This window comes from Oncorhynchus mykiss, chromosome 13, assembly GCF_057628025.1.
Source record: "Oncorhynchus mykiss isolate SJ-2025 chromosome 13, ASM5762802v1, whole genome shotgun sequence".
NCBI classification, from domain to species: Eukaryota; Metazoa; Chordata; class Actinopteri; order Salmoniformes; family Salmonidae; genus Oncorhynchus; species Oncorhynchus mykiss.
The window spans coordinates 11,474,236-11,542,500 of NC_143034.1; the positions used below are offsets into that span (position 1 = coordinate 11,474,236).

At 43.6% G+C, this 68,265-nt stretch overlaps 2 protein-coding genes and 2 long non-coding RNA genes across 10 annotated transcripts; 1 reads left to right on the forward strand and 3 right to left on the reverse strand.

Moving 5' to 3' along the window:
* Positions 1 to 12,321: 12,321 nt before the first annotated feature.
* LOC118940260 (uncharacterized) lies at positions 12,322 to 41,185 on the forward strand. 7 transcript variants are annotated; one of them, XM_090195132.1, is made up of 11 exons: positions 12,322 to 12,988; positions 14,881 to 14,963; positions 18,574 to 18,730; positions 18,818 to 18,979; positions 19,117 to 19,242; positions 19,499 to 19,642; positions 22,044 to 22,194; positions 38,168 to 39,697; positions 39,803 to 39,850; positions 39,995 to 40,228; positions 40,517 to 41,185. In XM_090195132.1, the coding sequence occupies exons 1-11, from the start codon at positions 12,506 to 12,508 to the stop codon at positions 40,555 to 40,557; spliced, it is 3,159 nt and encodes a 1,052-aa protein (XP_090051258.1). In that variant the 5' UTR covers positions 12,322 to 12,505; the 3' UTR covers positions 40,558 to 41,185. The 7 variants fall into 7 exon arrangements, with proteins under 7 accessions (XP_090051258.1, XP_090051256.1, XP_090051257.1 ...); XM_090195134.1 differs by having other exon boundaries at positions 12,323 to 12,988; positions 38,168 to 39,181; XM_090195130.1 differs by having other exon boundaries at positions 38,168 to 39,850.
* Positions 40,617 to 41,527, reverse strand: LOC149978697 (uncharacterized). The gene is made up of 2 exons (XR_016485623.1): positions 41,005 to 41,527; positions 40,617 to 40,821 (listed from the first exon to the last, which is right to left on the reverse strand). It is a non-coding gene; the product is annotated as an uncharacterized LOC149978697 (long non-coding RNA).
* A 121-nt stretch (positions 41,528 to 41,648) lies between these two features.
* LOC149978698 (uncharacterized) lies at positions 41,649 to 42,364 on the reverse strand. The gene is made up of 2 exons (XR_016485624.1): positions 42,180 to 42,364; positions 41,649 to 41,763 (listed from the first exon to the last, which is right to left on the reverse strand). It is a non-coding gene; the product is annotated as an uncharacterized LOC149978698 (long non-coding RNA).
* A 156-nt stretch (positions 42,365 to 42,520) lies between these two features.
* Positions 42,521 to 53,590, reverse strand: LOC110485399 (heme-binding protein 1). The gene is made up of 7 exons (XM_090195135.1): positions 53,232 to 53,590; positions 52,060 to 52,128; positions 51,855 to 51,936; positions 50,868 to 50,988; positions 46,866 to 47,005; positions 44,637 to 44,800; positions 42,521 to 44,242 (listed from the first exon to the last, which is right to left on the reverse strand). Coding segments are annotated over exons 1-7 (1,047 nt in total). The 5' UTR covers positions 53,234 to 53,590; the 3' UTR covers positions 42,521 to 43,773.
* Positions 53,591 to 68,265: the final 14,675 nt, after the last annotated feature.

Here is a 68,265-nt window from a genome sequence, read left to right on the forward strand (position 1 = left end):
ACCTGGCAAGCCAAAATAACCATGTATATACTGTATATACATACACACCTGTGGCACAGCAAGAGGCCTGGCAAGCCAAAATAACCATGTATATACTGTATATACATACACACCTGTGGCACAGCAAGAGGCCTGGCAAGCCAAAATAAACATGTATATACTGTATATACATACATACAGGAATGGATACACACACACACACACACACAAACAACTGAATTACTGTTTGTCCTGCATGGGACACACTACCCCTCTCGCCCTTCTCATCGGACCTACTGACTGTTGACGAGGTGCTTTCTCTCCCCTGTATGTGCATGGAAATGGAACAGTCCAACTATCCACCCTTATGGAGAAGGCTCTAAGACTCGTCCACACGCGGGGGATACTGAAGACCAGTTGTTGTTGTTGTAAAAATGACCTTTTCAATCTTAAATGGTTACACTACACAGAAACAAACTCTACACAAAAAAAGTGTATCTTTCTCTTTTTTTAGTTAAAACGTTCTCCTGGAAATGTCTGAGGTACAAAATGATTGTTTCTCTGCTACCCATAAACCCTTTGGCCTTATGTTCTGTTCACTACTAGCTGGAGGCATGCTAGCCATTGTGTAGGTTGACTAAAGTTTTCTGTTTTATAACACGATCCTTCTAATGCCTTCTGCCCAACGACTGGCAGGCACAGGACTTTTATTATCCTGCAAACCACTTCTGCCCAACGACTGGCAGGCACGGGACTTTTATTATCCTGCAAACCACTTCTGCCCAACGACTGGCAGGCACGGGACTTTTATTATCCTGCAAACCACTTCTGCCCAACGACTGGCAGGCACGGGACTTTTATTATCCTGCAAACCACTTCTGCCCAACGACTGGCAGGCACGGGACTTTTATTATCCTGCAAACCACTTCTGCCCAACGACTGGCAGGCACGGGACTTTTATTATCCTGCAAACCACTTCTGCCCAACGACTGCCAGGCACGGGACTTTTATTATCCTGCAAACCACTTCTGCCCAACGACTGGCAGGCACGGGACTTTTATTATCCTGCAAACCACTTCTGCCCAACGACTGGCAGGCACGGGACTTTTATTATCCTGCAAACCACTTCTGCCCAACGACTGGCAGGCACGGGACTTTTATTATCCTGCAAACCACTTCTGCCCAACGACTGGCAGGCACGGGACTTTTATTATCCTGCAAACCACTTCTGCCCAACGACTGGCAGGCACGGGACTTTTATTATCCTGCAAACCACTTCTGCCCAACGACTGGCAGGCACGGGACTTTTATTATCCTGCAAACCACTTCTGCCCAACGACTGGCAGGCACGGGACTTTTATTATCCTGCAAACCACTTCTGCCCAACGACTGGCAGGCACAGGACTTTTATTATCCTGCAAACCACTTCTGCCCAACGACTGGCAGGCACGGGACTTTTATTATCCTGCCAACCACTTCTGCCCAACGACTGGCAGGCACGGGACTTTTATTATCCTGCCAACCACTTCTGCCCAACGACTGGCAGGCACGGGACTTTTATTATCCTGCCAACCACTTCTGCCCAACGACTGGCAGGCACAGGACTTTTATTATCCTGCAAACCACTTCTGCCCAACGACTGGCAGGCACGGGACTTTTATTATCCTGCAAACCACTTCTGCCCAACGACTGGCAGGCACGGGACTTTTATTATCCTGCCAACGCCTGGGTCAAAACAAGGAATGGCAGACGTGTTGTTTAATGTGAATAGGAGAAAAGAACAGGAGATGTGTGTTCAGCAAATAGCACAAAGTCAAAGATTGTACATAGCTGTGACGGACGGGCCATCATTAAGGCCTAGATTCAATCCGATTCCGCACTATAGCTCGACTGAAATTTAAAAGCACCTGTTCCCGCATTCGCCAAGACTGCATTCTCGACAAACGCTGAATACGTTGGCCAAATCGGAAATTACCTTGAAATTTAAATCACGCTATAAGGCAGATGTTCTGCGCTATGGATTGAATCCCTAATCTGCCATAACTGATTTGTACAAAGACGCTGCAGCATGGACATGTGGTCTCACAGTGCTTGACTTGGACAGGACCTCACCGGGACTGAGTACCGAACGGCACCTCTAATGTTCTACTGCTTGACTTGGACAGGAGCTCACCGGGACTGAGTACCGAACGGCACCTCAAATGTTCTACTGCTTGACTTGGACAGGAGCTCACCGGGACTGAGTACCGAACGGCACCTCAAATGTTCTACTGCTTGACTTGGACAGGAGCTCACCGGGACTGAGTACCGAACGGCACCTCAAATGTTCTACTGCTTGACTTGGACAGGAGCTCACCGGGACTGAGTACCGAACGGCACCTCAAATGTTCTACTGCTTGACTTGGACAGGAGCTCACCGGGACTGAGTACCGAACGGCACCTCAAATGTTCTACTGCTTGACTTGGACAGGAGCTCACCGGGACTGAGTACCGAACGGCACCTCAAATGTTCTACTGCTTGACTTGGACAGGAGCTCACCGGGACTGAGTACCGAACGGCACCTCAAATGTTCTACTGCTTGACTTCCTGCACCTCTTACAGAATATTATCTCTAAACCTTTGCAAAGTTCCTGCACCTAAATATAAACAGTACCGGTACTCAAAATGAGTACTGGCACCTATTTTAGTCCAAGTCAAGCACTGGTTCTTATGGGTTGTCAGCCAATAGAAATGTAAAACCCTGACAGTTAAAGGTCAGGGGTCAGGGGTTATGACCCACCCACGGTACAGTCGGGTTAATAAAGTAGATGTGTTTTAAAACCTGACTCTGTCTATCTGAACTAAACAGTTGTCTGAACCTCTCTCTCTCTCTCCCTCTCTATATCTCTCTCTCTTTCCTCCCCCACTCCCTCCCTCCCATCGTCCCTGTCTTATTTCATCAACATTGTTTTTCTCTCTCTTATTTTAGGGTTATATCATTATGATAATCACAACCCAACTGTATAAAGTTGAATTATACTATATATAATGTCACTGTAAATGCCCTGCTGTCACGGCAGATTTCCTCCTCTTCGTCTGAGGAGGAGGAGGAGTAAGGATCGGACCAAGATGCGGCGAGGTAATTCGTCATTTTAATGGGAAAAACTGGACACAACAAAACAACAAAGTGACAACCGTGAAGCTAATGAATGATCGTGCTGAACACAAACACTACACATAGACAATCACCCACAACCCACAATGACAAAACAGGCTACCTAAATATGGTTCCCAATCAGAGACAACGACTAACACCGGCCTCTGATTGAGAACCGTATCAGGCCCAAACACAGAAACAGACAAACTAGACATCCAACATAGAATGCCCACTCAGATCACACCCTGACCAAACAAAACATAGAAACATACAAAGCAAACTATGGTCAGGGTGTGACACCTGCGGCAGCTAACTCACTGAGATGACCTCAAGTAGTATTTAGTAACCTAGAAAATAAATGCAGAGAGAACTACTGTATAGAATAAATAAATATACCTAATTATGTGTACATTCTACTAGAGTATGTATAGTGATAGTTATAGGATATGTACATTTCACTAGGGTATAGTGGTAGTTATATATACATTCTACTAGGGTATAGTGGTAGTTATATATACATTCTACTAGGGTATAGTGGTAGTTATATATACATTCTACTAGGGTATACTGGTAGTTATATATACATTCTACTAGGGTATAGTGGTAGTTATATATACATTCTACTAGGGTATACTGGTAGTTATATATACATTCTACTAGGGTATAGTGGTAGTTATATATACATTCTACTAGGGTATAGTGGTAGTTATATATACATTCTACTAGGGTATAGTGGTAGTTATATATACATTCTACTAGGGTATAGTGGTAGTTATATATACATTCTACTAGGGTATAGTGGTAGTTATAATATATGTACATTATACTAGGGTATAGTGGTAGTTATAATATATATACATTTCACTAGGGTATAGTGGTAGTTATAATATATGTACATTCTACTAGGGTATAGTGGTAGTTATATATACATTCTACTAGGGTATAGTGGTAGTTATATATACATTCTACTAGGGTATAGTGGTAGTTATATATACATTATACTAGGGTATAGTGGTAGTTATATATACATTCTACTAGGGTATAGTGGTAGTTATATATACATTCTACTAGGGTATAGTGGTAGTTATAATATATGTACATTCTACTAGGGTATAGTGGTAGTTATATATACATTCTACTAGGGTATAGTGGTAGTTATATATACATTCTACTAGGGTATACTGGTAGTTATATATACATTCTACTAGGGTATAGTGGTAGTTATATATACATTCTACTAGGGTATAGTGGTAGTTATATATACATTCTACTAGGGTATAGTGGTAGTTATATATACATTCTACTAGGGTATAGTGGTAGTTATATATACATTCTACTAGGGTATAGTGGTAGTTATATATACATTATACTAGGGTATAGTGGTAGTTATATATACATTCTACTAGGGTATAGTGGTAGTTATATATACATTATACTAGGGTATAGTGGTAGTTATATATACATTCTACTAGGGTATAGTGGTAGTTATATATACATTCTACTAGGGTATAGTGGTAGTTATATATACATTCTACTAGGGTATAGTGGTAGTTATATATACATTCTACTAGGGTATACTGGTAGTTATATATACATTCTACTAGGGTATAGTGGTAGTTATATATACATTCTACTAGGGTATAGTGGTAGTTATATATACATTCTACTAGGGTATACTGGTAGTTATATATACATTCTACTAGGGTATAGTGGTAGTTATATATACATTCTACTAGGGTATAGTGGTAGTTATATATACATTCTACTAGGGTATAGTGGTAGTTATATATACATTCTACTAGGGTATAGTGGTAGTTATATATACATTCTACTAGGGTATAGTGGTAGTTATATATACATTCTACTAGGGTATAGTGGTAGTTATATATACATTCTACTAGGGTATACTGGTAGTTATATATACATTCTACTAGGGTATAGTGGTAGTTATATATACATTCTACTAGGGTATAGTGGTAGTTATAATATATGTACATTATACTAGGGTATAGTGGTAGTTATATATACATTCTACTAGGGTATAGTGATAGTTATAGGATATGTACATTTCACTAGAGTATAGTGGTAGTTATATATACATTCTACTAGGGTATAGTGGTAGTTATATATACATTCTACTAGGGTATACTGGTAGTTATATATACATTCTACTAGGGTATAGTGGTAGTTATATATACATTCTACTAGGGTATAGTGGTAGTTATAATATATGTACATTATACTAGGGTATAGTGGTAGTTATATATACATTCTACTAGGGTATAGTGGTAGTTATAATATATGTACATTATACTAGGGTATAGTGGTAGTTATATATACATTCTACTAGGGTATAGTGATAGTTATAGGATATGTACATTTCACTAGAGTATAGTGGTAGTTATATATACATTCTACTAGGGTATAGTGGTAGTTATATATACATTCTACTAGGGTATACTGGTAGTTATATATACATTCTACTAGGGTATAGTGGTAGTTATATATACATTCTACTAGGGTATAGTGGTAGTTATATATACATTCTACTAGGGTATAGTGGTAGTTATAATATATGTACATTCTACTAGGGTATAGTGGTAGTTATAATATATGTACATTATACTAGGGTATAGTGGTAGTTATATATACATTCTACTAGGGTATAGTGGTAGTTATAATATATGTACATTATACTAGGGTATAGTGGTAGTTATATATACATTCTACTAGGGTATAGTGATAGTTATAGGATATGTACATTTCACTAGAGTATAGTGGTAGTTATATATACATTCTACTAGGGTATAGTGGTAGTTATATATACATTCTACTAGGGTATACTGGTAGTTATATATACATTCTACTAGGGTATAGTGGTAGTTATATATACATTCTACTAGGGTATAGTGGTAGTTATATATACATTCTACTAGGGTATAGTGGTAGTTATAATATATGTACATTCTACTAGGGTATACTGGTAGTTATATATACATTCTACTAGGGTATAGTGGTAGTTATATATACATTATACTAGGGTATAATGGTAGTTATATATACATTCTACTAGGGTATAGTGGTAGTTATATATACATTCTACTAGGGTATAGTGGTAGTTATGTATACATTCTACTAGGGTATACTGGTAGTTATATATACATTCTACTAGGGTATAGTGGTAGTTATATATACATTCTACTAGGGTATAGTGGTAGTTATATATACATTCTACTAGGGTATAGTGGTAGTTATATATACATTATACTAGGGTATAGTGGTAGTTATATATACATTCTACTAGGGTATAGTGGTAGTTATATATACATTCTACTAGGGTATAGTGGTAGTTATATATACATTCTACTAGGGTATACTGGTAGTTATATATACATTCTACTAGGGTATAGTGGTAGTTATATATACATTCTACTAGGGTATAGTGGTAGTTATATATACATTCTACTAGGGTATAGTGGTAGTTATAATATATGTACATTATACTAGGGTATAGTGGTAGTTATAATATATGTACATTATACTCGGGTCCTCAAACTCAACTCTGGACCTCTTAGCCAGTTCCACTGCATTGTTTCATTGTTCCCCTCTAATCAGGGACGGGTTGAGACCTGGGACACCAGGTGGTTGTAGTTAATATCAGGTAGAACAGAAACCCAGCAGGCTCTGGACGTCGTAGGGTCAGAGTTGAACACCCTGTACTAGGGTATGTATAGTGATAGAGTTATGTCTGTGTTCTGGACCTCGTAGGGTCAGAGTTGAACACCCTGTACTAGGGTATGTATAGTGATAGAGTTATGTCTGTGTTCTGGACCTCGTAGGGTCAGAGTTGAACTCCCTGTACTAGGGTATGTATAGTGATAGAGTTATGTCTGTGTTCTGGACCTCGTAGGGTCAGAGTTGAACACCCTGTACTAGGGTATGTATAGTGATAGAGTTATGTCTGTGTTCTGGACCTCGTAGGGTCAGAGTTGAACTCCCTGTACTAGGGTATGTATAGTGATAGAGTTATGTCTGTGTTCTGGACCTCGTAGGGTCAGAGTTGAACACCCTGTACTAGGGTATATATAGTTATGTCTGTGTTCTGGACCTCGTAGGGTCAGAGTTGAACTCCCTGTACTAGGGTATGTATAGTGATAGAGTTATGTCTGTGTTCTGGACCTCGTAGGGTCAGAGTTGAACACCCTGTACTAGGGTATGTATAATGATAGAGTTATGTCTGTGTTCTGGACCTCGTAGGGTCAGAGTTGAATTCCCTGTACTAGGGTTTATAGAGTTATGTCTGTGTTCTGTAGGTTAAACAGAGAGTGGTATATTTATATAACTGAGATGCAACACACAAACACATACATACGCACACACACACACACACACACACACACGTACACACACGTACACACACGTACGCACACGTACACACACACACACACACACACACACACATACATACACACACACACACACACACGACATGCACTTTTATGCTTTCTGAAAGATGGACACATACATGTGCACAAAGACTTTCTCTTGGGTGTACACAGACACAAACACACACACATAAACACAGACACAAACACACACACACAGGTGTTGTTAGTGATTCCTGCTGTGTAATTGCTTTAGCCATGTGAATGGAGAATAAAGGGTGTGATGAGAGATCTGATGACACCCTGGTTAACACTCATTACTACCCAAGATGCACCACTTCACTGTCTTACAATACATCATCCCTCCCTCCCTCCCTCCCTCCCTCCCTCCCTCCCTCCCTCCCTCCCTCCCTCCTGTCCCCTTTCTCTCTCTGTTTCTCTCCCCCGTCCCCTTTCTCTCTCCGCCTCTACCTGGCTCTCTCTCCCTGTTTCTCTCCCACCCTCCCCCCTCTCTCTGTGTCTGCGTACCTCTAAGGTGCTGAGGCATGGACTCACGTTTATCAGCGTACACAAAGAAGTTCATCAGAATCCCCCCATCTCCTTCCCCCTCACTACACACCAGACATCTGAGAGCATTTTGAAAGTCATGTTGCTACAATCAGAACTAGATATTACCTCAGGGACTAAAGGGGACATAGGAGCTAGAGTAAGGAGACATAGGCTAGGAGCTAGGGGACATAGGAGGTAGGGTAAGTAGGCTAGGAGCTAGGGGACATAGGAGGTAGGGTAAGTAGACAGGCTAGGAGTTAGGGGACATAGGAGCTAGGGTAAGGAGACATAGGCTATGAGCTAGGGGACATAGAAGGCTAGGAGCTAGGGTATGGAGACAGGCTAGGAGCTAGGGGACATAGAAGGCTAGGAGCTAGGGTAAGGAGACACAGGCTAGGAGCTATGGGATATAGAAGGTTAGGAGCTAGGGTAAGGAGACACAGGCTAGGAGCTAGGGGATATAGAAGGTTAGGAGCTAGGGTAAGGAGACACAGGCTAGGAGCTAGGATAAGTAGACACAGGCTAGGAGCTAGGGGACATAGAAGGTTAGGAGCTAGGATAAGGAGACACAGGCTAGGAGCTAGGGGATATAGAAGGTTAGGAGCTAGGATAAGGAGACACAGGCTAGGAGCTAGGGGACATATAAGGTTAGGAGCTAGGATAAGGAGACACAGGCTAGGAGCTAGGGGACATAGAAGGTTAGGAGCTAGGATAAGGAGACACAGGCTAGGCAGACAGATTGTACACTGTGTTCTAATACCACTCCTCCAACAGTCCTCCCATCACAGGGCTGGGCTGGGGAAAACCACACAGGACGAACATAAACATTAGATTAACCATTAGACACCACACAACGTGGGCCGCTGCCAGCCATTGTCTCAGAGGTGAGAAGAGGAATGTCAGATAGGCATTTTTCAACTGAAGTTATTATGAAACTGCATTGCTTGTTGTTATCAAAATGATTCTACGGTTGTAGGCCCTGTGTGTATAACCATATGTGTAAAAGTGATTTGCTTTGGTGTACACACACGTTTAATATCTCCATAGTTACAGAAGATTTATATAGTTTTATATCTCCATAGTTGCATAAGCTTTATATGGTTTTATAACTCCACAGTTACACAAGCTGTAAATACGTTTTATATCTCCATAGTTACATAAGCTTGATATACATTTTTATTCTCCAAATTACTTACTACACACTATCCCACTCAAGGTGTTGTGTCCCCCTCCCCCTCCTTAATCTCCCACACCACCTCCCCCCCTCCCCCTTCTTAATCTCCCCCACCACCTCCCCCTCTCCCCCTCCTTAATCTCCCCCACCACCTCCCCTTCTCCCCCTCCTTAACAATAAGGCCTATAATTGTACCCAGAACTCCCGGGGCGACAGATGAGCAGAACACCTGAGCATCCTAACAGGTTCAATCATGACACCCTGACTGTTGTGCCAAGAGTCAATCTCATTCTTTATCTCGCTGTTTCTCTCTCCATTCTCCCACTATCATTCTCTCTTTATCTCTTTATCTCCTCACTCTCTTCTCTCACACTCTCTCTCTCCTGTTTCTCTCTCCATTCTCCCACTATCATTCTCTCTTTATCTCTTTATCTCCTCACTCTCTTCTCTCACACACTCTCTCTCCCATTCTCTCTCCATTCTCCCACTATCAGTCTCTCTTTATCTCTTTATCTCCTCACTCTCTTCTCTCACACACTCTCTCCCATTCTCTCTCCATTCTCCCACTATCATTCTCTCTTTATCTCTTTATCTCCTCACTCTCTTCTCTCACACTCTCTCTCTCCTGTTTCTCTTTCCATTCTCCCACTATCATTCTCTCTTTATCTCTTTATCTCCTCACTCTCTTCTCTCACACTCTCTCTCTCCCGTTTCTCTTTCCATTCTCCCACTATCAATCTCTCTTTATCTCTTTATCTCCTCACTCTCATCTCTCACACTCTCTCTCTCCCGTTTCTCTCTCCATTCTCCCACTATCATTCTCTCTTTATCTCCTCACTCTCTTCTCTCACACACTCTCTCTCTCCCTTTCTCTCTCCTCCAGTGTCTCCCTCGCCACTCTTCCTCTCTCCAACAATCCGTAAATCAATCTTAAATGTGTATCAAACGTTTAGGCACAGGACTCGCGGTTGGGAGACCCCGAGCTGTGCAGGGCGCACACGAACAACACTTTAAATAAACCTATCTTTGATATCTGCATTTCAACGATTCCTTCCCTTCGAAGCTTCATGCAAATATCGTTATGCTTCATTTGATTACTTACGCTGTGATGAACAACAACAACACCCAACCCCTTTGGTCTTGGTGAAGAAATGCAACCGGGCCACTTTTTTTTGCACACAGCTGCAGGCAGAGTGAATGCGCTGGCTGCAAACCGTGGGATCACGAAAGGAGAGATCTTTCCCCACTGTGGGTGGAATCGAAGAAGGGATTTGTCCCGAAGGGTGTCTCCTCTATTCTGTTATTTTATTATCTGTTACTGTTTATTATTATTATTTATTATTATTATTATTATTCATTTGGAATCAGTCAAAAAGTCTAAAAGAGAAGCCATCATCTGGGGGGGTTTTGATTGGGTTACATAAATTCAAGTGTGACTTGCATTGAATCCCTTTCTGTGCCATGTAGACCTGTCTCAGCCAGGCATCTGTCATTATGTTGGTGTTGAATCAACAATCAATCATGAACTGTCACGATCATCACCTACACAAACTGACACACACCCAATGGTACACACAAACTGGCTGACACACACCCAATGGTACACACAAACTGACTGACACACACACACACACACACGCACACGCACACACACCACAAATTCAGAATTTTTGCTTAATGAGAACCGCACTAATGGACCATTATGTAAAAGTAATAGAAAAACACTTGTGATTATTTCCCGAATGGCACCCTATTCCCTACATAGTGCACTACTTTACCCTAATGGCCCCCTATTCCCTATGTAGTGCACTACTTTACCCTAATGTACATCCCTAATGGCCCCCTATTCCCTACGTAGTGCACTACTTTACCCTAATGTACATCCCTAATGGCCCCCTATTCCCTACATAGTGCACTACTTTACCCTAATGGCCCCCTATTCCCTACGTAGTGTACTACTTTACCCTAATGTACATCCCTAATGGCCCCCTATTCCCTACGTAGTGCACTACTTTACCCTAATGGCACCCTATTCCCTACATAGTGCACTACTTTACCCTAATGTACATCCCTAATGGCCCCCTATTCCCTACATAGTGCACTACTTTACCCTAATGGCCCCCTATTCCCTACGTAGTGCACTACTTTACCCTAATGTACATCCCTAATGGCCCCCTATTCCCTACGTAGTGCACTACTTTACCCTAATGGCACCCTATTCCCTACATAGTGCACTACTTTACCCTAATGTACATCCCTAATGGCCCCTTATTCCCTACATAGTGCACTACTTTACCCTAATGGCCCCCTATTCCCTACGTAGTGCACTACTTTACCCTAATGTACACCCCTAATGGCCCCCTATTCCCTACATAGTGCACTACTTTACCCTAATGTACATCTCTAATGGCCCCCTATTCCCTACATAGTGCACTACTTTACCCTAATGGCACCCTATTCCCTACGTAGTGCACTACTTTACCCTAATGGCCCCCTATTCCCTACATAGTGCACTACTTTACCCTAATGTACATCCCTAATGGCCCCCTATTCCCTACATAGTGCACTACTTTACCCTAATGGCCCCCTATTCCCTACGTAGTGCACTACTTTACCCTAATGTACACCCCTAATGGCCCCCTATTCCCTACATAGTGCACTACTTTACCCTAATGTACATCTCCAATGGCCCCCTATTCCCTACATAGTGCACTACTTTACCCTAATGGCACCCTATTCCCTACATAGTGCACTACTTTACCCTAATGTACATCCCTAATGGCACCCTATTCCCTGCACTACTTTCCAGTGGTGGTTAGAGTACCCAATTGTAAGTAGTGATTTTTTACTTAATGAAGTACTTTACATCACTGCATAGTGCACTTCTTTTACACAGAGTCCTGTGTGCAGTGCCACGCCCTTAGCCACGTGACAGTCACATTAATAAACAGTTCACCTCACCGTACCTTCAGCTCCACCCAAAAGATCAAGGAACATTGGCCTGGGGCTGGGGGGTTCGGCTAACAGTGGCCAATTGCGCTTTACCGGGGCGTGGAGAGCGAGCCAGTGCCGCTCTATATATATATCCATCACTTAATACTCAGGATATTAACACTTGACGCTCGGTGACAGTAGCCGCGGTCACAGGCTCTCTCAGCCGCTTCAGACCCTCGCCACCTCAGCAGCAGCACAAGCAGCAGTAGCGGTAGAGGACAGAAGACTGAAAGATAGGCAGTCTCTTTCTCTCAGCTAGGCCATAGTCATTGTTGTAATCGTGATCGATGAGTCTGTCCGGGAAGCAGCGGTTCTCCGCCAACTCTTTCTCCGGGTTCGGGAGCCGGAAGATGGCATTGTCCTCCGCCGGGGGTTCGTCAATGCGCTCCAGCTTCGGGAGCAGAATGGGCTTTGGAGACGGTGGAGGAGGAGGGTTCAGGATGTCATCCTCCAGCCACATGGCAGGTCTGGGGAGTGGGATGAGCACCGGTGGCAGTGGCAGCGGGATGTTCGGTGGTGGTGGAGGCGGTGGAGGAGGAGGTTTCGGGTACGGTGGAGGTGTTGAGGACACGTCCCTCGGGTTCGCCGGTAACGAGAAGCAGCACATGCACAACCTGAACGACCGCCTGGCAACCTACATGGAGAAGGTTCGCCAGCTGGAGGCCACCAACCACCAGCTGGAGGAGAAGCTGAAGACCTTCACCTTCAACAAGGTGGAGGCGCACGACCTGACCATCTACGACGCAACACTCAAACCACTCATGGAGCAGGTAGGCGTTAAAACTATCTCTCTCCCTGAGCGAGCTTGCCAATTGTAAAAGTTGTGCGTAAAAGCGCACAATAACTATCCCACGGGAGACACACTGGTTCAATCAACGTTGTTCCCACATAATTTCAATTATATTACGTTGAACCAATGTGGGACAGACATTGAATTGACATACAGTATGTGCCCAGTGGGAGCCCACTGCTAAATGTCTTGCGATGTTTTTGTTAAAATAATATCCAGTATTGTAGATTACCTTATCTATATTTGCTATAGTCATATGTCGTTGAGTGCATTATGGGGTATGTCGTTGAGTGCATTATGGGGTATGTCGTTGAGTGCATTATGCGGTATGTCGTTGAGTGCATTATGGGGTATGTCGTTGAGTGCATTATGGGGTATGTCGTTGAGTGCATTATGGGGTATGTCGTGGAAAGCATAATGGGGTATGTCGTTGAGTGCATTATGGGGTATGTTGTTGAGTGCATTATGGGGTATATTATTGAGTGCATTATGGGGTATATTATTGAGCACATTATAGGGTATTATTGAGTGCATTATGGGGTATGTTATTGAGTGCATTATGGGGTATGTTATTGAGTGCATTATGGTTATTGAATACATTATGAGGTACTTTATTGAGTACATTATTGGGTATGTTGTTGAGTGCATTATGAGGTATGTCATTGAATGCATTATGGTTATTGAGTACATTATGGTTATTGAATACATTATGAGGTACTTTATTGAGTGCATTATGGTGTATGTTGTTGAGTGCATTATGGGGTATGTTGTTGAGTGCATTATGGGATATGTTGTTGAGTGCATTATGGGATATGTTGTTGAGTGCATTATGGGGTATGTTGTTGAGTGCATTATGGGATATGTTGTTGAGTGCATTATGGGGTATGTTATTGAGTACATTATGGGATATGTTGCTGAGTACATTATGGGGTAAGTTGTTGAGTGCATTATGGGGTACGTTGTTGAGTGCATTATGGGGTATGTTGTTGAGTGCATTATGGGGTATGTTACTGAGTGAATTATGGGGTATGTTACTGAGTGAATTATGGGGTATGTTGTTGAGTGCATTATGGGGTATGTTGTTGAGTGCATTATGGTTATTGGGTATATTATGAGGTATTTTATTGAGTGCATTATGGGGCATGTTATTGAGTGCATTATGGGGTATATCATTGAGTACGTTATTGAGTGCATTATGGTTATTGAGAACATTATGAGGTACTTTATTGAATACATTATTGGGTATGTTATTGAGCTCATTATTGGGTACGTTGTTGAGTGCATTATGGGGTACGTTGTTGAGTGCATTATGGGGTATGTTATTGAGCTCATTATTGGGTATGTTATTGAGCTCATTATTGGGTACGTTGTTGAGTGCATTATGGGGTACGTTGTTGAGTGCATTATGGGGTATGTTATTGAGCTCATTATTGGGTACGTTGTTGAGTGCATTATGGGGTACGTTGTTGAGCTCATTATGGGGTACGTTGTTGAGTGCATTATGGGGTACGTTGTTGAGTGCGTTATGGGGTATGTTGTTGAGTGCGTTATGGGGTATGTTGTTGAGTGCGTTATGGGGTATGTTGTTGAGTGCGTTATGGGGTATGTTGTTGAGTGCATTATGGGTATGTTATTGAGTAGATCATTTGAATATCTTACTACATGCCCTAAAAAACGTCTTTGGAAATAATTTCTCAAAAAAATTATATGATATTTTTGAAAAGCATCATCATTTGTCAAATGGCTTGTGGGACTGGGACGGACACACACACACACACACACACACACACACACACACACACACACACACACACACACACACACACACACACACACACACACACAGTGTCTGACTCCTGTCTCTGTCTGCAGCTCATGGGTTTCCTGATACAGAACACTCAGATTGCTGTGGAGATCGACAACGCCAAGCTGACTGCTGACGACTTCAGAGTCAAGTAGGATGGATGGATGAGTGATTGGATGGATGGATGAATAGTTTATTGTCCTTGGCAACATTCTGAGTAGATTGTCATGCAAACTTGATTGAATTATTTTCTTCATTAAGGTGTCTCAGTGATACGTAGTGGACATATCCTGAACAGTGAAACAGGTTTTATGTCCTGGAGGAGAATGGTTCTTTATGCACCACTCTCACACAGTTGTTACCTATATAGTTAATCAACAATATATACACTGTCTCAATGAAGTAGATACCAGTTGTTACCTATATAATTAATCAACAATATATACACAGCAATATGTACACTATGTCTCAATGAAGTAGATACCAGTTGTTACCTATATAATTAATCAACAATATATACACAACAATATATACACTGTCTCAATGAAGTAGTTACCAGTTGTTACCTATATAATTAATCAACAATATATACACAGCAATATGTACACTATGTCTCAATGAAGTAGTTACCAGTTGTTACCTATATAATTAATCAACAATATATACACAGCAATATGTACACTATGTCTCATTTAAGTAGATACCAGTTGTTACCTATATAATTAATCAACAATATATACACAGCAATATGTACACTATGTCTCATTTAAGTAGATACCAGTTGTTACCTATATAATTAATCAACAATATATACACAGCAATATGTACACTATGTCTCATTTAAGTAGATACCAGTTGTTACCTATATAATTAATCAACAATATATACACAGCAATATGTACACTATGTCTCAATTAAGTAGATACCAGTTGTTACCTATATAATTAATCAACAATATATACACAGCAATATGTACACTATGTCTCAATGAAGTAGATACCAGTTGTTACCTATATAATTAATCAACAATATATACACAGCAATATGTACACTATGTCTCATTTAAGTAGATACCAGTTGTTACCTATATAATTAATCAACAATATATACACAGCAAGATGTACACTATGTCTCAATGAAGTAGATACCAGTTGTTACCTATATAATTAATCAACAATATATACACAGCAATATGTACACTATGTCTCATTTAAGTAGATACCAGTTGTTACCTATATAATTAATCAACAATATATACACAGCAATATGTACACTATGTCTCAATTAAGTAGATACCAGTTGTTACCTATATAATTAATCAACAATATATACACAGCAATATGTACACTATGTCTCAATGAAGTAGATACCAGTTGTTACCTATATAATTAATCAACAATATATACACAGCAATATGTACACTATGTCTCATTTAAGTAGATACCAGTTGTTACCTATATAATTAATCAACAATATATACACAGCAATATGTACACTATGTCTCAATGAAGTAGATACCAGTTGTTACCTATATAATTAATCAACAATATATACACAGCAATATGTACACTATGTCTCAATGAAGTAGATACCAGTTGTTACCTATATAATTAATCAACAATATATACACAGCAATATGTACACTATGTCTCAATGAAGTAGATACCAGTTGTTACCTATATAATTAATCAACAATATATACACAGCAATATGTACACTATGTCTCAATGAAGTAGTTACCCGTTGTTACCTATATAATTAATCAACAATTTATACACAGCAATATGTACACTATGTCTCATTTAAGTAGATACCAGTTGTTACCTATATAATTAATCAACAATATATACACAGCAATATGTACACTATGTCTCAATGAAGTAGTTACCCGTTGTTACCTATATAATTAATCAACAATTTATACACAGCAATATGTACACTATGTCTCAATGAAGTAGTTACCAGTTGTTACCTATATAATTAATCAACAATATATACACAGCAATATGTACACTATGTCTCATTTAAGTAGATACCAGTTGTTACCTATATAATTAATCAACAATATATACACAGCAATATGTACACTATGTCTCAATGAAGTAGTTACCAGTTGTTACCTATATAATTAATCAACAATATATACACAGCAATATGTACACTATGTCTCAATGAAGTAGATACCAGTTGTTACCTATATAATTAATCAACAATATATACACAGCAATATGTACACTATGTCTCAATGAAGTAGATTACAGTTGTTACCTATATAATTAATCAACAATATATACACAGCAATATGTACACTATGTCTCAATGAAGTAGATACCAGTTGTTACCTATATAATTAATCAACAATATATACACAACAATATGTACACTATGTCTCAATGAAGTAGATACCGGTAAAGAAAATAATTCAATCAGTTGTAGCCTATAGATAGTCCAAACAACACTATTCATTACTTAATCCTCATCTTCTCCTACAGACCAAGTCTATTGGACAATTAGTCGTCAGGAAATGGCAAGGACGTGAGTTAGAAGACACAGCTGTTAGCTTGGTACCAGTCTGTCTGTGCTAACATTCCACTCCGTGTCACATTCCAAACAGGGAGTGGCAAGGAGTGGAACGACAGCACTGACAGACAGGTGCCCAGGCTAACAGCTTTGGTTCGGGAGATGAAATGCTCACCGTTATCATAGGCTTCTTCTATAGGGTCTTTGCTTGTAGTTGTAACCCCACTGATTTTCTTCATTATCTATCACTCTCAGACAAAACATACATTTCTTACAACAAAACCATGGCAGTTATCGAGTTCACCTGACCCGGTGTTGAAACAATAGAACTACAATGATTCTGTTTCTATGGTTGAAATGCTCACTGTGTGTAGCGTGTAGGCTATGAACTAGTCGTATTGGGCCTTATCTTGCAGTTAATCAATCACAGTCCTTTCTTAATAAACAACCTCCTAAGGATCCGCCCCTTTTTTCAATTTTCGCCTAAAATGACATACCCAAATCTAACTGCCGGTAGCTCAGGCCCTGAAGCAAGGATATGCATATTCTTGATAACATTTGAAAGGAAACACTTTGAAGTTTGTGGAAATGTTAAATTAATGTAGGAAAATATAACTCATTAGATCTGGTCAAAGATAATACAAAGAAAAAAACAGGCGTTGTTTGTATTTTTTTTGTAGCATCATCTTTTAAATGCAAGAGAAAGGCCATAATGTATTATTTCAGCCCAGGCGCAATTTAGATTTTGGCCAGTAGATGGCAGCAGTGCGTGCACAATGTTTTAGACTGATCAAATGAACCATTGCATATCTGTTCAAAATGTTGTATCAAGACTGCCCAAATGTGCCTAATTGGTTTATTAACACATTTTCAAGTTCATAACTGTGCACTCTCCTCAAACAATAGCATGGTATTCTTTCACTGCAATAGCTACTGTAAATTGGACAGTGCAGTTAGATTAACAAGAATGTAAGCTTTCTACCCATATCAGATATGTCTATGTCCTGGGATATGTTTTTGTTACTTACAACCTCATGCTAATCACATTAGCCTACGTTAACTCAATCGTCCCTCGGGGGACCCATCGATCCTGTAGAGTTAAAGCCCTTTTTGCATCAGCAGCTGTCACAAAAGGGCTTTACAGATACCCAGCCTAAAACCCCAAAGAGCTAACGGATCTGTCACTCATCTCTCTGGGCCTGTTAATATGGTGTCATCTCTGTTCATTGTATTTCTGCCAGGTGGGAGAATGAGCTGTCTTTGCGCCAGTGTGTGGAGGGGGACATCGGAGGTCTGAGGAACCTGCAGCGGGAGTTTGAGATGAACATCACAGCCACGATGCAGGACCTGCAGGGGTACGAGAACGAACGGGTCTCCATGGCGAAGAGCCATGAAGAGGTGAGGGCACGCCTGTCTCTCGCTCTCTCCCGCTGTGTTTCTCTCGGTCTCTCTCACCCTCTGACCCCTAACCTGTGACCTCTCTAGGAGCTGTTGTCCATGCGTGGGGGGATGACGGGCCAGGTGAACGTGGATGTCCAGGCTACTAAGAGCCAGGACCTGTCTCTGATGCTGGCTGAAGTCAGGTCGGAGTACGAGGCGGCCGTGGAGAAAAACCGCAGACAGGCCGAGGCCTGGTACATGAAACAGGTCTGTTACCACGCCAACGCAGGCACTACCACAGGCCAACATTAAAAGATGTATCAGAGGTGCTGAGTGTGTGTGTGTGTGACATGTCTCTCTCTCTGTGTGTGTGTGTGACTTGTGTCTCTCTCTGTGTGTGTCAGGTGGAGATGAAGCAGGCAGAGTCGGCGGTGGTGATGGAGACGACCACGACGACCACGTCGGAGATGACAGAGTTACGGAACCGCTACCAGACCCTACAGATGGAATACCAGGGACTACGTATGGGGGTGGGTCACACACACACACACACACACACACACACACTAGAGAAACCCTACAGATGGAATACCAAGGACCATGTATGGGGTGGGGTGGGTACCATGCCCACTCACTCACTATACTCCCCAAATGTCCCCATTTCTAATCCCTGTCATGCTAAATGTGTGTGTGTGTGTCTTCTGTGTGTGTGTGTGTGTGTGCGCCTGTGTGTGTTTCCTTCGTGTCTCTCTCTCTGTGTTTGTCCCCCACCCGGCCCTCCTCCAGATGGCGAACCTAGAGGCCAGGCTGTTGGAGGTTCAGTCCCAGTTCCAGCAACGTCTGTCTGGGTATAGTGGCAAGGTGATGGGCCTGGAGGGAGAACTGACCTCCATAAGGGCCAGCACCACTGAGCAGAGCCAGGACTACCAGGTACAGTCACCATACCTCTATACGGAATCACTCACAAACACTGATTAGGGATTCAATCCAAGGTGTGTTACAGAGCAGCGTTATAGAGCAGTGTTACAGAGGAGCGTTAGAGAGGAGCGTTAGAGAGGAGCGTTAGAGAGCAGCGTTACAGAGGAGCGTTACAGAGGAGCGTTAGAGAGGAGCGTTAGAGAGGAGCGTTAGAGAGGAGCGTTAGAGAGGAGCGTTAGAGAGGAGCGTTACAGAGGAGCGTTAGAGAGCAGCGTTACAGAGCAGCGTTGCAGGAGCGTTACAGAGCAGCGTTACAGAGGAGCGTTACAGAGGAGCCTTAGAGAGGAGCGTTAGAGAGGAGCGTTAGAGAGGAGCGTTAGAGAGGAGCGTTAGAGAGCAGCGTTACAGAGCAGCGTTGCAGGAGCGTTACAGAGCAGCGTTACAGAGGAGCGTTACAGAGGAGCCTTAGAGAGGAGCGTTAGAGAGGAGCGTTAGAGAGGAGCGTTAGAGAGGAGCCTTAGAGAGGAGCCTTAGAGAGGAGCGTTAGAGAGGAGCGTTACAGAGGAGCGTTAGAGAGGAGCGTTAGAGAGGAGCCTTAGAGAGGAGCCTTAGAGAGGAGCGTTACAGAGGAGCGTTACAGAGGAGCGTTACAGAGGAGCGTTACAGAGGAGCGTTAGAGAGCAGCGTTACAGAGCAGCGTTGCAGGGGCGTTACAGAGCAGCGTTACAGAGGAGCGTTACAGAGGAGCCTTAGAGAGGAGCGTTAGAGAGGAGCGTTAGAGAGGAGCGTTACAGAGGAGCGTTACAGAGGAGCGTTACAGAGGAGCGTTACAGAGGAGCGTTACAGAGGAGCGTTACAGAGGAGCGTTAGAGAGGAGCGTTACAGAGGAGCGTTACAGAGGAGCGTTAGAGAGGAGCGTTAGAGAGGAGCGTTAGAGAGGAGCCTTAGAGAGGAGCGTTACAGAGGAGCGTTACAGAGGAGCCTTAGAGAGGAGCGTTAGAGAGGAGCGTTAGAGAGGAGCGTTAGAGAGGAGCCTTAGAGAGGAGCCTTAGAGAGGAGCGTTACAGAGGAGCGTTACAGAGGAGCGTTACAGAGGAGCGTTACAGAGGAGCGTTACAGAGGAGCGTTACAGAGGAGCGTTACAGAGGAGCGTTAGAGAGGAGCGTTACAGAGGAGCGTTACAGAGGAGCGTTACAGAGGAGCGTTACAGAGGAGCGTTAGAGAGGAGCCTTAGAGAGGAGCCTTAGAGAGGAGCGTTACAGAGGAGCGTTAGAGAGGAGCGTTAGAGAGGAGCGTTAGAGAGGAGCGTTAGAGAGGAGCGTTAGAGAGGAGCGTTACAGAGGAGCGTTACAGAGGAGCGTTACAGAGGAGCGTTACAGAGGAGCGTTAGAGAGGAGCGTTAGAGAGGAGCCTTAGAGAGGAGCGTTACAGAGGAGCGTTACAGAGGAGCGTTACAGAGGAGCGTTACAGAGGAGCGTTACAGAGGAGCGTTACAGAGGAGCGTTACAGAGGAGCGTTACAGAGGAGCGTTACAGAGGAGCGTTAGAGAGGAGCGTTAGAGAGGAGCCTTAGAGAGGAGCGTTACAGAGGAGCGTTACAGAGGAGCGTTACAGAGGAGCGTTACAGAGGAGCGTTACAGAGGAGCGTTACAGAGGAGCGTTAGAGAGGAGCGTTAGAGAGGAGCCTTAGAGAGGAGCGTTACAGAGGAGCGTTAGAGAGGAGCGTTACAGAGGAGCGTTACAGAGCAGCGTTAGAGAGGAGCGTTACAGAGGAGCGTTACAGAGCAGCGTTACAGAGGAGCGTTACAGAGGAGCGTTACAGAGGAGCGTTACAGAGGAGCGTTACAGAGGAGCGTTACAGAGGAGCGTTACAGAGGAGCGTTACAGAGGAGCGTTAGAGAGGAGCGTTACAGAGGAGCGTTACAGAGGAGCGTTACAGAGCAGCTAACAATACGTAATTTCTCCAGCATGGATATCGCATTCATGGTAAGCGCTGTGAATGCCGGCTCAATCATAAATTACCTCTCCACTTCTCTCCCTCTCTCCCACTCCCCTCTCTCTCTATCACCCTCTCCCTCCCGTCTCTCTATACCACCCTCTCCCTCCTCTCTCTCTACCCCCTCTCTCTTTACCACCCTCTCCCCCCCCCCTCTCTCTACCACCCTCTCCCCCCCTCTCTCTACCACCCTCTCCCCCCTCTCTCTACCACCCTCTCTCCCTCCTCTCTCTCTACCCCCTCTCTCTTTACCACCCTCTCCCCCCCTCTCTCTACCACTCTCTCTCCCTCCTCTCGCTCTACCCCCTCTCTCTTTACCACCCTCTCTACCTACTCTCCCCCTCTGTCTTTCTCTTTCTCTCTCTCTACCTCCCCCTCTCTCGCTCTCTACCTCCCCCTCTCTCGCTCGCTCTCCCAGATCCTTCTGAACATCAAGAGTCGTCTAGAGATGGAGATCCAGCAGTATAAGCATCTGCTGGAGGGAGCCGGCCTGGGAGGGGGCATGGTCCCTGGAGGGGCTGACCTGGGAGGGGGCATGGTGGTCTCTGGAGGGGCCGGGAGGTCGGCAGGTAAAACTTGTTAGTTAGGATATCTCTCAGCCCATGCATGAAAGGCTGATCTTTCAAGAGTCTGTAAAATATACAAATACACAAAGAAAACATTTGAAGTTCAAAGTTATCAAGTATTGAGTCCTACAGTATGAGTCATAAAACCCAGAAATGGTTCCAATCGTTTTTTTCACAATTCATTTTTCCATCTGGGATTTTGGAACTACTTTTATTCAAGGTCTGTGTCTGGTGTAGGCTTACACTGGTGTGATGTGTTGATAACCTGGTCTGTGTCTGGTGTAGGCTTACACTGGTGTGATGTGTTGATAACCTGGTCTGTGTCTGGTGTAGGCTTACACTGGTGTGATGTGTTGATAACCTGGTCTGTGTCTGGTGTAGGCTTACACTGGTGTGATGTGTTGATAACCTGGTCTGTGTCTGGTGTAGGCTTACACTGGTGTGATGTGTTGATAACCTGGTCTGTGTCTGGTGTAGGCTTACACTGGTGTGACGTGTTGATAACCTGGTCTGTGTCTGGTGTAGGCTTACACTGGTGTGACGTGTTGATAACCTGGTCTGTGTCTGGTGTAGGCTTACACTGGTGTGACTTGTTGATAACCTGGTCTGTGTCTGGTGTAGGCTTACACTGGTGTGACATGGTGATAACCTGGTCTGTGTCTGGTGTAGGCTTACACTGGTGTGACTTGTTGATAACCTGGTCTGTGTCTGGTGTAGGCTTACACTGGTGTGACTTGTTGATAACCTGGTCTGTGTCTGGTGTAGGCTTACACTGGTGTGACGTGTTGATAACCTGGTCTGTGTCTGGTGTAGGCTTACACTGGTGTGACGTGTTGATAACCTGGTCTGTGTCTGGTGTAGGCTTACACTGGTGTGACTTGTTGATAACCTGGTCTGTGTCTGGTGTAGGCTTACACTGGTGTGACTTGTTGATAACCTGGTCTGTGTCTGGTGTAGGCTTACACTGGTGTGACATGGTGATAACCTGGTCTGTGTCTGGTGTAGGCTTACACTGGTGTGACTTGTTGATAACCTGGTCTGTGTCTGGTGTAGGCTTACACTGGTGTGACTTGTTGATAACCTGGTCTGTGTCTGGTGTAGGCTTACACTGGTGTGACGAGGTGATAACCTGGTCTGTGTCTGGTGTAGGCTTACACTGGTGTGACTTGTTGATAACCTGGTCTGTGTCTGGTGTAGGCTTACACTGGTGTGACATGGTGATAACCTGGTCTGTGTCTGGTGTAGGCTTACACTGGTGTGACTTGTTGATAACCTGGTCTGTGTCTGGTGTAGGCTTACACTGGTGTGACTTGTTGATAACCTGGTCTGTGTCTGGTGTAGGCTTACACTGGTGTGACATGGTGATAACCTGGTCTGTGTCTGGTGTAGGCTTACACTGGTGTGACTTGTTGATAACCTGGTCTGTGTCTGGTGTAGGCTTACACTGGTGTGACATGGTGATAACCTGGTCTGTGTCTGGTGTAGGCTTACACTGGTGTGACTTGTTGATAACCTGGTCTGTGTCTGGTGTAGGCTTACACTGGTGTGACTTGTTGATAACCTGGTCTGTGTCTGGTGTAGGCTTACACTGGTGTGACATGGTGATAACCTGGTCTGTGTCTGGTGTAGGCTTACACTGGTGTGATGTGTTGATAACCGCGCAAATCTCTCCCGCCGGACAAGGTAACGTTTGTCAACAATTAGCATGTCCATTTTTTTGGAGGAAATTTAGGTGGATATATTGGTAAAACTCACACTGTTCGAGAGAATTACACGGCTGTTAAAACATCACGCCAAGGTACAGTGCATTCAGAAAGTATTCAGACCCCTTGACTTTTTTCCAGATTTTGTTACGTTACAGCCTAATTCTTAAAATTGATTAAATCGTTTTTTCCCTCATCAATATACATACAATAACCCATAATGACATCACAATACCCCATAATGACATCACAATACCCCATAATGACATCACAATACCCCATAATGACATCACAATACCCCATAATGACAATTATTGTAGCAAAAAAATACAAAATATAAAATGGAAACATCACATTTACGTAAATATTCAGACCCTTTACTCAGTACTTTGTTGAAGCACCTTGGGCAGAGATTACAGCCTAGAGTCTTCTTGGATATGATGCTACAAGCTTGGCACACCTGTATTTGGGGAGTTTATTGGCTGTGTGCTAAGGGTCGTTGCTTAGGGTACTGAGCGCTCTGGAGCAGGTTTTCATCAAGGGTCTCTCTGTACTTTGCTCCGTTCATCTTTCCCTCGATCCTGACTAGTCTCCCAGTCCCGGTCGCTGAAAAACATCCCCACAGCATGATGCTGCCACCACCATGCTTCACCGTAGGGATAGTGCCAGGTTTCCTCCAGACGTGACACTTGGCATTCAGGCCAAAGAGTTCAATTTTGGTTTCATCCGACCAGAGAATGTTCTGAGAGTCCTTTAGTTGCCTCTTGGAAAAATCCAAGCGGGCTGTCATGTGACTTTTACTAAGGAGTGGCTTCTGTCTGGCCACTCTATCATAAAGGCCTGATTGGTGTAGTGCTGCAGAGATGGTTGTCCTTCTGGAAGGTTTTCCACAGAGGAACTCTGGAGCTCTGTCAGACTGACAATCAGGTTCTTGGTCACCTCCACCTCCAAGGCCCTTCTCCCCCGATTGCTCAGTTTGGCAGGGCGACCAGCTCTAGGAAGAGTCTTGGTGGTTCCAAACTTCTTCCATTTAAGAATGATGGAGGCCACTGTGTTCTTGGGGACCTTCAATGCTGCTGAAATGTTTTGGTACCCTTCCCCAGATCTGTGCCCCAACACAATCCTGTCTCGGAGCTCTACAGACAATTCCTTTGACCTCATGGCATGGTGTTTGCTCTGACATGCACTGTCGACTGTGGGACCTTATATAGACAGGTGTGTGCCTTTCCCAATCATGTCCAATCAATTGAATTTACCACAGGTGGACTCCAGTCAAGTTGTTGAAACATCTCAAGGATGATCAATGCAAACAGGATGCACCTGAACTCAATTTTGAGTCTCATAGCAAAGGGTCTGAATACTAATGTTAATAAGATATTTCTGTTTTTAAATTTTTAATACATTTGCACAGTTTTTGCTTTGTCATTATGGGGTATTGGGGGTAGATTGAGGAAAAACATTTATTTAATACATTTTAGAACTAGGCTGTAACGTGACAAAGCGTGGCAAAAAGGAAGGGGTCTGAATACTTTCCGAATGCCCAGTAAATGTTTGTGCAATTCACGACGTGAAATATTAATGGCATGAAAAATCATTGGAACCATTTCTGGTGTTTTTATGGGTAATATGACTCTACTGGGGAGGACTATTGTTTTATATGTAGATGTGTTTATGGGTAATATGACTCTACTGGGGTGGACTATTGTTTTATATGTAGATGTTTTTATGGGTAATATGACTCTACTGGGGAGGACTATTGTTTTATATGTAGATGTGTTTATGGGTAATATGACTCTACTGGGGAGGACTATTGTTTTATATGTAGATGTGTTTATGGGTAATATGACTCTACTGGGGAGGACTATTGTTTTATATGTAGATGTGTTTATGGGTAATATGACTCTACTGGGGAGGACTATTGTTTTATATGTAGATGTGTTTATGGGTAATATGACTCTACTGGGGTGGACTATTGTTTTATATGTAGATGTGTTTATGGGTAATATGACTCTACTGGGGTGGACTATTGTTTTATATGTAGATGTGTTTATGGGTAATATGACTCTACTGGGGTGGACTATTGTTTTATATGTAGATGTGTTTATGGGTAATATGACTCTACTGGGGTGGACTATTGTTTTATATGTAGATGTGTTTATGGGTAATATGACTCTACTGGGGAGGACTATTGTTTTATATGTAGATGTGTTTATGGGTAATATGACTCTACTGGGGTGGACTATTGTTTTATATGTAGATGTGTTTATGGGTAATATGACTCTACTGGGGAGGACTATTGTTTTATATGTAGGTGTGTTTATGGGTAATATGACTGATCTACTGGGGAGGACTATTGTTTTATATGTAGGTGTGTTTATGGGTAATATGACTGATCCACTGGGGAGGACTATTGTTTTATATGTAGATGTGTTTATGGGTAATATGACTCTACTGGGGTGGACTATTGTTTTATATGTAGATGTGTTTATGGGTAATATGACTCTACTGGGGAGGACTATTGTTTTATATGTAGATGTGTTTATGGGTAATATGACTCTACTGGGGAGGACTATTGTTTTATATGTAGATGTGTTTATGGGTAATATGACTCTACTGGGGAGGACTATTGTTTTATATGTAGATGTGTTTATGGGTAATATGACTCTACTGGGGAGGACTATTGTTTTATATGTAGATGTGTTTATGGGTAATATGACTCTACTGGGGAGGACTATTGTTTTATATGTAGATGTGTTTATGGGTAATATGACTCTACTGGGGAGGACTATTGTTTTATATGTAGATGTGTTTATGGGTAATATGACTCTACTGGGGAGGACTATTGTTTTATATGTAGATGTGTTTATGGGTAATATGACTCTACTGGGGAGGACTATTGTTTTATATGTAGATGTGTTTATGGGTAATATGACTCTACTGGGGAGGACTATTGTTTTATATGTAGATGTGTTTATGGGTAATATGACTCTACTGGGGAGGACTATTGTTATTTATGTAGATGTGTTTATGGGTAATATGACTCTACTGGGGTGGACTATTGTTTTATATGTAGATGTGTTTATGGGTAATATGACTCTACTGGGGTGGACTATTGTTTTATATGTAGATGTGTTTATGGGTAATATGACTCTACTGGGGAGGACTATTGTTTTATATGTAGATGTGTTTATGGGTAATATGACTCTACTGGGGTGGACTATTGTTTTATATGTAGATGTGTTTATGGGTAATATGACTCTACTGGGGAGGACTATTGTTTTATATGTAGATGTGTTTATGGGTAATATGACTCTACTGGGGAGGACTATTGTTTTATATGTAGATGTGTTTATGGGTAATATGACTCTACTGGGGAGGACTATTGTTTTATATGTAGATGTGTTTATGGGTAATATGACTCTACTGGGGAGGACTATTGTTTTATATGTAGATGTGTTTATGGGTAATATGATTCTACTGGGGAGGACTATTGTTATTTATGTAGATGTGTTTATGGGTAATATGACTCTACTGGGGAGGACTATTGTTTTATATGTAGATGTGTTTATGGGTAATATGACTGATCTACTGGGGTGGACTATTGTTTTATATGTAGATGTGTTTATGGGTAATATGACTCTACTGGGGAGGACTATTGTTTTATATGTAGATGTGTTTATGGGTAATATGACTCTACTGGGGTGGACTATTGTTTTATATGTAGATGTGTTTATGGGTAATATGACTGATCCACTGGGGAGGACTATTGTTTTATATGTAGATGTGTTTATGGGTAATATGACTCTACTGGGGTGGACTATTGTTTTATATGTAGATGTGTTTATGGGTAATATGACTGATCTACTGGGGAGGACTATTGTTTTATATGTAGATGTGTTTATGGGTAATATGACTGATCTACTGGGGAGGACTATTGTTTTATATGTAGATGTGTTTATGGGTAATATGATTCTACTGGGGTGGACTATTGTTTTATATGTAGATGTGTTTATGGGTAATATGACTCTACTGGGGTGGACTATTGTTTTATATGTAGATGTGTTTATGGGTAATATGACTCTACTGGGGAGGACTATTGTTTTATATGTAGATGTGTTTATGGGTAATATGACTCTACTGGGGAGGACTATTGTTTTATATGTAGATGTGTTTATGGGTAATATGACTCTACTGGGGAGGACTATTGTTTTATATGTAGATGTGTTTATGGGTAATATGACTCTACTGGGGTGGACTATTGTTTTATATGTAGATGTGTTTATGGGTAATATGACTCTACTGGGGTGGACTATTGTTTTATATGTAGATGTGTTTATGGGTAATATGACTCTACTGGGGAGGACTATTGTTTTATATGTAGATGTGTTTATGGGTAATATGACTGATCCACTGGGGAGGACTATTGTTTTATATGTAGATGTGTTTATGGGTAATATGACTCTACTGGGGAGGACTATTGTTTTATATGTAGATGTGTTTATGGGTAATATGACTCTACTGGGGAGGACTATTGTTTTATATGTAGATGTGTTTATGGGTAATATGACTCTACTGGGGTGGACTATTGTTTTATATGTAGATGTGTTTATGGGTAATATGACTCTACTGGGGTGGACTATTGTTTTATATGTAGATGTGTTTATGGGTAATATGACTCTACTGGGGAGGACTATTGTTTTATATGTAGATGTGTTTATGGGTAATATGACTCTACTGGGGAGGACTATTGTTTTATATGTAGATGTGTTTATGGGTAATATGACTCTACTGGGGAGGACTATTGTTTTATATGTAGATGTGTTTATGGGTAATATGACTCTACTGGGGAGGACTATTGTTTTATATGTAGATGTGTTTATGGGTAATATGACTCTACTGGGGAGGACTATTGTTTTATATGTAGATGTGTTTATGGGTAATATGACTCTACTGGGGAGGACTATTGTTTTATATGTAGATGTGTTTATGGGTAATATGACTCTACTGGGGAGGACTATTGTTTTATATGTAGATGTGTTTATGGGTAATATGACTGATCCACTGGGGAGGACTATTGTTATATATGTAGATGTGTTTATGGGTAATATGACTGATCCACTGGGGAGGACTATTGTTTTATATGTAGATGTGTTTATGGGTAATATGACTCTACTGGGGAGGACTATTGTTTTATATGTAGGTGTGTTTATGGGTAATATGACTCTACTGGGGAGGACTATTGTTTTATATGTAGGTGTGTTTATGGGTAATATGACTCTACTGGGGAGGACTATTGTTTTATATGTAGATGTGTTTATGGGTAATATGACTCTACTGGGGAGGACTATTGTTTTATATGTAGATGTGTTTATGGGTAATATGACTCTACTGGGGTGGACTATTGTTTTATATGTAGATGTGTTTATGGGTAATATGACTCTACTGGGAGGACTATTGTTTTATATGTAGATGTGTTTATGGGTAATATGACTCTACTGGGGAGGACTATTGTTTTATATGTAGGTGTGTTTATGGGTAATATGACTCTACTGGGGAGGACTATTGTTTTATATGTAGATGTGTTTATGGGTAATATGACTCTACTGGGGAGGACTATTGTTTTATATGTAGGTGTGTTTATGGGTAATATGACTCTACTGGGGAGGACTATTGTTTTATATGTAGATGTGTTTATGGGTAATATGACTCTACTGGGGAGGACTATTGTTTTATATGTAGGTGTGTTTATGGGTAATATGACTCTACTGGGGAGGACTATTGTTTTATATGTAGATGTGTTTATGGGTAATATGACTGATCCACTGGGGAGGACTATTGTTTTATATGTAGGTGTGTTTATGGGTAATATGACTCTACTGGGGAGGACTATTGTTTTATATGTAGATGTGTTTATGGGTAATATGACTCTACTGGGGTGGACTATTGTTTTATATGTAGATGTGTTTATGGGTAATATGACTCTACTGGGGAGGACTATTGTTTTATATGTAGGTGTGTTTATGGGTAATATGACTCTACTGGGGAGGACTATTGTTTTATATGTAGATGTGTTTATGGGTAATATGACTCTACTGGGGAGGACTATTGTTTTATATGTAGGTGTGTTTATGGGTAATATGACTCTACTGGGGAGGACTATTGTTTTATATGTAGATGTGTTTATGGGTAATATGACTCTACTGGGAGGACTATTGTTTTATATGTAGATGTGTTTATGGGTAATATGACTGATCCACTGGGGAGGACTATTGTTTTATATGTAGATGTGTTTATGGGTAATATGACTCTACTGGGGTGGACTATTGTTTTATATGTAGATGTGTTTATGGGTAATATGACTCTACTGGGGAGGACTATTGTTTTATATGTAGATGTGTTTATGGGTAATATGACTCTACTGGGGTGGACTATTGTTTTATATGTAGATGTGTTTATGGGTAATATGACTCTACTGGGGAGGACTATTGTTTTATATGTAGATGTGTTTATGGGTAATATGACTCTACTGGGGAGGACTATTGTTTTATATGTAGATGTGTTTATGGGTAATATGACTCTACTGGGGAGGACTATTGTTTTATATGTAGGTGTGTTTATGGGTAATATGACTCTACTGGGGAGGACTATTGTTTTATATGTAGATGTGTTTATGGGTAATATGACTCTACTGGGGAGGACTATTGTTTTATATGTAGGTGTGTTTATGGGTAATATGACTGATCCACTGGGGAGGACTATTGTTTTATATGTAGATGTGTTTATGGGTAATATGACTCTACTGGGGAGGACTATTGTTTTATATGTAGATGTGTTTATGGGTAATATGACTCTACTGGGGAGGACTATTGTTTTATATGTAGATGTGTTTATGGGTAATATGACTCTACTGGGGTGGACTATTGTTTTATATGTAGATGTGTTTATGGGTAATATGACTCTACTGGGGAGGACTATTGTTTTATATGTAGATGTGTTTATGGGTAATATGACTGATCCACTGGGGAGGACTATTGTTTTATATGTAGGTGTGTTTATGGGTAATATGACTCTACTGGGGAGGACTATTGTTTTATATGTAGATGTGTTTATGGGTAATATGACTGATCCACTGGGGAGGACTATTGTTTTATATGTAGGTGTGTTTATGGGTAATATGACTCTACTGGGGAGGACTATTGTTTTATATGTAGATGTGTTTATGGGTAATATGACTCTACTGGGGAGGACTATTGTTTTATATGTAGATGTGTTAATGGGTAATATGACTCTACTGGGGTGGACTATTGTTTTATATGTAGATGTGTTTATGGGTAATATGACTCTACTGGGGTGGACTATTGTTTTATATGTAGATGTGTTTATGGGTAATATGACTCTACTGGGGTGGACTATTGTTTTATATGTAGATGTGTTTATGGGTAATATGACTCTACTGGGGAGGACTATTGTTTTATATGTAGATGTGTTTATGGGTAATATGACTCTACTGGGGAGGACTATTGTTTTATATGTAGGTGTGTTTATGGGTAATATGACTGATCCACTGGGGAGGACTATTGTTTTATATGTAGATGTGTTTATGGGTAATATGACTCTACTGGGGAGGACTATTGTTTTATATGTAGGTGTGTTTATGGGTAATATGACTCTACTGGGGCAGACTATTGTTTTATATGTAGATGTGTTTATGGGTAATATGACTCTACTGGGGAGGACTATTGTTTTATATGTAGGTGTGTTTATGGGTAATATGACTCTACTGGGGTGGACTATTGTTTTATATGTAGATGTGTTTATGGGTAATATGACTCTACTGGGGAGGACTATTGTTTTATATGTAGATGTGTTTATGGGTAATATGACTCTACTGGGGTGGACTATTGTTTTATATGTAGGTGTGTTTATGGGTAATATGACTGATCCACTGGGGAGGACTATTGTTTTATATGTAGATGTGTTTATGGGTAATATGACTCTACTGGGGAGGACTATTGTTTTATATGTAGATGTGTTTATGGGTAATATGACTCTACTGGGGAGGACTATTGTTTTATATGTAGATGTGTTTATGGGTAATATGACTCTACTGGGGAGGACTATTGTTTTATATGTAGATGTGTTTATGGGTAATATGACTGATCCACTGGGGAGGACTATTGTTTTATATGTAGATGTGTTTATGGGTAATATGACTCTACTGGGGAGGACTATTGTTTTATATGTAGATGTGTTTATGGGTAATATGACTCTACTGGGGAGGACTATTGTTTTATATGTAGATGTGTTTATGGGTAATATGACTCTACTGGGGTGGACTATTGTTTTATATGTAGATGTGCTTATGGGTAATATGACTCTACTGGGGAGGACTATTGTTTTATATGTAGATGTGTTTATGGGTAATATGACTCTACTGGGGAGGACTATTGTTTTATATGTAGATGTGTTTATGGGTAATATGACTCTACTGGGGAGGACTATTGTTTTATATGTAGATGTGTTTATGGGTAATATGACTCTACTGGGGAGGACTATTGTTTTATATGTAGGTGTGTTTATGGGTAATATGACTCTACTGGGGAGGACTATTGTTTTATATGTAGATGTGTTTATGGGTAATATGACTCTACTGGGGAGGACTATTGTTATATATGTAGATGTTTTTATGGGTAATATGACTGATCCACTGGGGAGGACTATTGTTTTATATGTAGATGTGTTTATGGGTAATATGACTCTACTGGGGAGGACTATTGTTATATATGTAGATGTTTTTATGGGTAATATGACTGATCCACTGGGGAGGACTATTGTTTTATATGTAGATGTGTTTATGGGTAATATGACTGATCCACTGGGGAGGACTATTGTTTTATATGTAGATGTGTTTATGGGTAATATGACTCTACTGGGGTGGACTATTGTTTTATATGTAGATGTGTTTATGGGTAATATGACTCTACTGGGGTGGACTATTGTTTTATATGTAGATGTGTTTATGGGTAATATGACTCTACTGGGGAGGACTATTGTTTTATATGTAGATGTGTTTATGGGTAATATGACTCTACTGGGGAGGACTATTGTTTTATATGTAGATGTGTTTATGGGTAATATGACTCTACTGGGGAGGACTATTGTTTTATATGTAGATGTGTTTATGGGTAATATGACTCTACTGGGGAGGACTATTGTTTTATATGTAGGTGTGTTTATGGGTAATATGACTGATCTACTGGGTAGGACTATTGTTTTATATGTAGATGTGTTTATGGGTAATATGACTCTACTGGGGAGGACTATTGTTTTATATGTAGATGTGTTTATGGGTAATATGACTCTACTGGGGAGGACTATTGTTTTATATGTAGGTGTGTTTATGGGTAATATGACTCTACTGGGGAGGACTATTGTTTTATATGTAGATGTGTTTATGGGTAATATGACTCTACTGGGGAGGACTATTGTTTTATATGTAGATGTGTTTATGGGTAATATGACTCTACTGGGGTGGACTATTGTTTTATATGTAGGTGTGTTTATGGGTAATATGACTCTACTGGGGAGGACTATTGTTTTATATGTAGGTGTGTTTATGGGTAATATGACTCTACTGGGGAGGACTATTGTTTTATATGTAGGTGTGTTTATGGGTAATATGACTGATCCACTGGGGAGGACTATTGTTTTATATGTAGATGTGTTTATGGGTAATATGACTCTACTGGGGTGGACTATTGTTTTATATGTAGGTGTGTTTATGGGTAATATGACTCTACTGGGGAGGACTATTGTTTTATATGTAGGTGTGTTTATGGGTAATATGACTCTACTGGGGAGGACTATTGTTTTATATGTAGATGTGTTTATGGGTAATATGACTCTACTGGGGAGGACTATTGTTTTATATGTAGATGTGTTTATGGGTAATATGACTCTACTGGGGAGGACTATTGTTTTATATGTAGATGTGTTTATGGGTAATATGACTCTACTGGGGAGGACTATTGTTTTATATGTAGATGTGTTTATGGGTAATATGACTGATCCACTGGGGAGGACTATTGTTTTATATGTAGATGTGTTTATGGGTAATATGACTCTACTGGGGAGGACTATTGTTTTATATGTAGATGTGTTTATGGGTAATATGACTCTACTGGGGAGGACTATTGTTTTATATGTAGATGTGTTTATGGGTAATATGACTCTACTGGGGAGGACTATTGTTTTATATGTAGATGTGTTTATGGGTAATATGACTCTACTGGGGGGGACTATTGTTTTATATGTAGATGTGTTTATGGGTAATATGACTCTACTGGGGTGGACTATTGTTTTATATGTAGATGTGTTTATGGGTAATATGACTCTACTGGGGAGGACTATTGTTTTATATGTAGATGTGTTTATGGGTAATATGACTCTACTGGGGAGGACTATTGTTTTATATGTAGATGTGTTTATGGGTAATATGACTCTACTGGGGAGGACTATTGTTTTATATGTAGATGTGTTTATGGGTAATATGACTCTACTGGGGAGGACTATTGTTTTATATGTAGATGTGTTTATGGGTAATATGACTGATCTACTGGGGTGGACTATTGTTTTATATGTAGATGTGTTTATGGGTAATATGACTCTACTGGGGAGGACTATTGTTTTATATGTAGATGTGTTTATGGGTAATATGACTCTACTGGGGAGGACTATTGTTTTATATGTAGATGTGTTTATGGGTAATATGACTCTACTGGGGAGGACTATTGTTTTATATGTAGATGTGTTTATGGGTAATATGACTCTACTGGGGAGGACTATTGTTTTATATGTAGATGTGTTTATGGGTAATATGACTCTACTGGGGAGGACTATTGTTTTATATGTAGATGTGTTTATGGGTAATATGACTCTACTGGGGAGGACTATTGTTTTATATGTAGATGTGTTTATGGGTAATATGACTGATCCACTGGGGAGGACTATTGTTTTATATGTAGATGTGTTTATGGGTAATATGACTCTACTGGGGAGGACTATTGTTTTATATGTAGATGTGTTTATGGGTAATATGACTCTACTGGGGTGGACTATTGTTTTATATGTAGATGTGTTTATGGGTAATATGACTCTACTGGGGAGGACTATTGTTTTATATGTAGGTGTGTTTATGGGTAATATGACTGATCCACTGGGGAGGACTATTGTTTTATATGTAGATGTGTTTATGGGTAATATGACTCTACTGGGGAGGACTATTGTTTTATATGTAGATGTGTTTATGGGTAATATGACTCTACTGGGGAGGACTATTGTTTTATATGTAGATGTGTTTATGGGTAATATGACTCTACTGGGGTGGACTATTGTTTTATATGTAGATGTGTTTATGGGTAATATGATTCTACTGGGGAGGACTATTGTTTTATATGTAGATGTGTTTATGGGTAATATGACTCTACTGGGGAGGACTATTGTTTTATATGTAGATGTGTTTATGGGTAATATGACTGATCTACTGGGGAGGACTATTGTTTTATATGTAGATGTGTTTATGGGTAATATGACTCTACTGGGGAGGACTATTGTTTTATATGTAGATGTGTTTATGGGTAATATGACTCTACTGGGGAGGACTATTGTTTTATATGTAGATGTGTTTATGGGTAATATGACTGATCCACTGGGGAGGACTATTGTTTTATATGTAGATGTGTTTATGGGTAATATGACTCTACTGGGGAGGACTATTGTTTTATATGTAGATGTGTTTATGGGTAATATGACTCTACTGGGGAGGACTATTGTTTTATATGTAGGTGTGTTTATGGGTAATATGATTCTACTGGGGAGGACTATTGTTTTATATGTAGATGTGTTTATGGGTAATATGACTGATCCACTGGGGAGGACTATTGTTTTATATGTAGGTGTGTTTATGGGTAATATGACTCTACTGGGGAGGACTATTGTTTTATATGTAGGTGTGTTTATGGGTAATATGACTCTACTGGGGAGGACTATTGTTTTATATGTAGATGTGTTTATGGGTAATATGACTCTACTGGGGAGGACTATTGTTTTATATGTAGGTGTGTTTATGGGTAATATGACTCTACTGGGGAGGACTATTGTTTTATATGTAGATGTGTTTATGGGTAATATGACTCTACTGGGGTGGACTATTGTTTTATATGTAGATGTGTTTATGGGTAATATGACTGATCCACTGGGGAGGACTATTGTTTTATATGTAGATGTGTTTATGGGTAATATGACTCTACTGGGGAGGACTATTGTTTTATATGCAGATGTGTTTATGGGTAATATGACTCTACTGGGGAGGACTATTGTTATATATGTAGATGTGTTTATGGGTAATATGACTCTACTGGGGTGGACTATTGTTTTATATGTAGATGTGTTTATGGGTAATATGACTCTACTGGGGTGGACTATTGTTTTATATGTAGATGTTATTATGGGTAATATGACTGATCCACTGGGGTGGACTATTGTTATACAGTGCCTTGCGAAAGTATTCGGCCCCCTTGAACTTTGCGACCTTTTGCCACATTTCAGGCTTCAAACATAAAGATATAAAACTGTATTGTTTTGTGAAGAATCAGCAACAAGTGGGACACAATCATGAAGTGGAACGACATTTATTGGATATTTCAAACTTTTTTAACAAATCAAAAACTGAAAAATTGGGCGTGCAAAATTATTCAGCCCCTTTACTTTCAGTGCAGCAAACTCTCTCCAGAAGTTCAGTGAGGATCTCTGAATGATCCAATGTTGACCTAAATGACTAATGATGATAAATACAATCCACCTGTGTGTAATCAAGTCTCCGTATAAATGCACCTGCACTGTGGTAGTCTCAGAGGTCCGTTAAAAGCGCAGAGAGCATCATGAAGAACAAGGAACACACCAGGCAGGTCCGAGATACTGTTGTGAAGAAGTTTAAAGCCGGATTTGGATACAAAAAGATTTCCCAAGCTTTAAACATCCCAAGGAGCACTGTGCAAGCGATAATATTGAAATGGAAGGAGTATCAGACCACTGCAAATCTACCAAGACCTGGCCGCCCCTCTAAACTTTCAACTCATACAAGGAGAAGACTGATCAGAGATGCAGCCAAGAGGCCCATGATCACTCTGGATGAACTGCAGAGATCTACAGCTGAGGTGGGAGACTCTGTCCATAGGACAACAATCAGTCGTATATTGCACAAATCTGGCCTTTATGGAAGAGTGGCAAGAAGAAAGCCATTTCTTAAAGATATCCATAAAAAGTGTTGTTTAAAGTTTGCCACAAGCCACCTGGGAGACACACCAAACATGTGGAAGAAGGTGCTCTGGTCAGATGAAACCAAAATTGAACTTTTTGGCAACAATGCAAAACGTTATGTTTGGTGTAAAAGCAACACAGCTGAACACACCATCCCCACTGTCAAACATGGTGGTGGCAGCATCATGGTTTGGGCCTGCTTTTCTTCAGCAGGGACAGGGAAGATGGTTAAAATTGATGGGAAGATTGATGGAGCCAAATACAGGACCATTCTGGAAGAAAACCTGATGAAGTCTGCAAAAGACCTGAGACTGGGACGGAGATTTGTCTTCCAACAAGACAATGATCCAAAACATAAAGCAAAATCTACAATGGAATGGTTCAAAAATAAACATATCCAGGTGTTAGAATAGCCAAGTCAAAGTCCAGACCTGAATCCAATCGAGAATCTGTGGAAAGAACTGAAAACTGCTGTTCACAAATGCTCTCCATCCAACCTCACTGAGCTCGAGCTGTTTTGCAAGGAAGAATGGGAAAAAATGTCAGTCTCTCGATGTGCAAAACTGATAGAGACATACCCCAAGCGATTTACAGCTGTAATCGCAGCAAAAGGTGGCGCTACAAAGTATTAACTTAAGGGGGCTGAATAATTTTGCACGCCCAATTTTTCAGTTTTTGATTTGTTAAAAAAGTTTGAAATATCCAATAAATGTTGTTCCACTTCATGATTGTGTCCCACTTGTTGTTGATTCTTCACAAAAAAATGCAGTTTTATATCTTTATGTTTGAAGCCTGAAATGTGGCAAAAGGTCGCAAAGTTCAAGGGGGCCGAATACTTTCGCAAGGCACTGTATATGTAGGTGTTTTTATGGGTAATATGACTCTACTGGGGTGGACTATTGTTTTATATGTAGATGTTTTAAAGGTCTTATTAACAGGGTTGTCTATGTACTCAGGTAAGGCTGTTGTGACCAGGACCACTGTGTTGGAGGTGAAATCCTCGGGAGGAGGAGTGGGGACGGGAGGAAGCTCAATGTTGATGCATTCCACTAGCTCCACCTCCAGCAGTTCTGGGGGCGGGGCAGCCATGCTGTCATCAGGAGGCGCCGCGATGGTGTCCGGCAGGGGACCAGCCATGCTGTCATCAGGAAGCCCCGCAATGGTGTCTGGCAGCGGATCAGCCACGGCGCCATCAGGAGGAGGCACGGCGCCATCAGTAGGAGGCACGGCGCCATCAGTAGGAGGCACGGCGCCATCAGTAGGCGGCTCGGCGCCATCAGTAGGCGGCTCGGCGCCATCAGTAGGCGGCACGGCCCCATCAGCAGGAGGCACGGCCCCATCAGCAGGAGGCACGGCCCCATCAGCAGGAGGCACGGCCCCATCAGCAGGAGGCACGGCCCCATCAGCAGGAGGCACGGCCCCATCAGCAGGAGGCACGGCCCCATCAGCAGGAGGCACGGCCCCATCAGCAGGAGGCACGGCCCCATCAGGAGGAGGCACGGCGCCATCAGGAGGAGGCACGGCGCCATCAGGAGGAGGCACGGCGCCATCAGGAGGAGGCACGGCGCCATCAGGAGGAGGCACGGCGCCAGCAGCAGGCACGGCGCCATCAGCAGGAGGCACGGCGCCAGCAGCAGGCACGGCGCCATCAGCAGGAGGCACGGCGCCATCGGGAGGCACGGCGCCATCAGCAGGAGGCACGGCCCAATCAGGAGGAGGCACGGCGCCATCAGCAAGCGGCACGGCCCCATCAGCAGGAGGCACGGCGCCATCAGCAAGTGGCACGACCCCATCAGCAGGAGGCACGGCGCCATCAGCAGGAGGCACGGCGCCATCAGCAAGCGGCACGGCCCCATCAGCAGGAGGCACGGCGCTATCAGCAGGAGGCACGGCGCCATCAGCAGGAGGCACGGCGCCATCAGCAGGAGGCACGGCCCCATCAGCAGGAGGCACGGCGCCATCAGCAGGAGGCACGGCGCCATCAGCAGGAGGCACGGCGCCAGCAGCAGGCGGCACGGCGCCATCAGCAGGAGGCACGGCGCCATCAGGAGGCGGCACGGCGCCAGCAGCAGGCGGCACGGCGCCATCAGCAGGAGGCACGACGCCATCAGCAGGAGGCACGGCGCCATCAGCAGGAGGCACGGCGCCATTAGCAGGAGGCACGGCGCCAGCAGCAGGCGGCACGGCGCCATCAGCAGGAGGCACGGCACCATCAGGAGGCGGCACGGCGCCAGCAGCAGGCGGCACGGCGCCATCAGCAGGAGGCACGGCGCCATCAGGAGGCGGCACGGCAGGAGGCACGGCGCCATCAGCAGGAGGCACGGCGCCATCAGCAAGCGGCACGGCCCCATCAGCAGGAGGCACGGCGCCATCAGCAAGCGGCACGGCCCCATCAGCAGGAGGCACGGCCCCATCAGCAGGAGGCACGGCCCCATTAGGAGGAGGCACGGCGCCATCAGCAGGAGGCACGGCGCCATCAGCAGGAGGCACGGCGCCATCAGCAGGCGGCACGGCGCCATCAGCAGGCGGCACGGCGCCAGCAGCAGGCGGCACGGCCCCATCAGCAGGCGGCACGGCGCCATCAGCAGGAGGCACGGCGCCATCAGCAGGTGGGGGACCAGCTCTGATGTCATCAGGAGGCGTTACAATGGTGTCCGGTGGGGGACCAGCTCTGATGTCATCAGGAGGCATTGCAATGGTGTCCGGTGGGGGACCAGCTCTGATGTCATCAGGAGGCGTCGCGATAGTGTCCGGTGGGGGACCAGCTCTGATGTCATCAGGAGGCGTCGCAATGGTGTCCGGTGGGGGACCAGCTCTGATGTCATCAGGAGGCGTCGCGATAGTGTCCGGTGGGGGACCAGCTCTGATGTCATCAGGAGGCGTCGCAATGGTTTCCAGCGGGGGCCCAGCCACGGTGTCATCAGGAGGTGCTGCGATGGTGTCATCGGGCGGGGGCATGACCGTGTCCGGTATCAACTCGTCTTCCACCAGCGTGTTGACCAGCTCCACCATGGAAGGTGAACATAGAGATATAATAACTAGACCAGCTCCACCATGGAAGGTGAACATAGAGATATAATAACTAGACCAGCTCCACCATGGAAGGTGAGGATAGAGATATAATAACTAGACCAGCTCCACCATGGAAGGTAAACATAGAGATATAATAACTAGACCAGCTCCACCATGGAAGGTAAACATAGAGATATAATAACTAGACCAGCTCCACCATGGAAGGTGAGGATAGAGATATTACAACATTGAAAAAAAGATTTTGCTACTCAATGTCTCTCTCTCTCTTCCAGGTAAAGTCTCTACTGGTGATATTACCATAGTTCCCATATAGTGATTCCCTTCTCTGATTCACGTCACAACACTCTCCAGGACCACGGAACCCCCTACCCGCACCACACACACACACACACACACACACACACACACACACACACACACACACACACACACACACACACACACACACACACACACACACACGTGTAGCATCTCTCTACTACTAACACACAGCTCACCTGGCAGAACACACACAGTCCACATTCTGACCTGAACATCATGACGTGTAGCCTCTCTCTACTACTAACACACAGCTCACCTGGCAGAACACACACAGTCCACATTCTGACCTGAACATCATGACGTGTAGCATCTCTCTACTACTAACACACAGCTCACCTGGCAGAACACACACAGTCCACATTCTGACCTGAACATCATGACGTGTAGCCTCTCTCTACTACTAACACACAGCTCACCTGGCAGAACACACACAGTCCACATTCTGACCTGAACATCATGACGTGTAGCCTCTCTCTACTACTAACACACAGCTCACCTGGCAGAACACACACAGTCCACATTCTGACCTGAACATCACAACGTGACGCTTCTCTCTCTTCTGTTTAATTTAAATTACATTTGACGTTTCCATTTATAATAAAAACCTGACCCTACAATGAGATGTTGTTTTTCTGAGTGTTTTACTGAGTGTTTCGTTATTAAAGATGACGCTGCATTGATCGTGTGTTAAATCAAAGCGTTGGGCTAGTAACTGGAAGGTTGCAAGTTCGAATCCCCGAGCTGACAAGGTACAAATCTGTCGTTCTGCCCCTGAACAGGCAGTTAACCCACTGTTCCTAGACCAGTTAACCCACTGTTCCTAGACCAGTTAACCCACTGTTCCTAGACCAGTTAACCCACTGTTCCTAGGCCGTCATTGTAAATAAAAATTTGTTCTTAACTGACTTGCCTAGTTAAATAAAGGTTAAATAAATGTATATTTTTTTAAAGGATTATGATCTATAATATGTTGTCTTTTAGATTAGAATGAATGGGATTCAATGGGCAGGGGAACCTGATCCTAGATCAGCACTCTGACACGCTTCATGAATACCAGGGCCCAGGAGAAGAGATGTAATCTGGGGCCGAGAAACAAGTTTTTGTGGGCGGTTTTCACAGATGAGATGAATCCAGGAGCAGGTTTAATCCTGACTAGGGTTACTTGAGTCTAAATGTGGTTGAATGAACATCAACTGACCTCAGACTGTGGTTGAATGAACATCAACTGACCTCAGACTGTGGTTGAATGAACATCAACTGACCTCAGACTGTGGTTGAATGAACATCAACTGACCTCAGACTGTGGTTGAATGAACATCAACTGACCTCAGACTGTGGTTGAATGAACATCAACTGACCTCAGACTGTGGTTGAATGAACATCAACTGACCTCAGACTGTGGTTGAATGAACATCAACTGACCTCAGACTGTGGTTGAATGAACATCAACTGACCTCAGACTGTGGTTGAATGAACATCAACTGACCTCAGACTGTGGTTGAATGAACATCAACTGACCTCAGACTGTGGTTGAATGAACATCAACTGACCTCAGACTGTGGTTGAATGAACATCAACTGACCTCAGACTGTGGTTGAATGAACATCAACTGACCTCAGACTACATGCTCCCTCCTGATCTTTTATTTTTTATTTAACTAGGCACGTCAGTTAAAGAACTCATTCTTATTCACAATGACGGCCAAACCCCCGGCCAAAACCGAACGACGCTGGGCCAATGGTGCTCCGCCCTACGGGACTCCCAATCACAGCCGGATGTGATGCAGGCTGGATCTGTGACTTTACATTTATAAACTGGTGTCCCAGACACAGATTAAACCCAGTCCTGGAAGAAACACCAATCTCCATTCAAAGGGTGTTGAAGACATATAAATGTATGAACTCTGGTTTAGTGAAGTCCAAATCCACACAGCGATAATTCTATGACTCAGTATGTTTGTTTTAGTGGTTTTATTGCGCCATCCTCAAGACTTGACAGATATGACAACCAGACTAACAGAAACCCTCTCGGGTACATCTACAGATGAAACATCAGTCTATCACTTTTAAATTGTTACATTTCGACTATTTGACTAATGATACAAGTTAAGCATTTTCGCACACACCATAGTGTCATACAGACAACATGGTGAGCAATTATACACTACCGACTGATATCAAGCTGAATGTAAAAGCTGCTCGCAAACGACAGAAAATACATGTATAAATAATGACAAATAAATACACAACGGAGACGACAACGAGTGGAGAACCTTCTAGTCAGTGTGACAGAAATAAAACTGTTTATCTGTAAACAATGAATAATGATAAAGGAGAATAAAGTTACCACACTGCTACAGCGCTGCCATTGGCCAGGGTTAGATCTGCAGCGCTGCCATTGGCCAGGGTTAGATCTACACCGCTGCCATTGGCCAGTGTTAGATCTACAGCGCTGCCATTGGTCAGGGTTAGATCTACAGCGCTGCCATTGGCCAGGGTTAGATCTGCAGCGCTGCCATTGGCCAGGGTTAGATCTACACCGCTGCCATTGGCCAGTGTTAGATCTACAGCGCTGCCATTGGTCAGGGTTAGATCTACAGCGCTGCCATTGGCCAGGGTTAGATCTGCAGCGCTGCCATTGGCCAGGGTTAGATCTACACCGCTGCCATTGGCCAGTGTTAGATCTACAGCGCTGCCATTGGCCAGGGTTAGATCTACAGCGCTGCCATTGGCCAGGGTTAGATCTACAGCGCTGCCATTGGCCAGGGTTAGATCTACAGCGCAGCTATTGGCCAGGGTTAGATCTACAGCGCTGCCATTGGTCAGGGTGGTAACATGGATAACAGATCAGTGTGGTAACATGGATAACAGATCAGTGTGGTAACATGGATAACAGATCAGTGTGGTAACATGGATAACAGATCAGTGTGGTAACATGGATAACAGATCAGTGTGGTAACATGGATAACAGATCAGTGTGGTAACATGGATAACAGATCAGTGTGGTAACATGGATAACAGGTGAGCGGCAGGTGAATAAAGCTAATATGTGTAGTAACCATATGACACCAGTAGGGGGCGGTGGTGTATTACAGTAAATACTGAGGCAAGGGCCCAATTCCAAATGGACATCTAACTGAAGGAGCTCTCTCACCACAGCAGCCCTCCGTACCCCTCTACTGTTCAGGGTCATATATAGTATTCCAGAACTAGGCCAGGTTGAGGTCAGCGGGGTCGGCGACAGCGTTATCAGAGGGGGTGTCCTCCAGGGAGGCCTCCACAGTGTTGTTCCATGGGCCGTCCGTCTGGGGGTCAGAGCTGTTGGCCGAGGGGGTCTCCCCGACCACCGGGCCCTGAGAGGGGGTCACCTCGGGGGCCTGGGAGGGGGTAGGTGGCCGGTTGGCTGGGAGATCTGAGGGGGAGTCAGAGATGGTGCTGGAGGGGATGTGTGTGGCATTGGGTGTGTGTGAGGTGTTGGGTGTGTGTGTGGCGTTGGGTGTGTGTGAGGTGTTGGGTGTGTGTGAGGCGTTGGGTGTGTGTGTGGCATTGGGTGTGGCGTTGGATGTGTGTGTGGGGGTAGGTGTGTGTGGTGGGGTTGGTTCCTGGGGGTCAGAGCAGACAGCCTCTCCCTCAGCTACGTACCACACCTCATTGTGTCTGTTCAGCAGCTTCAGAGGACTGGAGAGAAACACAGGAAATAATCAATAGAGAGAGACAGAGAGAGAGACAGAGAGAGAGACAGAGAGAGAGAGAGACAGAGGGAGAGAGAAAGAGGGAGAGACAGAGAGAGAGGGAGAGAGAGAGAAACAGAGAAACAGAGAAACAGAGAAACAGAGAGACAGAGAGACAGAGAGACAGAGAGACAGACAGAGAGACAGAGAGAGAGAAAGAGAGGGTGTTCATAAAGGAAGTGAGGTAGATAGAGAGAGACAGAAACACAGGACAGAATCAATACTAAGAGAGAGAGAGAGAGGTGTGTAGGTGTATTTATGAGATCATAGTGTGTGTGTGTGTATCTGAGATTAGTTTAGCAAAAACGTGTGTGTGCATATGTGTGTGTGTCCAGGCCTACCTGTCGTAACCCACTCCGTAGTGGTAGGTGTGGTTGTAGTCAGCCTGGACCCTGGCCAGCTCCTTGGTCAGTAGGTGAGCGTGAAGCCTGGAGGTCACTGACAACATCCAGCCTCCGTAGCTACGCACGTACACATCCATAGAGGGCATCTCAGTAAAGTAGAGCTGGAGAGAGAGACATCCCAACAACAATAACACATTATAACATCACTGATAACATCCAGCCTGGATTAGTTCACAGACATATTGACATGACACAATTCCTTAGAATTCAAGTCATTATCCCCTCTGATAGAAATAACTCCAGAACCACAGAGCATTATCCCCACAGATATGTAGATAATCAAGCATTATCCCCACAGATATATAGATCATACAGCATTATCCCCACAGATATATAGATCATACAGCATTATCCCCACAGATATATAGATCCTACAGCATTATCCCCACAGATATATAGATCATACAGCATTATCCCCACAGATATATAGATCATACCGCATTATCCCCACAGATATATAGATCATACAGCATTATCCCCACAGATATATAGATAATAGATGCAGACCGGCCCCAGCTCCATAGCTGTCTACTGTACAGCAGAAGAGAACATCTTGATTCATCATCTGTTGAGAACATCACTGTGTACCTGCGTAGTGTAACGCGAGGAACGCCTAGTTCCTGGGTTCAAATCCCGCAGGGGGTCGCACACACTCACATGCTAGAAATATATATAAATATACACACTCACATGCTAGAAATATATATAAATATACACACTCACATGCTAGAAATATATATATAAATATACACACTCACATGCTAGAAATATATATAAATATACACACTCACATGCTAGAAATATATATAAATATACACACTCACATGCTATAAATATATATAAATATACACACTCACATGCTATAAATATATATAAATACACACACTCACATGCTATAAATATATATAAATACACACACTCACATGCTAGAAATATATATAAATATACACACTCACATGCTAGAAATATATATAAATATCCACACTCACATGCTAGAAATATATATAAATATACACACTCACGTGCTAGAAATATATATAAATACACACACTCACGTGCTAGAAATATATATAAATATACACACTCACGTGCTAGAAATATATATAAATATCCACACTCACGTGCTAGAAATATATATAAATATACACACTCACGTGCTAGAAATATATATAAATATACACACTCACATGCTAGAAATATATATAAATATACACACTCACATGCTAGGAATATATATAAATATACACACTCACATGCTAGGAATATATATAAATATACACACTCACATGCTAGAAATATATATAAATATACACACTCACATGCTAGAAATATATATAAATATACACACTCACATGCTAGAAATATATATAAATATACACACTCACATGCTAGAAATATATATAAATATACACACTCACATGCTAGAAATATATATAAATATACACACTCACATGCTAGAAATATATATAAATATACACACTCACATGCTAGAAATATATATAAATATCCACACTCACATGCTAGAAATATATATAAATATCCACACTCACATGCTAGAAATATACATATAAATATACAAACTCACATGCTAGAAATATATATATAAATATACACACTCACATGCTAGAAATATATATAAATATGCACACTCACATGCTAGAAATATATATAAATATGTACACTCACATGCTAGAAATATATATAAATATACACACTCACATGCTAGAAATATATATAAATATACACACTCACATGCTAGAAATATATGAATATACACACTCACATGCTAGAAATATATATAAATATACACACTCACATGCTAGAAATATATATAAATATCCACACTCACATGCTAGAAATATATATAAATATACACACTCACATGCTAGAAATATATATATAAATATACACACTCACATGCTAGAAATATATATAAATATGCACACTCACATGCTAGAAATATATATAAATATACACACTCACATGCTAGAAATATATATAAATATACACACTCACATGCTAGAAATATATATAAATATACACACTCACTACTACTGTCAGTGGCTTGGGATAAACACCTCTGGTAAAACGGCATACCTCATAATATTAATTGTGATGTGTTCGTTCCACCTGTTTCTGATTGGAGGGTTAGCCGGCCAGACTCACCTTGTCATTGGTAGGTGTGGGAGTCCTCTCCTGATAGGCTGCTGGAAGCAGGAAACTGAGGGTGTAGATGGCTGGTTCCCACATCCTGGTCTCCTCAGGGATCCTCACCAGGACTGGAGCAGTCATCTCCATCTGGAGACCTGGGACACACAGACACGCAGACACACAGACACGCAGAATCGCAGACACACAGACACGCAGAATCGCAGACACACAGACACGCAGAATCGCAGACACACAGACACACAGACACAGCCATACACACAGACACAGAGACACACAGACACACAGACACACAGATCCATGTAGAGGTGTGTAGTATTTAGACACACAGTGCATTTTGTAGAGGTACAATGTCCTCAAATGTGTAAATTCAGACACACAGGATTAACACACTCTCTCTCTCACCTATGTTGTTGTCTCCAGTGATGTACTAGAACAGTCTCTTACCTCTGTTGTTGTCTCCAGTGATATACTGGAACAGTCTCTTACCTCTGTTGTTGTCTCCAGTGATATACTAGAACAGTCTCTTACCTCCAGTGATGTACTAGAACAGTCTCTTACCTCCAGTGATGTACTAGAACAGTCTCTTACCTCCAGTGATGTACTAGAACAGTCTCTTACCTCCAGTGATGTACTAGAACAGTCTCTTACCTCCAGTGATATACTGGAACAGTCTCTTACCTCCGTTGTTGGCCCCAGTGATATACTGGAACAGTCTCTTACCTCTGTTGTTGTCTCCAGTGATATACTAGAACAGTCTCTTACCTCTGTTGTTGTCTCCAGTGATGTACTAGAACAGTCTCTTACCTCTGTTGTTGTCTCCAGTGATGTACTAGAACAGTCTCTTACCTCCAGTGATGTACTAGAACAGTCTCTTACCTCCAGTGATGTACTAGAACAGTCTCTTACCTCCAGTGATGTACTAGAACAGTCTCGTACCTCCAGTGATGTACTAGAACAGTCTCTTACCTCCAGTGATATACTGGAACAGTCTCTTACCTCCGTTGTTGGCCCCAGTGTTATACTGGAACAGTCTCTTACCTCCGTTGTTGTCTCCAGTGATGTACTAGAACAGTCTCTTACCTCTGTTGTTGTCTCCAGTAATGTACTAGAACAGTCTCTCTTACCTCTGTTGTTGTCTCCAGTAATGTCCTAGAACAGTCTCTTACCTCTGTTGTTGTCTCCAGTGATATACTAGAACAGTCTCTTACCTCTGTTGTTCTCCAGTGATGTACTAGAACAGTCTCTTACCTCTGTTGTTGTCTCCAGTGATATACTAGAACAGTCTCTTACCTCTGTTGTTGTCTCCAGTGATGTACTAGAACAGTCTCTTACCTCCAGTGATGTACTACAACAGTATCTTACCTCCAGTGATATACTGGAACAGTCTCTTACCTCCAGTGATGTACTAGAACAGTCTCTTACCTCCAGTGATATACTGGAACAGTCTCTTACCTCCGTTGTTGGCCCCAGTGATATACTGGAACAGTCTCTTACCTCCGTTGTTGTCTCCAGTGATATACTGGAACAGTCTCTTACCTCCGTTGTTGTCTCCAGTGATATACTGGAACAGTCTCTTACCTCCGTTGTTGGCACCAGTGATATACTGGAACAGTCTCTTACCTCCATTGTTGTCTCCAGTGATATACTGGAACAGTCTCTTACCTCCGTTGTTGGCCCCAGTGATATACTGGAACAGTCTCTTACCTCCAGTGATGTACTAGAACAGTCTCTTACCTCCAGTGATATACTGGAACAGTCTCTTACCTCCGTTGTTGGCCCCAGTGATATACTGGAACAGTCTCTTACCTCCAGTGATGTACTAGAACAGTCTCTTACCTCCAGTGATGTCCTAGAACAGTCTCTTACCTCCGTTGTTGTCTCCAGTGATATACTGGAACAGTCTCTTACCTCCAGTGATGTCCTAGAACAGTCTCTTACCTCCAGTGATGTCCTAGAACAGTCTCTTACCTCCAGTGATATACTGGAACAGTCTCTTACCTCCAGTGATGTACTAGAACAGTCTCTTACCTCCAGTGATGTACTAGAACAGTCTCTTACCTCCAGTGATATACTGGAACAGTCTCTTACCTCCAGTGATATACTGGAACAGTCTCTTACCTCCAGTGATGTACTAGAACAGTCTCTTACCTCCAGTGATGTACTAGAACAGTCTCTTACCTCCAGTGATGTACTAGAACAGTCTCTTACCTCCAGTGATGTCCTAGAACAGTATCTTACCTCCAGTGATGTCCTAGAACAGTCTCTTACCTCCAGTGATATACTGGAACAGTCTCTTACCTCCAGTGATATACTGGAACAGTCTCTTACCTCCAGTGATATACTGGAACAGTCTCTTACCTCCAGTGATGTACTAGAACAGTCTCTTACCTCCAGTGATGTACTAGAACAGTCTCTTACCTCCAGTGATATACTGGAACAGTCTCTTACCTCCAGTGATGTACTAGAACAGTCTCTTACCTCCGTTGTTGGCCCCAGTGATATACTGGAACAGTCTCTTACCTCCGTTGTTGTCTCCAGTGATATACTGGAACAGTCTCTTACCTCCGTTGTTGGCCCCAGTGATATACTGGAACAGTCTCTCACCTCCGTTGTTGTCCCCAGTGATATACTGGAACAGTCTCTTACCTATTTTGTTGTCTCCAGTGATGTCCTAGAACAGTCTCTTACCTCTGTTGTTGTCTCCAGTGATATACTAGAACAGTCTCTTACCTCTGTTGTTGTCTCCAGTGATGTACTAGAACAGTCTCTTACCTCTGTTGTTGTCTCCAGTGATATACTAGAACAGTCTCTTACCTCTGTTGTTGTCTCCAGTGATGTACTAGAACAGTCTCTTACCTCCAGTGATGTACTACAACAGTCTCTTACCTCCAGTGATATACTGGAACAGTCTCTTACCTCCAGTGATGTACTAGAACAGTCTCTTACCTCCAGTGATATACTGGAACAGTCTCTTACCTCCGTTGTTGGCCCCAGTGATATACTGGAACAGTCTCTTACCTCCGTTGTTGTCTCCAGTGATATACTGGAACAGTCTCTTACCTCCGTTGTTGTCTCCAGTGATATACTGGAACAGTCTCTTACCTCCGTTGTTGGCCCCAGTGATATACTGGAACAGTCTCTTACCTCCAGTGATGTACTAGAACAGTCTCTTACCTCCAGTGATATACTGGAACAGTCTCTTACCTCCGTTGTTGGCCCCAGTGATATACTGGAACAGTCTCTTACCTCCAGTGATGTACTAGAACAGTCTCTTACCTCCAGTGATGTCCTAGAACAGTCTCTTACCTCCGTTGTTGTCTCCAGTGATATACTGGAACAGTCTCTTACCTCCAGTGATGTACTAGAACAGTCTCTTACCTCCAGTGATATACTGGAACAGTCTCTTACCTCCAGTGATGTACTAGAACAGTCTCTTACCTCCAGTGATGTACTAGAACAGTCTCTTACCTCCAGTGATATACTGGAACAGTCTCTTACCTCCAGTGATATACTGGAACAGTCTCTTACCTCCAGTGATGTACTAGAACAGTCTCTTACCTCCAGTGATGTACTAGAACAGTCTCTTACCTCCAGTGATGTACTAGAACAGTCTCTTACCTCCAGTGATGTACTAGAACAGTCTCTTACCTCCAGTGATGTCCTAGAACAGTCTCTTACCTCCAGTGATGTACTAGAACAGTCTCTTACCTCCGTTGTTGGCCCCAGTGATATACTGGAACAGTCTCTTACCTCCGTTGTTGTCTCCAGTGATATACTGGAACAGTCTCTTACCTCCGTTGTTGGCCCCAGTGATATACTGGAACAGTCTCTCACCTCCGTTGTTGTCCCCAGTGATATACTGGAACAGTCTCTTACCTCCAGTGATGTACTAGAACAGTCTCTTACCTCCAGTGATATACTAGAACAGTCTCTTACCTCCAGTGATATACTGGAACAGTCTCTTACCTCCAGTGATATACTGGAACAGTCTCTTACCTCCGTTGTTGGCCCCAGTGATATACTGGAACAGTCTCCTGAAGGCCATGGCTGCTCCCACCCCCATAAAGTAGGCCTCCGCATCCGTAGACACCCAACGAGTAGGACTGTAGTGACGGACCTGACAAACACACACATATTATTAAAGGAGATCTTTTTAACATATAGGTGCAGGTGTCCATCTCTCTCTCTCTGTGTGTGTGTGTGTGTGTGTGTGTGTGTGTGTGTGTGTGTGTGTGTGTGTAAGGGTGTGTGTGTGTGTGATGTGATGGTGATGGTGTGTGTGTGTGATGGTGTGTGTGTGTGTGCTTGTGATGGTGTGTGCGTGTGATGGTGTTTGTGATGGTGATGGTGTGTAGGTGTGTATGTGTGCGTGTGTGTCTGTGTGTGATGGTGTGTCTGTGTGTGGTGGTGTGTGCGTCTGTGTGTGTCTGTGTGTGTGTGTGTCTGTGTGTGATGGTGTGTGCGTCTGTGTGTGTGTGTGTGTGTGTGTGTGTGTGTGTGTGTGTGTGTGTGTAATGGTGTGTATGTGCGTGTAATGATGTATGTGTGTATGTGCGTGTGATGGTGTGTCTGTGTGTGATGGGGTGTAGGTGTGTATGTGTGTGTATGTGTGCGTATGCGCGCGTGTGTGTGTCCACTCACCTCATATTCGTCTGTTTTGTGATGGTGTGTGCGTGTGATGGTGTTTGTGATGGTGATGGTGTGTAGGTGTGTATGTGTGCGTGTGTGTGTCTGTGTGTGATGGTGTGTCTGTGTGTGGTGGTGTGTGCGTCTGTGTGTGTCTGTGTGTGTGTGTGTCTGTGTGTGATGGTGTGTGCGTCTGTGTGTGTGTGTGTGTGTGTGTGTGTGTGTGTGTAATGGTGTGTATGTGCGTGTAATGATGTATGTGTGTATGTGCGTGTGATGGTGTGTCTGTGTGTGATGGGGTGTAGGTGTGTATGTGTGTGTATGTGTGCGTATGCGCGCGTGTGTGTGTCCACTCACCTCATATTCGTCTGTTTTGCACACCAGCTCATACTCCAGACATTCCTTTGACTCGGTGCAGAAACTGGAGTTGTTGCTGGGGCTAGAGGACAGGAGATAGTAGGTTGTTAGTAGTGTATCATTCTAACACACTACTAACACACTCCATCACACACACACACACACACGGTAAGGGGGTGTCATTGAAAAGGAGAGATTGTCTTACCCGACGCCACCTTCAGCACCAACTGAAACCATTAGAGCCACCAGCATCACCAGCCCTGGGAACAACTCCCTGAGGACACACACAGTTGTTCATATCCACTGTCTATTGGTGTGTGTGTGATGATGTGTGTGTATTGGTGTGTGTGTGATGGTGTACGATGGTGTGTGTGTGATGGTGTGTGTGATGGTATGTGATGGTATGTGATCGCGTGTGATGGTGTGTGTGTGTGTGTGTGATGGTGTGTGTGTGTGTGATGGTGTGTGAAGGTTTGTGTGTGTGTGATGGTGTGTGTGTGTGTGTGATGGTGTGTGTGTGTGTGTGATGGTGTGTGTGTGATGGTTTGTGTGTGAGGGTGTGGGTGTGTGTGATGGTGTGTGTGAGGGTGTGTGATGGTGTTTGTGATGGTGTGTGTGTGTGATGGTGTGTGTGTGTGTGTGTGTGTGATGGTGTTTTCTGCAGAGGTACAATGGGGCACATTATCCTCTGAGAGGGAGAGAGAGCTGGGAGGTGTGTGTGTGTGTGAGAGAGAGAGAAAGAGAGAAATAGAGAGAGAGAGAGATTTTGCTGCAGCGTCATTCTCTCTCTGCACCAGCCACAGCATCAGCAGCAGAACAGGCGATCTGAGGTCACGGTGGAAAAGATAATGATGCCAATGGTCTTAACTAGATCCTTATCAACCACTGACTGACCTACTGCAGGGCAGAAACAATCCCGTTACTCAACTCAGCTAGCAACCGTTATTTAACGGCTGGAAGCGAGCCAACGGTGGCGTTTCAATGCGGTAGACACACGGTGCTTGCCTTTCCTCAGCCAGGACCCGGTTAATATTGATGTAGCGGACCGAAACATGAGAGGAGGTGGCTCAGAAACAGACTCGCTCTCTCGCTCTTTCTATCGCTCTCTCTCCGTGAGATGCGCAAGCAATGCGTCATTTTGCTGCTCAGGTCAATGTCACACCCACTTTACACTTTGTTTCTCATATTTTGTTATACAACTACAAAAATGACTTCAAAAACCATACCCATAGAAGTACTCTCGTCCCACACACGTTGCAGTCAAACAAATAAACCTAACTCAAATTGTCCCATTTGCTTTAATTAAACCAATATGCAGTAATAAATACTAGCCCAACAGTCCGCTGAACAGCAGCAACATGCAGAATGAGAACTCACATTGTGAAGAGGAATGTCCTGTCCGGTGTCCGTTATCCGCCGGTGAAATATGACTAGGCTACTGCGTGCTTTGTGCGCTCTGGAGGATGACGACAGTCACCCGGTTAGATCAGCAGTAGCTTTATAGTGTACTGCAGAGCTCTCGCTGCTTACGAAACCACAGCCAGGTCTGGGCTGGCCCACTAATGGCCGACCGGAGGGGCGCAGGTGTGTCTGTGTGTGATAATAATGGAGTGGCGTGGGGTTACCTCGGGAAGTAGTTTAAGGGATGTTTAAGGGATAGTTAAGGGATGTTTAAGGGATATTTAAGGGATGCAGAATTAATGCAGGTTTTTGGCTGCACTGAAGGCATCAATACTGGTCTGCTGATACTGAACTAGTGAAGGTCCACTGATACTGAATACTGAACTAGTGAAGGCCCATTGATACTGAATACTGAACTAGTGAAGGTCCATTGATACTGAACTAGTGAAGGTCCACTGATACTGAATACTGAACTAGTGAAGGTCCACTGATACTGAATACTGAACTAGTGAAGGTCCATTGATACTGAATACTGAACTAGTGAAGGTCCATTGATACTGAATACTGAACTAGTGAAGGTCCACTGATACTGAATACTGAACTAGTGAAGGTCCATTGATACTGAATACTGAACTAGTGAAGGTCCATTGATACTGAATACTGAACTAGTGAAGGCCCATTGATACTGAATACTGAACTAGTGAAGATCCATTGATACTGAATACTGAACTAGTGAAGGTCCATTGATACTGAACTAGTGAAGGTCCATTGATACTGAATACTGAACTAGTGAAGCTCCACTGATACTGAATACTGAACTAGTGAAGGTCCATTGATACTGAATACTGAACTAGTGAAGGTCCACTGATACTGAATACTGAACTAGTGAAGGTCCATTGATACTGAATACTGAACTAGTGAAGGTCCATTGATACTGAATACTGAACTAGTGAAGGTCCATTGATACTGAATACTGAACTAGTGAAGGTCCATTGATACTGAATACTGAACTAGTGAAGGTCCATTGATACTGAATACTGAACTAGTGAAGCTCCACTGATACTGAATACTGAACTAGTGAAGGTCCATTGATACTGAATACTGAACTAGTGAAGGCCCATTGATACTGAATACTGAACTAGTGAAGGCCCATTGATACTGAATACTGAACTAGTGAAGGTCCATTGATACTGAACTAGTGAAGGTCCATTTATACTGAATACTGAACTAGTGAAGGTCCATTGATACATATATAGATTCCATTAGAATGACATCACAGAGAAAGGGGCAGGGTTTTGTTCTTTATAGATTCCATTAGAATGACATCACAGAGAAAGGGGCAGGGCAACAACTCTTACAATTCCAACTATTGAAACCTGATTCTGTTCCTAATTACAACCTTTTTTCTCAAAGCTAAGATGCTGATTATTTGTTGCTAATGCTACAGATGTCTATATAGCAGCCCACTTATACTAGTAAAGGCCCAGTGCACTACTTTTGTGAAAAAAATACTTTTCCAAAAATAATATATTTTTCTATTAATTAACATTTTTAATTCTGATTTTTCAGGGGGTGCCGCAGCCCCCTCAGCACCGCTACTTCCCGCGGATGTGGGCGTGGCCAGGGGTGCCTAGAGCTGCATAAATATGCTGGTTTCGGCAAGCAGTTACAGTACGCCCAGCCAGACAGCGCCCTGGTTACAGTACGCCCAGCCAGACAGCGCCCTGGTTACAGTACGCCCAGCCAGACAGCTCCCTGGTTACAGTACGCCCAGCCAGACAGCGCCCCGGTTACAGTACACCCAGCCAGACAGCACCCCGGTTACAGTACACCCAGCCAGACAGCGCCCCGGTTACAGTACACCTAGCGCCCCAGTTACAGTACACCCAGCGCCCGGTTACAGTACACCCAGCGCCCCGGTTACAGTACGCCCAGCCAGACAGCGCCCCGGTTACAGTACAACCAGCCAGACAGCGCCCCGGTTACAGTACACCCAGCCAGACAGCTCCCTGGTTACAGTACACCCAGCGCCCCGGTTACAGTACGCCCAGCCAGACAGCGCCCCGGTTACAGTACACCCAGCCAGACAGCTCCCCGGTTACAGTACGCCCAACCAGACAGCTCCCCGGTTACAGTACGCCCAACCAGACAGCTCCCCGCGCCCTGGTAACAGTACGCCCAGCCAGACAGCTCCCCGGTTACTGTTCGCCCAGCCAGACAGCTCCCCGCGCCCTGGTTACAGTTCGCCCAGCCAGACAGCTCCCCGCGCCCTGGTTACAGTACACCCAGCGCCCCAGGAACAGATGACAGGCTGGCAGTGCTCCAAATATCAATATTGAAATCACCAGGGACACTTCTTCTGTGGTAGGTTAAAGGGGACAGTTTAGATTACCAGTGTCTTCTTCAGTGGTAGATTAAAGGTGACGGTTTAGATTACCAGTGTCTTCTTCAGTGGTAGGTTAAAGGTGACAGTTTAGATTACCAGTGTCTTCTTCTGTGGTAGGTTAAAGGTGACAGTTTAGATTACCAGTGTCTTCTTCTGTGGTAGGTTAAAGGTGACAGTTTAGATTACCAGTGTCTTCTTCTGTGGTAGGTTAAAGGTGACAGTTTAGATTACCAGTGTCTTCTTCTGTGGTAGGTTAAAGGTGACAGTTTAGATTACCAGTGTCTTCTTCTGTGGTAGGTTAAAGGTGACAGTTTAGATTACCAGTGTCTTCTTCTGTGGTAGGTTAAAGGTGACAGTTTAGATTACCAGTGTCTTCTTCTGTGGTAGGTTAAAGGTGACAGTTTAGATTACCAGTGTCTTCTTCAGTGGTAGGTTAAAGGGGACAGTTTAGATTACCAGTGTCTTCTTCAGTGGTAAGATAAAGGTGACGGTTTAGATTACCAGTGTCTTCTTCTGTGGTAGGTTAAAGGTGACAGTTTAGATTACCAGTGTCTTCTTCAGTGGTAGGTTAAAGGGGACAGTTTAGATTACCAGTGTCTTCTTCAGTGGTAAGCTAAAGGTGACGGTTTAGATTACCAGTGTCTTCTTCTGTGGTAGGTTAAAGGTGACAGTTTAGATTACCAGTGTCTTCTTCAGTGGTAGGTTAATTAAAGGTGACGGTTTAGATTACCAGTGTCTTCTTCAGTGGTAGGTTAAAGGGGACAGTTTAGATTACCAGTGTCTTCTTCAGTGGTAGGTTAAAGGTGACAGTTTAGATTACCAGTGTCTTCTTCAGTGGTAGGTTAAAGGTGACGGTTTAGATTACCAGTGTCTTCTTCTGTGGTAGGTTAAAGGTGACAGTTTAGATTACCAGTGTCTTCTTCAGTGGTAGGTTAAAGGTGACAGTTTAGATTACCAGTGTCTTCTTCAGTGGTAGGTTAAAGGTGACGGTTTAGATTACCAGTGTCTTCTTCTGTGGTAGGTTAAAGGTGACAGTTTAGATTACCAGTGTCTTCTTCTGTGGTAGGTTAAAGGTGACGGTTTAGATTACCAGTGTCTTCTTCTGTGGTAGGTTAAAGGTGACAGTTTAGATTACCAGTGTCTTCTTCAGTGGTAGGTTAAAGGTGACGGTTTAGATTACCAGTGTCTTCTTCTGTGGTAGGTTAAAGGTGACAGTTTAGATTACCAGTGTCTTCTTCAGTGGTAGGTTAAAGGTGACGGTTTAGATTACCAGTGTCTTCTTCTGTGGTAGGTTAAAGGTGACAGTTTAGATTACCAGTGTCTTCTTCAGTGGTAGGTTAAAGGTGACGGTTTAGATTACCAGTGTCTTCTTCTGTGGTAGGTTAAAGGTGACGGTTTAGATTACCAGTGTCTTCTTCTGTGGTAGGTTAAAGGTGACAGTTTAGATTACCAGTGTCTTCTTCAGTGGTAGGTTAAAGGTGACAGTTTAGATTACCAGTGTCTTCTTCTGTGGTAGGTTAAAGGTGACGGTTTAGATTACCAGTGTCTTCTTCAGTGGTAGGTTAAAGGTGACGGTTTAGATTACCAGTGTCTTCTTCTGTGGTAGGTTAAAGGTGACGGTTTAGATTACCAGTGTCTTCTTCTGTGGTAGGTTAAAGGTGACAGTTTAGATTACCAGTGTCTTCTTCTGTGGTAGGTTAAAGGTGACAGTTTAGATTACCAGTGTCTTCTTCTGTGGTAGGTTAAAGGTGACGGTTTAGATTACCAGTGTCTTCTTCAGTGGTAGGTTAAAGGTGACGGTTTAGATTACCAGTGTCTTCTTCTGTGGTAGGTTAAAGGTGACGGTTTAGATTACCAGTGTCTTCTTCTGTGGTAGGTTAATGGTGACAGTTTAGATTACCAGTGTCTTCTTCTGTGGTAGGTTAAAGGTGACGGTTTAGATTACCAGTGTCTTCTTCAGTGGTAGGTTAAAGGTGACGGTTTAGATTACCAGTGTCTTCTTCTGTGGTAGGTTAATGGTGACGGTTTAGATTACCAGTGTCTTCTTCTGTGGTAGGTTAAAGGTGACAGTTTAGATTACCAGTGTCTTCTTCTGTGGTAGGTTAAAGGTGACGGTTTAGATTACCAGTGTCTTCTTCAGTGGTAGGTTAAAGGTGACGGTTTAGATTACCAGTGTCTTCTTCTGTGGTAGGTTAAAGGTGACGGTTTAGATTACCAGTGTCTTCTTCAGTGGTAGGTTAAAGGTGACGGTTTAGATTACCAGTGTCTTCTTCTGTGGTAGGTTAAAGGTGACGGTTTAGATTACCAGTGTCTTCTTCTGTGGTTGTCATGTATTGTCATGTTGTGTCTTTCTGTCCTTTCCTTTCACCCTGTCTCCCTCTGCTGGTCGTATTAGGTTACCTTTTCTCCCCCGCTTTCCCCCAGCTGTTCCTTGTCTCCTCTGACTACCCATTCACCCCGTTTCCCACCTGTTCCCTTTTTCCCTCTGATTAGGTCCCTATATCTCTCTCTGTTTCTGTTCCTGTCCTTGTCGGATTCTTGTTTGTTGTGTTTCATGCCTGAGCCAGACTATCGTCATGTTTGCTGTAACCTTGTCCTGTCCTGTCGGAATCTGCCGGTCTATCTGAGCCTACCACAGTTTGGTTATTAAAGAAGCTCTGTTTAAGTTAGTTCGCTTTTGGGTCCTCATTCACTCACCGTAACAGAAGAATCCGACCAAGAATGGACCCAGCGACTTCGGATCCTCTCCACTCAGCCGTCGAGATCCAGGGAGCGATGCTAGGCAGACACGAGCAGGAATTGTCTGCTGCTCGACATGCCGTTGAGACCCTGGCCACCCAAGTCTCCAACCTCACAGAACAGGTTCACCATCTCCGCCTCGATCCACCGGCCACTTCCAGGGCTTTCGAATCTCCGGAGCCCAGAATCAATAACCCGCCGTGTTACTCTGGGGAGCCCACTGAATGCCGCTCGTTCCTCACCCAGTGTGATATTGTGTTTTCTCTCCAGCCCAACACTTACTCCAGGAGCACTGCTCGTGTCGCCTACGTCATAGCTCTCCTTATTGGACGGGCTCGTGAGTGGGGCACGGCAATCTGGGAGGCAAGGGCTGAGTGTACTAACCAGTATCAGGACTTTAAGGAGGAGATGATACGGGTTTTTGATCGATCTGTTTTTGGGGAGGAGGCTTCCAGGGCCCTGTCTTCCCTATGTCAAGGTAATCGATCCATAACAGACTACTCTATTGAGTTTCGCACTCTTGCTGCCTCCAGTGGCTGGAACGAGCCGGCTTTGCTCGCTCGTTTTCTGGAGGGTCTCCGCGCAGAGGTAAAGGATGAGATTCTCTCCCGGGAGGTCCCTTCCAGCATGGATTCCCTGATTGAACTCGCTATTCGCATTGAGCGACGGGTTGATCTTCGTCACCGAGCTCGTGGAAAGGAGCTCGCGTTCTCCGTTGCCCCCCTCTCCGCATCACTACCATCTTCCTCTGCCGGCTCGGGAGCTGAGCCTATGCAGCTGGGAGGTATCCGCATCTCGACTAAGGAGAGGGAACGGAGAATCACCAACCGCCTCTGTCTCTATTGCGGTTCTGCTGGTCATTTTGTCACTTCATGTCCAGTAAAAGCCAGAGCTCATCAGTAAGCGGAGGGCTACTGGTGAGCGCTACTACTCCTGTCTCTCCTTCAAGATCCTGCACTACCTTGTCGGTCCATCTACGCTGGACCGGTTCGTCAGCTTCCTGCAGTGCCTTAATAGACTCTGGGGCGGAGGGCTGTTTTATGGACGAGACCTGGGCTCGGGAACATGACATTCCTCTCAGACAGTTAAGGGAGTCCACGGCCTTGTTCGCCCTGGATGGTAGTCCTCTCCCCAGGATTCAGCGTGAGACGCTACCTTTAACCCTCACTGTTTCTGGTAATCATAGCGAAACCATTTCTTTTTTGATTTTTCGTTCACCTTTTACACCTGTTGTTTTGGGCCATCCCTGGCTAGTTTGTCATAATCCTTCCATTAATTGGTCTAGTAATTCTATCCTCTCCTGGAACGTCTCTTGTCATGTGAAATGTTTAATGTCTGCTATCCCTCCTGTTTCCTCTGTCTCTTCTTCACAGGAGGAGCCTGGTGATTTGACAGGGGTGCCGGAGGAATATCACGATCTGCGCACGGTGTTCAGTCGGTCCAGGGCCACCTCTCTTCCTCCACACCGGTCGTATGATTGTAGTATTGATCTCCTTCCGGGAACCACTCCCCCCCGGGGTAGACTATACTCTCTGTCGGCTCCCGAACGTAAGGCTCTCAAGGATTATTTGTCTGTAGCTCTTGACGCCGGTACCATAGTCCCCTCCTCCTCTCCCGCCGGAGCGGGGGTTTTTTTTGTCAAGAAGAAGGACGGGTCTCTGCGCCCCTGCATAGATTATCGAGGGCTGAATGACATAACAGTTAAGAATCGTTATCCGCTTCCTCTTATGTCTTCAGCCTTCGAGATCCTGCAGGGAGCCAGGTTTTTCACTAAGTTGGACCTTCGTAACGCTTACCATCTCGTGCGCATCAGGGAGGGGGACGAGTGGAAGACGGCGTTTAACACTCCGTTAGGGCACTTTGAATACCGGGTTCTTCCTTTCGGCCTCGCTAACGCTCCAGCTGTCTTTCAGGCATTAGTCAATGATGTCCTGAGAGACATGCTGAACATCTTTGTTTTCGTTTACCTTGACGATATCCTGATTTTTTCACCGTCACTCCAGATTCATCTTCAGCACGTTCGACGTGTCCTCCAGCGCCTTTTAGAGAATTGTATTTTTGTGAAGGCTGAGAAGTGCACTTTTCATGCCTCCTCCGTCACATTTCTCGGTTCTGTTATTTCCGCTGAAGGCATTAAGATGGATCCCGCTAAGGTCCAAGCTGTCATTGATTGGCCCGCCCCTAAGTCACGCGTCGAGCTGCAGCGCTTTCTCGGCTTCGCGAACTTCTATCGTCGTTTCATCCGTAATTTCGGTCAGGTGGCAGCTCCTCTCACAGCCCTTACTTCTGTCAAGACGTGCTTTAAGTGGTCCGTTTCCGCACAGGGAGCTTTTGATCTCCTCAAGAATCGTTTTACATCCGCTCCTATCCTTGTTACACCTGACGTCTCTAGACAGTTCGTTGTCGAGGTTGACGCGTCAGAGGTGGGCGTGGGAGCCATTCTTTCTCAGCGCTCCCTTTCTGACGACAAGGTCCACCCATGCGCGTATTTTTCTCATCGCCTGTCGCCGTCGGAACGTAACTGATGTGGGAAACCGCGAACTGCTCGCCATCCGGTTAGCCCTAGGCGAATGGCGACAGTGGTTGGAGGGGGCGACCGTTCCTTTTGTCGTTTGGACTGACCATAGGAACCTTGAGTACATCCGTTCTGCCAAACGACTTAATGCGCGTCAGGCGCGTTGGGCGCTGTTTTTCGCTCGTTTCGAGTTCGTGATTTCTTATCGTCCGGGCTCTAAGAACACCAAGCCTGATGCTTTATCTCGTCTCTTCAGTTCTTCAGTAGCCTCCACTGACCCCGAGGGGATTCTCCCTGAGGGGCGTGTTGTCGGGTTGACTGTCTGGGGAATTGAGAGGCAGGTAAAGCAAGCGCTCACTCACACTCCGTCGCCGCGCGCTTGTCCTAGGAACCTTCTTTTCGTTCCCGTTCCTACTCGTCTGGCCGTTCTTCAGTGGGCTCACTCTGCCAAGTTAGCCGGCCACCCTGGCGTTCGGGGTACGCTTGCTTCCATTCGCCAGCGTTTTTGGTGGCCCACCCGGGAGCATGACACGCGTCGTTTCGTGGCTGCTTGTTCGGTCTGCGCGCAGACTAAGTCCGGTAACTCCCCTCCTGCCGGCCGTCTCAGGCCGCTTCCCATTCCCTCTCGACCGTGGTCTCACATCGCCTTAGATTTTGTCACCGGACTGCCTTCGTCAGCGGGGAAGACTGTTATTCTTACGGTTGTCGATAGGTTCTCTAAGGCGGCTCATTTCATTCCCCTTGCTAAGCTTCCTTCTGCTAAAGAGACGGCACAAATCATCATCGAGAATGTTTTCAGAATTCATGGCCTTCCGTCAGACGTCGTTTCGGACAGAGGTCCGCAATTCACGTCTCAATTTTGGAGGGAGTTTTGCCGTTTGATTGGGGCTTCCGTCAGTCTCTCTTCCGGCTTTCACCCCCAGTCTAACGGTCAAGCAGAACGGGCCAATCAGACTATTGGTCGCATCTTACGCAGTCTTTCTTTTCGCAACCCTGCGTCTTGGTCAGAACAGCTCCCCTGGGCAGAATACGCCCACAACTCGCTTCCTTCGTCTGCGACCGGGCTATCTCCTTTTCAAAGTAGCCTCGGGTACCAGCCTCCGCTGTTCTCATCTCAGTTCGCCGAGTCCAGCGTCCCCTCCGCTCAGGCTTTTGTCCAACGTTGCGAGCGCACCTGGAAGAGGGTCAGGTCTGCACTTTGCCGTTATAGGACGCAGACTGTGAGGGCTGCTAATAAGCGTAGAACTAAGAGTCCTAGATATTGTCGCGGTCAGAGAGTTTGGCTCTCCACTCAGAACCTTCCCCTTAAGACGGCTTCTCGCAAGTTGACCCCGCGGTTCATTGGTCCGTTTCGTATTTCTCGGGTCATTAATCCTGTCGCAGTTCGACTTCTTCTTCCGCGATACCTTCGTCGCGTCCACCCGGTCTTCCATGTCTCCTGTATTAAGCCCGTTCTTCGCGCCCCCGCTCGTCTTCCCCCCCCCCCCCCCATCCTTGTCGAGGGCGCACCCATCTACAGGGTCCGCAGGATTTTGGACATGCGTCCTCGGGGCCGTGGTCACCAGTACCTCGTTGATTGGGAGGGGTACGGTCCTGAGGAGAGGAGTTGGGTTCCCTCTCGGGACGTGCTGGACCGTGCGCTGATCGAGGATTTCCTCCGTTGCCGCCAGGTTTCCTCCTCGAGTGCGCCAGGAGGCGCTCGGTGAGTGGGGGGGTACTGTCATGTATTGTCATGTTGTGTCTTTCTGTCCTTTCCTTTCACCCTGTCTCCCTCTGCTGGTCGTATTAGGTTACCTTTTCTCCCCCGCTTTCCCCCAGCTGTTCCTTGTCTCCTCTGACTACCCATTCACCCCGTTTCCCACCTGTTCCCTTTTTCCCTCTGATTAGGTCCCTATATCTCTCTCTGTTTCTGTTCCTGTCCTTGTCGGATTCTTGTTTGTTGTGTTTCATGCCTGAGCCAGACTATCGTCATGTTTGCTGTAACCTTGTCCTGTCCTGTCGGAATCTGCCGGTCTATCACAGCCTACCACAGTTTGGTTATTAAAGAAGCTCTGTTTAAGTTAGTTCGCTTTTGGGTCCTCATTCACTCACCGTAACAGTGGTAGGTTAAAGGTGACAGTTTAGATTACCAGTGTCTTCTTCTGTGGTAGGTTAAAGGTGACAGTTTAGATTACCAGTGTCTTCTTCTGTGGTAGGTTAAAGGTGACGGTTTAGATTACCAGTGTCTTCTTCAGTGGTAGGTTAAAGGTGACGGTTTAGATTACCAGTGTCTTCTTCTGTGGTAGGTTAAAGGTGACGGTTTAGATTACCAGTGTCTTCTTCTGTGGTAGGTTAATGGTGACAGTTTAGATTACCAGTGTCTTCTTCTGTGGTAGGTTAAAGGTGACGGTTTAGATTACCAGTGTCTTCTTCAGTGGTAGGTTAAAGGTGACGGTTTAGATTACCAGTGTCTTCTTCTGTGGTAGGTTAATGGTGACGGTTTAGATTACCAGTGTCTTCTTCTGTGGTAGGTTAAAGGTGACAGTTTAGATTACCAGTGTCTTCTTCTGTGGTAGGTTAAAGGTGACGGTTTAGATTACCAGTGTCTTCTTCAGTGGTAGGTTAAAGGTGACGGTTTAGATTACCAGTGTCTTCTTCTGTGGTAGGTTAAAGGTGACAGTTTAGATTACCAGTGTCTTCTTCTGTGGTAGGTTAATGGTGACAGTTTAGATTACCAGTGTCTTCTTCTGTGGTAGGTTAATGGTGACGGTTTAGATTACCAGTGTCTTCTTCTGTGGTAGGTTAATGGTGACAGTTTAGATTACCAGTGTCTTCTTCTGTGGTAGGTTAAAGGTGACGGTTTAGATTACCAGTGTCTTCTTCTGTGGTAGGTTAAAGGTGACAGTTTAGATTACCAGTGTCTTCTTCTGTGGTAGGTTAAAGGTGACAGTTTAGATTACCAGTGTCTTCTTCTGTGGTAGGTTAAAGGTGACAGTTTAGATTACCAGTGTCTTCTTCTGTGGTAGGTTAAAGGTGACAGTTTAGATTACCAGTGTCTTCTTCAGTGGTAGGTTAAAGGTGACAGTTTAGATTACCAGTGTCTTCTTCTGTGGTAGGTTAAAGGTGACAGTTTAGATTACCAGTGTCTTCTTCTGTGGTAGGTTAAAGGTGACAGTTTAGATTACCAGTGTCTTCTTCTGTGGTAGGTTAAAGGTGACAGTTTAGATTACCAGTGTCTTCTTCTGTGGTAGGTTAAAGGTGACGGTTTAGATTACCAGTGTCTTCTTCAGTGGTAGGTTAAAGGTGACGGTTTAGATTACCAGTGTCTTCTTCTGTGGTAGGTTAAAGGTGACAGTTTAGATTACCAGTGTCTTCTTCTGTGGTAGGTTAAAGGTGACAGTTTAGATTACCAGTGTCTTCTTCTGTGGTAGGTTAAAGGTGACAGTTTAGATTACCAGTGTCTTCTTCTGTGGTAGGTTAAAGGTGACAGTTTAGATTACCAGTGTCTTCTTCTGTGGTAGGTTAAAGGTGACAGTTTAGATTACCAGTGTCTTCTTCTGTGGTAGGTTAAAGGTGACAGTTTAGATTACCAGTGTCTTCTTCTGTGGTAGGTTAAAGGTGACAGTTTAGATTACCAGTGTCTTCTTCTGTGGTAGGTTAAAGGTGACAGTTTAGATTACCAGTGTCTTCTTCTGTGGTAATCTAAAGGTGACAGTTTGAATAAGACTGTTCTTTGATATGTTTTGGATGTTTTAAATCAAATGCCACCACTTTCCTTCTGCACTTTTCCCTGTGTGACACGGCCTGTCCTACAGGTCTTACTTGTCTTGGGTGAGCTATATTGGGCCTTCTTTTTAAAGCCCAAAGCCCAGTCTTGACCCTGACCCACAGCTTTGCATAACATTCTTAAATCTGTTGACATACAGGTAGGTGTGTGTGTGTGTATTAGTGGACAGTATACACTGAGTGTACAAAACACTAAGAAAACCTTCCTAATATTGAGTTGCACCTCCTTTTGCCCCCAGAACAGCCTCAATTTGTTACGGGGTCTGGACTCGACAAAGGTGTCTAGCGCGTTCCACAGGGATGCCGAACCATGTTGACTCCACTGTTAGTACTGACCCAAAGGAAGAGGTCAGATCCATGTTGACTCCATTGTTAGTACCGACCCAAAGGAAGAGGTCAGATCCATGTTGACTCCATTGTTAGTACCGACCCAAAGGAAGAGGTCAGATCCATGTTGACTCCATTGTTAGTACTGACCCAAAGGAAGAGGTCAGATCCATGTTGACTCCACTGTTAGTACTGACCCAAAGGAAGAGGTCAGATCCAGGTTGACTCCACTGCTTCCCACAGTTGTGTCAAGTAGGCTGGATGTCCATTCTTGATCCACAGAGGAAACTGTTGAGCATGAAAAACCCAGCAGCGTTGCAGTTCTTGACAGACACCGGTGCCCCTGGTACCTACAACCATACCCTGTTCAAAGGCACTTAAATATTTTGCCCTGCCCATTCACCCTCGGAACGACACACGTACACAAACCATGTCTCAACTGTCTCAAGGCTTAAAAATCCTTCTTTAACCTGTCTCCTCCCCTTCATCTACACTGATTGAAGTGGATTTAACAGGTGACATCAATAAGGGATCATGGCTTTCACCTGGATTCACCTGGTCAGTCTGTCTCATGGAAAGAGCAGGAGTTCCTAATGTTTTGTCCCCTCACTGTATAGATGTGCTATATTGAAAGCAGGTTGTAGATTAGGCTGTAGGGGCTCGGTCTCTCCCACACATGTTCCAAACATCCGCTTTATTTAACCATGTGACCTCCATCATACTGTTAGACATTACATGGTTGGTTAGCAGGTTTTAGTTTAAAACAGTACACACACACACACCAAGCACTATATAGGGCTCTGGTCAAATGAAGTGCACTATATAGGGCTCAACCCATAGGGCTCTGGTCAAATGAAGTGTACTATATAGGGTTCAACCCATAGGGCTCTGGTCAAATTAAGTGTACTATATAGGGCTCTGATCAAATGAAGTGCACTATATAGGGCTCAACCCATAGCGCTCTGGTCAAATGAAGGGCACTATATAGGGCTCTGGTCAAATGAAGTGCACTATATAGGGTTCAACCCATAGGGCTCTGGTCAAATGAAGTGCACTATATAGGGCTCTGGTCAAATGAAGTGCACTATATAGGGCTCTGGTCAAATGAAGTGCACTATATAGGGCTCTGGTCAAATGAAGAGCACTATATAGGGCTCAACCCTTAGGGCTCTGATCAAATGAAGTGTACTATATAGGGCTCTGGTCAAATGAAGTGTACTATATAGGGCTCTGGTCAAATGAAGAGCACTATATAGGGCTCAACCCATAGGGCTCTGGTCAAATGAAGTGCACTATATAGGGCTCTGGTCAAATGAAGAGCACTATATAGGGCTCAACCCATAGGGCTCTGGTCAAATGAAGGGCACTATATAGGGGATAGGGTACCATTTGGGATGTAAATTAGGTATACTTTTGACATGTTGCTATTAGCAACAACTCCACTGATGTACAGTCCATGTATGATCAGATCTTTAGGAGTTAGAGCAGGAAACCTACTTAGAGGCTACTTGTCCCCTTCATAAGCAATACTTAAGGGCCTACGTCATCCCTGTGGAGGATCCATAGCCCAATCCCAGATTAACGGGTCTGTATGGGTCGGATAGTTTCAAATACTTGTTGGAAGGGCGTGGGGTTGTTGTGATTGGGTCAGTACATGTCATATTGGACTAGAATCAAGATGATGCTTTTACCTATGAAGCCCTCATGCACTGCTTATGAAGGTGCTATATACTGCTTATGAAGGTGCTATATACTGCTTATGAAGGTGCTATATACTGCTTATGAAGGTGCTATATACTGCTTATGGAGGTGCTATATACTGCTTATGAAGGTGCTATATACTGCTTATGAAGGTGCTATATACTGCTTATGAAGGTGCTATATACTGCTTATGAAGGTGCTATATACTGCTTATGGAGGTGCTATATACTGCTTATGAAGGTGCTATATACTGCTTATGAAGGTGCTATATACTGCTTATGAAGGTGCTATATACTGATTATGAAGGTGCTATATACTGATTATGAAGGTGCTATATACTGATTATGAAGGTGCTATATACTGATTATGAAGGTGCTATATACTGATTATGAAGGTGCTATATACTGATTATGAAGGTGCTATGTACTGCTTATGAAGGTGCTATATACTGCTTATGAAGGTGCTATATACTGCTTATGAAGGTGCTATATACTGATTATGAAGGTGCTATATACTGCTTATGAAGGTGCTATATACTGATTATGAAGGTGCTATATACTGCTTATGAAGGTGCTATATACTGATTATATTACCACCAACGATAATAACATCATCCTCAGTCTTTTATCAATATTTACAAACTCGTGATCTGTTAAATAATGTCAATAACAACAACACAGTAAAACCAAAAACCAGACTAAATACAAAACATCAGCCGCTCAGTAAAAAAAGCACTTCATAAAAATCTGAGAAACTAAATTAAAATTCATCCCCAGTCTCTGATTCTGACAAACACAAAGTCAAACACATCAGTGTCCTTCAATCCCAGTCCTGGAAAACCACAGGGTGTGCAGGGTTTTGTGCCAGCCTAACACACCTCAATCAACTTATCAAAAGGGGCTTGATGATTGGACGATTGATGGAATCAGGTGCTAGTGCTGAGATGGAACCAGGATGAAAGAAAAGTGAAATAAACAATATCTTGATATACATTTCAACATATGAATCATCTATATTGACGAGAAGAGAAGATATAATGGAGATGCAAATGAAATGATGAAGATTGACTGGTCCACCGTTCACTATCCTGACCAGGGTTCTGATAACTTCCTCCACATAGATGCTGCTTTCACTGGGGGTGTCTCTGTACTCTGGTCCAGGGGTCAGAACCTGTCTGTTCTCTGGTCCAGGGGTCAGAACCTGTCTGTTCTCTGGTCCAGGGGTCAGAACCTGTCTGTTCTCTGGTCCAGGGGTCAGAACCTGTCTGTTCTCTGGTCCAGGGGTCAGAACCTGTCTGTTCTCTGGTCCAGGGGTCAGAACCTGTCTGTTCTCTGGTCCCGGGGTCAGAACCTGTCTGTTCTCTGGTCCCGGGGTCAGAACCTGTCACGACCACGGTGGGCGTCTGTTCTCTGGTCCAGGGGTCAGAACCTGTCAGGGCCACAGTGGGTGTCTGTTCTCTGGTCCAGGGGTCAGAACCTGTCAGGACCACGGTGGGTGTCTGTTCTCTGGTCCAGGGGTCAGAACCTGTCAGGGCCACGGTGGGTGTCTGTTCTCTGGTCCAGGGGTCAGAACCTGTC

Excerpts from the sequence above, each read along its gene's own strand:
- LOC118940260 (XM_090195128.1), top strand. The coding sequence starts at position 12,506 with ATGAGTCTGTCCGGGAAGCAGCGGTTCTCCGCCAACTCTTTCTCCGGG. Across the intron at positions 18,731-18,817 it reads TGGCGAAGAGCCATGAAGAG|GAGCTGTTGTCCATGCGTGG; the intron begins GTGAGGGCACGC and ends TGACCTCTCTAG. Across the intron at positions 18,980-19,116 it reads AGGCCTGGTACATGAAACAG|GTGGAGATGAAGCAGGCAGA; the intron begins GTCTGTTACCAC and ends TGTGTGTGTCAG.
- LOC110485399 (XM_090195135.1), bottom strand. Across the intron at positions 47,006-50,867 it reads CACTGGGGCCAACAACGGAG|GTCTCCAGATGGAGATGACT; the intron begins GTAAGAGACTGT and ends TGTGTGTCCCAG. Across the intron at positions 44,801-46,865 it reads CCACACCTACCAATGACAAG|CTCTACTTTACTGAGATGCC; the intron begins GTGAGTCTGGCC and ends CTCTCTCTCCAG.